Here is a 72,089-nt window from a genome sequence, read left to right as displayed (position 1 = left end):
ATGGGCCCAAGTGTGCCACAGTATAAAATTCATGAGTCAAGGAAGGTGCTCGAAGAGTGGAGAGATTCACTATTAGGCATTTCATCCTGAGTTAAAATGTGATTACCAAGACCAGGAGAGCAGAGCTGATCGGCAGGTGCCCCGAGTTAGGGGCTGAGAGAGCGGGGAGTATGGAGGGAAAGCACCACGGACACCTTTGGGGTGACGGAATTTAGTTGTTTGGTATCCTGATGATGGTGGTGGTTACAGAAATTTAAGCATGCTGAAATTCATCATTTATCACATAGTAAATTTAGGAAATATACAGAGAATACATATGTGTCTGAATACAGCACGTGTGTGTGTTTGTGTGCGTATGCCAGCCCTGAAATTTAACTTAAGAAAAGCAAGCAAGCAATTGATGGAGACCACCGTAACTAAAAAAGATATATTATTACTGTCATTATTGGATATTTCCACACCAATTCCCAACTTCAGAGTAGAGGAAAACCTAAGGACACTGGGCTCCAAGCATGATAATAATCCTCCTTCTGTTAATACAAGCCTGAGAAACAGATTTTATTTTCTTTCTCTCTCAAGAAGAAAACTAAGGCCAGAGAAGGTAACATGTGCCCAGAGGCGGTCAGTGCATGGTGAGCTGGCTGCAAACCAAGTGTCCCCGACCCCATGACCACCAGGAGCCCACAGGGCCCCCAACCAGGCTGGGCTTGGCGCTCCTCTTGGGCGGGGGGGGTCACAGGCCACGGGGCCACGGGCTGGCTCAGGAGGACCAGACTCCAGGCGCCAGCAGTGCCCATTCGTGGGAGAGGGCCCCACTGCAGGTCCGCACCCAGCTGCCCCCAGCCGTTCACGAATCAACTACTCACAGGAGAGGACAGGGCCTGAAACAGCATCCAGAGTCCTGCAGGCCGCAAACGCCTCCCACACTGATGTGTCCGCCCGCCCTCCCAAGCACGGCGGTGGAGGTTACCCCAAGTCCAGGTTAACCGACATCTCGCTGGGCACAGAGAGGGTCCGAAAACAGCAGACAGGTACCAGGTGTTCCCCTGATAAATACCCAAGTCCCAAGAAGCCGACCAAAGGTGAGACCCGCTAAATCTGCAATGACATCCGCAAAACCAGCAGGAAGGAGCCCTGCAGGCGCGCTGGCATCGGGGCTCTAAAATACTCGAGTTGAGACAGAGCTCAGGCGACTCGCAGCCGCCCCCCCGCCCCCAACACCTCCTGGCCTTGCGCCGCTCCCGCCATCCACTTCCCACCTCCTCCTTTCCCTTCTCATTTACTTCCTAATGTATCCCAAAACGGCCTACGGGAGCCGGAGCCGTGAGAACCACAGCGCCGGATACCTATCTTGACATCCAGCTGCCCGTGGACCTTGCTCAAGACAGGACTGCACGGCTGACAGCAGAACTCAGGGCTGGTGTCTCCACCCTGGCATCACGGCCATTAAGCACCGGGTCGCTCTCTGGGGTGGGTCTGTCCCGTGCACTGTGGGATGTTACACAGCATCCACGGACCCCCCCCCCGCCCCCCCGGACGCCAGGAGCATCACCGTCCCCCTCCCCCAACTTGTGACAACCACACGTCTCCAGATATTGCCAAAAGCTGCTTGACGGTAGGGGACAAAACTGCCCTGAGAACCATGGGCTGACCACAAGCTTCTAGAGCTCAACGCTGAAAACACGGTTCCAGTAAGCCACCATCTCCGCTACCTTCGTCCCTACGACGTCCCTTTCTCTCGAACCTGCGAGTCACACGCTCCATCTCCACCTCTTCCTTCCCAACTACCAAGAACAAACCAAAGCCATGGAAACGGTACCCAACTTCCTCCATCAGAAGAAAATACTCTCTCCTCTGTTTCCAAGTTTAAATTTGCTCCAATTTAACTTTTCAATGGCTTCCAGTTCACATCTGCAATCTTCAATCAGGCAGTGGATTCTCAATAAATATTTGACGACGGCGATAATGCACAGAAGTGCTTTGCAGGAGGCGGCCACCTCCATGGTCAAGCTCCCGGGGAGCACATTCCTTAATGACTGCGTTTTTCCCCTGAGGTTTTAAACTCATTTTCTCACAGCAGGCTCTCTTTCCCTCTACAAACATGTTGACTGTTTGTCCCTTCCCACATCCAGCGTTTATTTTGGTTGCTGGGTCTCGCTCTACTCACGTGGCCGGGGCCATCCAGTTGGTCGAGCCCCATGGAAAGGATGGACAGGAGGGAGGGCCAAGGAGGGCAAGACCCGAGGGAGAAACTCACATCCAGTCTCCACTCACGAGGCCAGTTACTTCCTTCACGCTAAAAATAGGTATGGAAAAAAAAAAAAAAGTTTATCTTTCCAACTTAAAAAACAAAAAAGTTTACAAAATGACTTTAGTCTTGCTTCCTGATTGAAACTATTTTTTAAACGTCTTGGGTGGTGAAAGATTAACAACTTATTGGAAGTCACGTACTCTTCTTTTTTAAGGGAGAAAAAGGAGGCAAATGCAAGGTATCCGGGGACACCACACCTGGGACAGTCTCGCCTCACAGGGCAGAGTGATCGTGCTTGTCCTCTGGCCCGGGTCAGGCCTGGCAATAACCACGTGTGCAGAGCCCAAGACCCAGACACCTGGCGGAAAGCTCAAGGAGGGGGCAGCCTCAGGGTTGGGGTGTGGGGTCCTCCCTCCCAATAGGTAACTGATGAAGGGTCTGAATTCCTGACACTCAGGACCTACATGAGATGGCTCTTGTGGGCCTGGCTTCCCTCTGCAGGAACCCATTGCCCGCCTCTGGAAGAGAATCATGGATATCCCAGGTGTCTCAAAAGCTTGACAGGTCACAGCAGTCCTGAGAGAAAGCAAGAGTGAGGACAAATGGCAGAGGGGGATCTGGGAAGTCACCTCTCTCACAGATGCAAAACTGGGTTTTTCCCCCCAACCACAAATAAAATTTCTAATACGTTGCTATAAAAAAATACAAAAGACTATGCAAAGAACACACCAACTAAGTAATAAAAATAACATCCTGACTCAGGGACCAGTATACAGGAAACGGCCAGCACTCAGCCGCTTTTAAAAAATACTTTGACTATTGTTAAGCCTCACTTTGTTGGAAGGATTCCTGATCAGTCTTTTAATAAGAGAAGATTTGACCCTCAAGAAATTAAACCTTAAAACTTAAGACATAAACTTGGGGGGAGGGGTAGGTAGCCCATGGCGAACACCGCTTTAAACATATCAGATAAGGCCTCTACATCACCTAAGGCCTCTAAATCACCTACGAGGGGCTTCACTGACGGTGACACCTTGGGCTCCCCACCATCCCAAGAGATGTTCGCCACGACACACTCAAAGGCAGGCAACATGGGGACTGGCTATGCCATTTTTCACATGGGGAAACTGAGGCACAAAGACACTAAATGCCGTGTCCAAGGTTAAATACTCAGTGAGAGACTCCAGCTTGGAGTTCTGGTTTTCTAATTCAAAAGTGATCCAAACCACCTCAATCTAAAAAACCACAGCTGTCAACCTCACTGAAATCACTTTCCTAGGTCACCTGCTAGCTGAAATGGGCCTACCTTTTTTTTTTTTAAAAGTCTACCAGTAAATTATTTCAAACTCTTACAGCCTCTCCCCTCCTCCCACAAAAAGTAAACTAACTCTCTTTACTGCCTTCTTTATCAATCCTTACTTGCAGTAACTATAGAGAATCGCCTTCCAATAGAACATTCTGCAAGTTCTGCGCTGTCCCAATATGGCGGCCACTAGTTACACACATCTATTGGGTATGTGAATTATGGGTAGAGCACTGAAAGAACAGAATTGTTTATTTTAGTAACAACAGAATTGTTACTGAATCTTAGTTTATTTGAATCTAAATATGCACATGTTGGCTAGTGGCTGCCACACCAGATAATTAAGCTACAGATGAAAACAATCTTTCCACTGTGGTGGACATTTCATGATTTCTGCTGAGATTCATCTAGGTGTACAAACAGATTTCAATGTAGGTTCTTCTGTGTGGGAGAGGGAGAGAAAGAGAGAGAGAGAGAGAGAAAGAGAAATGGTGTGTGTGTGTGTGTGTGTGTGTGTGTGTGTGTGTGTGTGTGTGTGTGTGTGTGTGTGTGTGTGTGTGTGTGTAATTTAACGAGCTTGTCTCCAAGTGGGAAGATTCACACTATGTATACACAGGAAGGCAAAATAACACCAAGCTTAAGAGCTGGGCTTTCGGAATCAAACAATCCTCCCTCCACCATATATTAACAAGTCAGTGTCCTCTGAAGTAGAATGAAAATAATTGCTGCACACAGGGCATTAAGTGCCTGTAAAATCCTCACTGCATGGCATTAGAGTAACATTAGGAAAACTACTCTACCTGCACAATACCATAACAACTAAAACTTACAGGCAGCGTTGTAGTTTTCAAAAAAATTACACGTACATTCCCTCTTTCTGTCCTTGCACTACCCAATGAGCACCACGATTTCAGTTCCCGTTTTTATTTTTACATACAGAAAACGACACTCAGAAAAGTTACAGGACTTGAAGGTCAACGGTAGAGCAGAACAACAGGGTGGGCCCTTTCACTAGTTCAGGCCAAACGGGGACAAAGGCTGCTTTTCTAGCAAAGCGTTAGGTGTCCTGATGGAGCTGGACTCGGGCTCTATTCCTCTTTCTGCTGGCTACCGCTGAAACCCTCCTAACAGCTCACCCAGGTAGACTCATGATGCCATCACACAGATGAGAAAACTGACACTCCCATGGTTAAAGGTGAGATTCGAGACCAACTAGGATACCACACACTTCATTTAAACACCCAAACTTTCAGGAGGGGTGAGCTTTGGGAGATTTAAGGGTCAAGGTGTGAAATTTAAATGAGGGGTGTTGACAATTCCCAGAGTGACTTAAGCCCTGGACAGAAGTACAAGAAGAGCCAACCTCAGAAGATCCAATGACACACACCCTGCTGTGCACAACACCAAATCAACACCTGAAGTCTCCATTTTCGTCCCACAGGTGTGTGTTCCCTTCAGGTCTAGAATATCCTTAAGGGGCTATCTTAATAAGTGGGTCAAGTGATGCACTTCAACTTTCATCCCTGGATTCATCATCCAGCTGGGGGGTTTTCCACGAAAATCTGCCGTACGTTTGAGATATTAACATCCCTAAACATAAAAGAGTCATCTTCACGTCTCAACTGTTCCATACTCAACATTCGCGCCCCCCTCCCACCCATCGCGTCTTTCCTAGGAATGACTAGTTGTAAACTTTTCATAAAATCGTCCTGGGCAATTTCCTACACCGAGGCCACCGTTCAGGACGGAGGAGTGGCGCTCCCCTCCCCCTCCCAGGCTGGAGTCCCGCCCCTCCCCTTTCAGGTTAACCCAGGGACCCAGGCGGCGCGCCTGGAGAGAAAAACATCCAGCAGTCAGGTCAAACCACATGTGACAAAGCAAAGCAGAAACCGTGGCACAAGGAATAGGGCATGGGTTTCTGTTTCTTTTGGGGTTCTGCTCTACAACATCAGCGACAGAAAAGAAAGAAGGAAAAAAAAAAAAAAACACCCCACCTCCGACTCTAACTTTGTGGAATTTCCAAAGCGAGGGGCTCGGAGAATGCGAGGCCGTGCTAAGAACGAGCCCCCGCGCGGGCCTCACCGCGCACGGACAGCGCACGTGAAGGGCAGGCCCTAACCCAGCGCCCGCGGGCCTCTGGCAGCCCCCAACTGTCAAGGACCCGGCGACCTCCGGCGACCCCCGAAGGCGCGCCCCACCCCGTTCCGAACACCGGCCCCCGTGGGCAAGGTCCCCCTGGGGAGCAGCGCCCAGGACGCGAATCTGGGGGCACCCCTCCCCCCAGCCCGGGAGCAACAGGTCTGCAGCCTCCCCAGGCCGCTCTCCGCAGACCCGGCCCGACCAGGGACGCCCCCCGTCCGCCGAAGTCGCCCCCAGCCCGCACTCCTCGCCCGGGCTGGGGAGCTCCCGACTTCCTTGACGGTTTCTGCGGCTCAAGAACTGAGCCGCCCAGGGCCCGCGCCGCCGCGCTTCCAGCCGGCCCGGGGCTGGCCGGCCCGCGCCCGGGGATGAATGGGGCTCCCCTCCCCCCACGGGGGATCCCGCGGCGGCGCACGTCCGTCCAGCCAACCCCGGGTTGGGCAGACAAAGGGGCACCGGGGGACAAATCGAGCGCTTCCCCAAACTTGCCGGCCGCCTCCCCCGCCCCGAAACAAAGGAGCCCCCCAGCCTCCGCCCGCCCCCAACGCGCCGGCACTTTGGGGAGCAGCCAAAACGGGGTATTGTGCAGCCTGCAGGGAGCGCGCCGCACCCCAGCCCAAGCCCGAGAGACACTTGGGGACCTGCCCCTCCAAAGCCCCGGAGGCGGACGGAGCGTGCGGGCGCCCCAGGCCGCCGGCCTGACCCCGGAGGGAGGGAACCGCCGGCCCCCATGCGGGACAAGTTGGCGTTCCCCCCCGCCCCACCCCGCGCCCGGCCAGCCGGCCGGCCGAGCCCCGCGCACTCACCTCGCCACGAGCAGCGCAACTTGCGGCGGCGCCGCCGCCCCGAACCTCCCTCCGGCCGGCCGTCGCCGAGCCCGGGCCGTGCCGCGGCCGAGGAGGGCCCGGCACCCGGAGCAGCCGCGCGCCGCCCCCGGGCCGCCCCCGCCCCGCCGCAGCCGAGTCCCCGAGAGCCGCGAGCGCTGGAAAGTTTCGGATGCCGAATGGCGGCCGAATGGCGGCCGAATGGCGGCCGAATGGCGGCCGAATGGCGGCCGAATGGCGGCCGAATGGCGGCCGAATGGCGGCCGAATGGCGGCCGAATGGCGGCCGAGGGGGCGGCGGCGGCGGCGGCGGCGGCGGCGGCGGCGGCGGCGGCGGCGGCGGCGCGGCGGCGGCGGCGGGGCGGCGGCGGCGGGGCGGCGGCGGCGCTGGCGCCACCTCGCTCCCGAGCGCAGAGAGTGCGGGGGGGTGGGGGGGGCTGGGGCGAGAGCGGTGGCGGCGGCAGAGGGCGGGACGGCAGGAGGGACCCGCACGGGCAGTGACCTCCGGGGGGAGCGGCCGCCAGCGCGCCGACCCCGGCCGGGAGGACTGCCAGGGAGGCCGCCTCCGCCGCCGGGCCGGCCCCTCCCCCCACGGCCCCCAGCCCGCACCCTCCCCCACCGCCGGGGAACGGGAGCCCGGGTCCTCCCCCCCCGACACACCCCCCACCCACACGCCCGGGGGGGAGGGGCGCGTCCCAAGCCGGTCCCTCCCCCACGGAGGGTGAGGCCACCAGGCCTGCCCTCCCCCACAACCAAGAGGGGGAGAGTCCGCCCCCAACACAGCCCCTCCCCCAGGGCTCCAGGGAAGACTCGCGTCCTGAGCCGCCCCGTCCCCACGGCGGGGGAACCTGCAACCCTCCCCCGTCCCTCACCCCTGACTCTGCTCTCCCCGCCGCGCCCGGGGTGGCTGAAGGGAACCCGGGTCTCCCTAGTGTATCCGAACCCCGTCCCTTCCTCGTGGCCTCCATGCGGGCGGAAGGAGACGCAGGCCTGTGCCCACCCCGTCCCAGGCCCGGACCCAGCCAGGAGGGGACAGGAGCCCGGTCACCAGCACCGCGGTTTCCAGGGGAGGGGGGAACCGGGCCACCGCTCTGTTACCCTCCCCCACCTCCAAGAAGCAGCCGCCCAGCTGCCCTAGCAGAACCCCTGCAACCTGCCTGAGGACGCCGCTCCCTCAAAATCGGCGGCCGGCAGGGCACCCCAATGGTCTCCTCCCCTCCCCGGAAAAGTGGGGGCCCAGGGGGGAGCCTCGACCTTTGCAAAATGCCTCCAGTGAAGAGCCGGCAGTGCGTGGGGAGAAAGAAACTCGGGCCCAGCGGGGTGGAGGCTCCCGGCGGGGGCAGGGGGAAGAAGCCGGGCGCTCGGGCCTTCTCACCCCCGCCCCCGCCCGGAGGCGTCGGGCCTCGGGCCCCAGCCAAGTGCTAAGGTTGCCGCAGCTCGCTCGGCCCAGCTCTGGTGAACCCGAGGCCCCAGCGCTCCTGCCTCCCCTCCTGCTTGGCGACAACTGCCCCCCACTCGAGGCCTGAGTTCACTTAAACAAACATCTGCACCCACCCGCCGGCACCTTGGGTGTCTGCTTTGCCGAATATTTTAGAATAAGTTTGCCCCTCCCTTTGGCGTATAAGGAGCTTCGCCCCAAGAGCCCAGTACACACTCAGCGTTTTACACTGGCACCTCACTTGCTCCTTGCTGGGACACCGGGCCATTTGCTGTACTGGTTGTGCAGAGAGGGGGCCCGAAGTGAGTGTTTAAGGGGCTGGTCCTCCATCAAAAAGGCAGACTAAAAATTATGCTGCCAAATATTGCTGTGAAACGTCAGTGATGTAAAACGACGGTTGCTGCACATTATTATTAGAGCACATCAATAAAAGATACACTTACACAGTCTCCATAATTGTGAATCAGCAGAATAGATTTTGCCTTATTTTGTATCAGTTGCCATTCAAGGCCCCCCAAAAGGACGTGGTGGGACCTTCCCTTGAGCTTGCCCGTCGTTGCTCCCGGGCTCCCTGGGCTTGTGAGGACTGATGCTGAGGTATTAACAGGCAATCGAAAAACCAGGGGGGCAACAGAAAACCCGAGCGAGCTCCTGATGCAACCCTGCCCGGGTTACACGTGCTTCCCTTCCCCCACCGCCTGCTGATGGGAGCGCTGCGTTTTTTCCGCCTGTAGGGTCACATTGTGGTTGATTGATTCTCCTTTCGCCTTGCTCAGTCATTCAGATTTGGAAAGTAAATAACAAGTTGACAGCATTACAGCTCTCGCCTTTACTGGGACACGGCCCCCGGCTACCGCACACTCTCGAGTAGCCGCGCAGCCAAACTGGCCCTCTGGCTTGCCAGCCGTGCTTGTCCTTAGCCGCTTGGAAATTCCGAACTGAACACCATGAAAAGGTTCCTTGGTATGTTTTGATTACTTGGCAGACGCCAATCATTTAAAGTATGAGAAAGTGGTGGAAATCCTCGCTTCCAAACTAGGACCCGGTGTGACCACTTTTTTTACAGCTGGTCTTCCGTAGCTAACAATGCGAGGGAGCTTGGAATCCATCTTGCCTGTTTGATCGTGTCCCAATAATCCCAACGATCTTCTTGCAAGTAAGGAGTCGAGCACTTTTACCACAGACTCCTAGGAGCCCCCAGGGACTCTGTAAGACCTCAGACAGGAAACGCGACCCCCTACATTTATCCTAATAACACCGAGAAATTCCACCTTCTGAATGCTAGACGGGTGGTAGGAACGTGTTAAATTAGACTATTTTATTTCATCTGTTTTGCAGATTTTTCGAATGGTGTAAGAAAAGAGGAGAAAAAGCACATTAAAGTAGAGCAGGAAAGGAGCTAGTGCGTTCTGACAAAAGTATAAAGGTTAATTTGGAGGCCGTGAGCAGCAACGATCTACACAGGTATCCACTGCACAATATCTATATTCCAAACAAGTATTTTTGGTTGCTGACTGCAGGGGGCTGGAATACAAGAATCCGCTCGCAACAAATGCTATCAGTATTCCCCCTAAACAGTAGCCAAATGTTTAATAAAAAGGCAGCAGGAACCCACACAAATATAGTCAACTAATTTTTGACAAAAGAGCAAAGGTATTTCAATGGAGAAAGAATATCCTTTTTAACAAATGGTGCTGGAACAACAGACATCCATAGACAAAACAAACAAAAAAATTAATCTAGCCCAGACCTCAAGGCTTTTCACGGAAACTAACTTAAAATTGATCATGGGCCTAAAAGTCAAAAGCAAAAACATAAAACTCCTAGAAGATAATGTAGGAGAAAATCTAGACGACCTTGGGTTTAGCAGTGAGTTTTTAGATACAACACCAAAAACATGATCCGTGAACAAAAAAAAACTGCTGAATTGGACTTACTGAAATTAAAAACTTCTGCTCTGCAAAAGACACTGTTAATGAAAAGACAAACCACAGACTGGGAGATATATTTGCAAAATCCATATCTGATAAAGGATTATATCCAAAATATGCAAAGAACTCTCAAAACTCAACAATAAGAAAACAATACAGAATAAAAATGGGCAAAAGATCTGGGAAAAAAAAACTCACCAAAGAGATATACAGATGGCAAACAAGCATATGAAAAGATGCAGAATATCACATATCACAATGAAAACGCACATTAAGACAAAATATGGGGAATTCCCTGGCAATTCAGGGGTTAGGACTTGGCGCTTTCATTGCCAGGGCTGTGTTCTGTCCCTGGTCTTGGGACTAAGATCCCACAAGCCACGCAGCTCGGCAAAAAATCAAATGCTAACAGGGTGCTGAGCAACAGGAACTCTTCCGCGTTGCTGGTGGGAATGCGAAACGTAAGACCACTTTGGAAGACAGTTTGGCAGTCTCTTACAAAGCAAAACATACGATCCAGCAACCATGCTCCTAGGTGTTTACCCAACTAAGTTGAAAACTTATGTCTGCACAAAAACCCGCACAGGAATGTTCAACAGTTTTACTCACCAAACACCGAAAGCAACCAAGATGGTCCTCAGTAGGTGAATGGATAAACAAACTGTGGCACATCCACACAATAGAATATCATTCTGCAATAAAAAGAAATGAGCTATCAAGGCATGGGAAGACAAGGAGGAACTTTAAATGCCTATCACTAAGTGAAAGAGGCCAATCTGAAAAGTCTACATACTGTATGAGTCCAACTCTACGGCATTCTAGAAAAGGCAAAACTGAAAAGATCAGTGGTTGCCAGGGGTTCTGGGGATGGGAAAGAAGGGACGCATATGGGGAACACAAGGGATTTTCAGGGCAGTCAATGGATTCTGCATGATACTGTAGTGGCAGATACATGACATTTTGCATTTGTCCAAACAGGTAGACCTGTACCGAAACGGAAGTGAACTCCAATGTCAGCTGTGGATTTTATCAATATTGATTCATTCATTGTAACAAATGTACTACTGTTACACAAAAGATGTTAACACTGGAAATGGTGTGTGGGAGGAGGAAAATTGGGAACTCTCTGTACTATATGCTAAACCGTTCTGTACATCTAAAACTGCTCTTTAAAAAAAAGTCTATTATTTAAAAAAAAAAAAAAAGACAGTAGGAAGAGGTGTTAAACTTCTCGTGAGAATTACTGCCCAGTTTTCATGGAATCCAATATGTAATTTCATCGAGGCCCATCTAACGGCTCCTAACACATAGGCCAATATTTGTTTGCATGACTGGCCTACTCAGAAAGGCCTGCGAGTCCAGGAGTCGTGTGCTCCATGCCGCAGTGGCCTCTCGGTGATGTTTGCAGAGCATGTCTCAGCTGTGAGGAAGCATCTGCCACAAGCTTCTCGTATGAAACAAAGAAGAGGGGTATGCTCGCCAACTTCACTTACAACCCTCTGGCCGAGGTTTGCTTTGGGGCTTGCTTCTACTTTTCCTCAGGGAGACTGGAACCGAAACTACAAAGGGAGATGGTTGTATCAGGTGGTAGCACGTGGTGAACGCACTTGGAGAAGTAAACAGGAGTGAGGACAGAGATTTCCATCACCTGCCTGCCGTGGATGTGAGATGAGGTGGGTGGTCGCCCCTTCTGCTCCCCTTGACCTGGGTAGGCATCCAGTCTTTTTTTCAAGATAGGATGAATTGTGTCTCCCGCCTCAAATTCATATGTTGAAGTCCTAACCCCCAGCACCTTAGCATGCGACTATTTTTGGAAAGACAGCCTTTAAAGGAGTAAATAAATCAAATGCAGTCATTAGGGTGACCCTTCCTTATCCAATCTGACTGGTGTCCTTATAAGAAGAGGAGACTGGGACACAGACATGCACAGAGGGAAGACCGTGTGAAGACACAGCAAGGAGGGAGGACTGGGGAGAAACCCACCCTGCCGACACCTTGACTTGAACTTCCAGCCTCCAAGACTGTGAGAAAATAAGTTCTGTTTGTTTCTCATTCTTTTTGGCTACGCCGAGTGCAGGATCTTAGCTCCCCGATCAGGGATCGACCCCGTGCCACCTGCATTGGGAGTGCAGAGTCTTAACCGCTGGACCGCCAGGGAAGTCCTAATAAATTTCTGTTATTTAAACCACCCAATCTTCGGTGCTTTGTTATGGCAGCACGAGCAGCAAATGCATGTGAGTTATTGCTGTTTCTTTTCTATTTGGAATGTCACATTCACTTCACATCCTTTGAATACTGAAAACACCTCACATTGGGCATGGGGATGTTCGTGCACAGTGTCGAATTTGATCCTCCCAGTAATACTGGAGGGCAGGGATTTTTATCTCCAATGCTCAGAGTAAAAGACTTGGCCCAAGAGGTTAAAGGATTGAGAGGAGGGGGTTTGTAAGCACTTCTACGCCCCAGACCTTCTTTGGCAAGTTACTGACTATATTGATTACCACTGCATAAATACATAAAATAATATACATAAGATTACAAGGAAACTCGATTCTGTAAAAATATAGTTAAATTAAAAAAAGAAATTCCAATGTCATAATACATGTGCTTCTTTCTCAGTACTTCCAATCATAAGCTCTAGAGGTGGTACTAATAACTTCTGTCATTTCAAAGTAGTGGTGGGTACAAATAAAATCTGCTTCAACTCTAACCTGCTCTGAAAATACATCAGACTTCTCTTGGTGACAAATTGGTAACAAATCAAAGATACAGTTAATGCTACTGTCATCTCCTCTATAGTCATAGTTGTCAGAAATGCTCAATTTGGGTTAACTGCAGAGGTTTTCCCCATCCATGTTCATGGACCCCCTGCAATCTCTCCCTGGGACCTTCCTGCCAAGGGAGGAAGTGCAAGCTGCATCCCATGACTCTCTATGGCCCTTCTGCCTACCTAGACTCATCCATGCCACCACCATGGACCCCCTCCCATGGCTCATGGGCCGGGACCCTAGAGTGAGATGACTTTAAGGGGATGCCAAAAACTTACTCATCCAGATGAGTAATACGTGCTTCCCTGGTGGCGCAGTGGTTGAGAATCTGCCTGCCAATGCAGGGGACACGGGTTCGAGCCCTGGTCTGGGAAGATCCCACATGCCGCGGAGCGACTAGGCCCGTGAGCCACAATTGCTGAGCCTGCGCGTCTGCAGCCTGTGCTCCACAACAAGAGAGGCCGCGATAGTGAGAGGCCCACGCACCGCGATGAAGAGTGTTTATTTTGACAAAATTCAACACCCATTTATGATAAAAACTCTCCAGAAAGTGGGCATAGAGGGAACCTACCTCAACATAATAAAGGCCATATATGACAAACCCACAGCAAACATCATTCTCAATGGTGAAAAACTGAAAGCATTTCCTCTAAGATCAGGAATGAGACAAGGATGTCCACTCTCACCACTATTATTCAACATAGTTCTGGAAGTCCTAGCCACGGCAATCAGAGAAGAAAAAGAAATAAAAGGAATACAAATTGGAAAAGAAGAAGTAAAACTGTCACTGTTTGCGGAAGACATGATGCTATACAGAGAGAATCCTAAAACTGCCACCAGAAAACTGCTAGAGCTAATTAATGAATATGGTAACGCTGCAGGATACAAAATGAATGCACAGAAATCTCTTGCATTCCTATACACTAATGATGAAAAATCTGAAAGAGAAATTATGGAAACACTGCCATTTACCATTGCAACAAAAAGAATAAAATACCTAGGAATAAACCAAAAAAGAAAAACAACAACAACAAAAAACTGGTAAATGAAAACAACATTTAAAATTGTGTTGTCATTAGAGTATACACAAAGTAATTGAAGCTGTAGGTATAGAAGTGATTGCCTTGAGAAGACATGTATAATAAGGAAAGGAAGAAAGGAAGGAAGTGAAGGAAGGGAAGGAAAGAAGAGGTCTTCAAAAATAGGGAGATTTAAGTGGCATTTAAGTAAACCTGCCAAAGGGAGCAGTGGCAATCAAGGGACCTGAGTATTAATTAGGAATGACTGATCACGTGAGTCCCATGAGGGTAGGGATCACATCTGCTTCTCATTTCTGGAGCAGAGCACCTAGCACAGTACCTGGCCAGTAGATGCTCCATTCACAATTGTCCAGTGTTGTCCGTGGGGCAGGAAAGCTACAAATACCATTGGCTGCGGCAACTGGGTGACTGGGGATGTGTGCAAGCTGGATGGCAGGCAGTGAGTAAAGAAATGAATAGGGAACAGAAGTGCCCTTGACCGGTGGGGAGGGCCGCGTTGTGCACCCCTCTGCTCTCGCTGCAGGGAGATGGCTTAGCGACTTCTCCTGGGGAGGTTCCTGGCCTCCATAATCTGCAGGAAGCCCTCTCAGAGTCAGTGGGCGCCCCTTGCCTCCAGGGCCCTGCAGACCCCACAGCGCAGTCCTAATAACCTAACAGTAACACCCAGCCAAGCCCAGTCAATATACACCACCAGAGTCTGTACAATGACCTTTAACATCCAGGATGGACCAGACTTTCAAGACTGAGTTGTCAACAGTGAGACACCAGTGGTTGTGGATTTCCATGCACAGTGATGTGGTCCCTGCAAGATCCTGGGGCCAAGGTTAGAGAAGGTGGTGGCCAAGCAGCATGGAAAGGTGGTGATGGCCAAGGCGGATATTGATGACCACACAGACCTCGCCATAGAGTATGAGGTATCAGCTGTGCCCACCGTGCTGGCCATCAAGAATGGGGATGTGGTGGACAAGTTTGTGGGCATCAAGGATGAGGACCAGCTGGAGGCCTTCCTGAAGAAGCTGATTGTCTGACAAGCAGGGAAGCGTCCTGACTGCCCCTGCCCACCTGGGCCCCGTGGTCCCGGGGGACCCAGATAGAACTCATAGCCCTTCTGTGCCGGCCCTTCCTACCTCCTTCCTCTGCCTGGCCCCTGTGGGTCCGTGCTTTGGAGACCAGGCCTCCAAACACAGGAGCCTCAAGTGCTCCCAACCTGGCTGACCGCCAGGGTGGCCGCCCAAGGAGCGGTGCCGCCACCGAGCTGGGACAGCCGTCTCCTCACCCACTCTCTGCTCCTTCTAGGGCTTGTTGCCGTGCTCCCAGGATGCTGGGACAGAGTTCCGGGGCCAGCCTGCAGTAACAGCTTGGTCTCCCTGCTCCCTTCTGATCTGAACCCCGGTGCCTGGCTCATCTGCCTCCTGCATTTTTCTTTCCTGCTGCTGTTTTGTAAAAAAAAAAAAACAAAAAAAAAAAACAGAAGAAGCAAAAAAGAAACCCAGGGCTTCCCTGGTGGCGCAGTGGTTGAGAATCTGCCTGCTAATGCAGGGGACACGGGTTTGAGCCCTGGTCTGGGAAGATCCCACATGCCGCGGAGCAACTGGGCCCGTGAGCCACAATTACTGAGCCTGCGCGTCTGGAGCCTGTGCTCCGCAACAAGAGAGGCCGCGATAGTGAGAGGCCCGCGCACCGCGATGAAGAGTGGCCCCCGCTTGCCGCAACTAGAGAAAGCCCTCGCACAGAAACGAAGACCCAACACAGCCATAAATAAATTAATTAATTAATTACAAAACAAAAACAACCCATAGAATACAGTACCAACAGCAGACCCTAATACAATCCACGGTCGTTGGTGATAACGATGTGTCAATGTAGGTCCATTTATTGTAACAAATGTACCACTCTGGTGTGGGATGTTGATGATGGGGAAGGCTGTGCATGTGTGAGGGCAGGGGGAGTATATGAGAAGTCGCTGTACTTTCTACTCATTTTGCTAATGTTTTGTTATTTGTAATTTCTTCTTCTAAAAAAAAGAGGATATTAAAAAAAAAAAAAAGAAATGAGTTATCAAGCCATGAAAAGACACGAAGGAACCTTAAGTGCATATTGCTAAATAAAAGAAGCCAATCTGAAAAGGCTGCATACTGAATGACTCCAACGATATGACATTCTGGGAAAGAAAGTAAAGAGATGTGATAGTCAGGGGTCAAGGGTCAAGGCGGGGTGAGGAAGTGATGATTAGGTGAAACACAGGAGATATTTAAGGCAGTGAAACTATTCTGTAGGATACCGTATTGATGGACACATGACATTATTTGTCAAAACCTACGGAACTGTATAACACAAAGAGCGAATCCTAATGCAAACTATGGACTTTAGTTAGTAATGGTATATGAATATTGGTTCATCAATTGTACTAAATTGTAACTGCACTAAGGCAAGAGAACTAAGAGAGAACTAAGAACCGCACTAAGGAGAAACTGTGAGTGGGAAAAGGAGAGGATATATGGAAACTCTCTGTACTATCTGCTCAATTTTCTTTTTTTAAATTTTATTTTACTTTATTTCTTTATTTCTTTATTTTTGGCTGTGTTGGGTCTTCGTTGCTGCACGCGGGCTTTCTCTAGTTGTGGTGAGCGGGGCCACTCTTTGTTATGGTGCACAGGCTTCTCATTGTGGTGGCTTCTCTTGTTGTGGAGCACAGGCTCTAGGCGCACAGGCTTCAGTAGTTGTGGCACGCGGGCTCAGTAGTTGTGGCTCACGGGCTCTAGAGCGCAAGCTCAGTAGTTGTGGCACATGGGCTTAGTTGCTCTGTGGCATGTGGGATCTTCCCAGACCAGGGATCAAACCCGTGTCCCCTGCATTGGCAGGAGGATTGTTAACCACTGCACCACCAGGGAAGCCCTATCTGCTCAATTTTCTGTAAACCTAAAACTGCTTTAAAAAATTGTTTATTAATTTTGTAAAAAGTGCAACCCATGGCTTGACCAGTTCTGTATATACCACTTTCTTAGGCAGTAAATTATCTTTGCAGAGCGCCTTTGGGCAACAAGCAATGATGCAGCATAGCCCACATAGACAGAAGGGTTTTGAAGACAACAAGCCTTCAAACTCATCCCCCCACTAGAGTGTGAGCAGGAATGACAGAAGGGGGAACAGAATGTGGTGTGTGGAACCCTGGGTCCCCCTTTTAGCTACAATCAAGGAGTCACTGAGCACATGAAGGCAGCCTCGCAGGGGTAGCACCGCTCTAAGAAACAAGCGACACTTCTGACTTGTTTTACCCAAATAACTTAAACAAGCAAATAATAACCAAGTGATTCATCCTACATGATCTTCAGTTTTCCCATTGATACAACTGACAGTATTATGCATTATAGATGCTGCTGTGTTGTTTTCAAGCCTTCCTTGAAAGCCTTCACAAAAACGTCAAAACATCCTCGCATATGATACTGATGATAAGGAAGTGGATATGTGTGATCACATATGAGATATCTTATTAAGGGAAGTGTGGGAGGGTTCTTCTTTAGAATATTTTCAAAAAGCTCTTCTAAACACTAGATATATTTTTTATTACTTTTACTGCTGTTATTCTCCTACTTGTTACCTGAAGTTTTGTCTAAGGACCGCAGGGGTTTTCTTAACCTTACAAGTAAGTTTCTGTTGAGTAGAACCTCGTCATGCTACTTGTTGCTATTGATAGAGTTTGTTAAGCCAACAGTGAAAGCAATCTGTCCTCTCAATGCATGGTAGCACTTCAATAGTGGAGATTCTGGAATGAATTTTAAAATCAGAGATGAGAAGCATTTCCCCCACCCACCTGGGATTGGAAAGAGAAAATTCAGTAAGACAAAACAGGATGCAGAGCTTAAGAAGTGGGTTAGAGCCCACGAAGTTCTAAGAATCACAACTGTTGAAGAAATATTAAGCAGACCAGAAAATTAGTGAAATGAGTCCAGGTTGAGTGAGACTGAATGCTTTCCCCAAGTCCCACATGGTAACTGCCTTTTTTCTTCTGTAGGGGGAGAAAGAATTGGGAAGAGATTTCAGATTTCTAGAGATTCCCTTGAATAGTTCCTACTGGACTGCTCACTGGGACAATATTCTTTTTCCTCCCCAAGGTGGCCATATGCAGCAGCAGTTCACCCCATCCATTCACTCTCATCACTTAGAATGGAGTTGTCCCCATGCAAACATCGAGCAATGGCACCGTGAGAATTGATAGGCTCATGAAAGCAAGGCTGATGGGAGCCCTGGGGTGCACCCCCAAACTAAAAGGACTCAGGTTGCAAGACCTGTCACTTAACAGTCACAGCAGGATATATTTTTTGGTAATTGAAGCCTAATTTGGATTGTGTTTTTGGAAAACGATAACATTAGTTTTCTAAAAACTAGAAAATTTGTTAGGGGGGAGTGGTGGCTCTCTCCAACTCCACTTTGAAGCTAAAATGGCAAACTGTTTGGAATACAAACTTTTCCTTCCCGTGGATTTATGTAGTAGATGTTTCAAAATGACTGGCAAATACATAGAATTCATACAAAGTTAGAGGCAAAAGGGTGCTCCAGAACCCTCTGGTTGAATCTCTTCACTCTATAGTTGAGGAGAATGAGGTCCAGAGAGGCTAAGTGTTATGCCCAAGGGCACACAGCTGGCTCACAAGACGAGACTTGAATCCGGATTGCCTATGTACTGGCCAATGCTCTTCCCTCTCTACTGTGCTCTACTTCCCAGCACCACAAGAGGACACCTACTGTGTCTTGCAGAATCTAGACTATTTTTTGAAAGCTTGGAACTAAACTTGTGACTAATTAGAATACAGTGTTCCACCACCTTTAAGTCACCAGCTAAAATCCACTGCTCCCCGTCGCAGCACGCCCGAGGCCTTCTGGGTAACCAAAGAAAGATTATTGTCTCAACTCAGTTCTCTGTGTCTAGGTACCCACAAAATGGAAATCACTTTACTTGGGGAAGAGCAAGAGGACAAGATGAGATGAAAAGGAAGCATGTTTAAAATGGATAAAAGGAGGCACTTTTTCCCCACTACACACAATTGAACTGGGGAACTCACTGCAGCAGGATATTAAGATCAATGGTGAAGATTTGTGTTTTAAAAGATTAGACATTTCACATGCATATCATCAACAGCGACACTCAATGGGATGAAAGTAAGATGGATGAAAGTTCTCAAGCTTCAGTGCATAAGTTGATCACCAACTGGGTCAGGTGAAAAGAAAAAAAGTTGTCTACTGGATTAAAATTTCACAGAAAGGCAGATCTGGGGGGTTCCAGTCATTGCTGCTGTGTAACAAACCACTCCAAAGTAGTGGTGTGAACCAACAGGCATTTTATTATGCACATGGATACGGTGGATCAGGAATTTGGAGAGGGCACAGCAGGGATGGCTTGTCTCTGATTCATGATATCTGGGGCCTCAGTTGGGAAGACTTGAACAACTAGGAATGACTTGAGGTTGGGGGCTGGAATCATCTGGAAGCTTCTTTACCTAACCTGGGATGACTTGAAGGCTCACTCAGCTGGGACTGTCAAGTGGAGCATCTATATGTAGGTGTCAAGAGGGAGTGTCCCAAGAAAAAGCACTTCCAAAAAACAAGTGTCCCAAGAGACCCAGGTAGAAACTACACGGCCTTTTATGACCTATCCATGGAAGTTTTAGAGCATCACTTCCAACACAGTCCATGGGTCAAAACCGTCACAAGCCCACTGAGATTCAAGAGGAGGAGACTTAGGACCGCCTACATCCCTCCCCTATGGGGAATGGCAAGATCACATTGCAGAAAAACCTGTGGGATGGGAGAGGTTTTCGCAGCCATCTTTGGAAAATGCAATCCCCCAGGGAAGTGGTGGGTGATGTGAGGTTACAAGAACACACAATCTAGTGGAAAAAACTGACATATGAACAGAGAATCACAGTACAATAAAATAAATTTCAAGGTAGTTATTTCCCCCTCTTTTACAAGAATTCTTTTTTTTTCCCTTTGATAAGAGTCATCACATTAAAATTTTTTCATTCATTGTCTGTCTTCTACTAGATTGGAATCTCCATGCATTTAGTTTCCTACTGTAACCCCTGTGCCTAAAACACTACCAAGCCCCAAATAGGCACTCAATAAATATTTGCTGAAAGAGTACATGAGTAAAGTGCTGTAATAGAGAAGTAGTGGGAGGGCTGTGGGAGTACAGGCAATAACAAAGCACTCAGCTTGACAGAAATGACATTTGAGTGGGTCTTGAATGCTCTTGAAGGATAAACAACAATTTTTCTGGTGGAAAAAAAAGGGCATAAATTTTTCTCCTTAAATCTCCTCCAGAGACTTCATTAGCCAAGTTTAAGTGGGCAGATCTCATCCTAAGTGTACAGACTGCAAGTAGTAGTTACAATGTTCTTGGTTGCAAGTGAAAGAAAACAGGGACTCAAATGTATTAAAAAATAAGCAGCGTATCGTATCACATAACAACAAGTCTGGAGGCCAACAGTTCAGGCAGCCTCAATGCCATCCTTCTTCACTGGGTCAACTTAGCTCCTTTGTGGTTGCAAGATGGTGCCCACAGTGGTAGGCATCACAGGCAGACAAAACAATACCCAGCAGGGGAGAGGACTGCTTCTCCTTTGGAGTAAGAGCTTTCCCATAAGCCCCTGACAGACTTACCTCACACTGGCCCCCACACCACGCCTTATTGGCTAGAACTGTGTCCCATGCATGTATGTAACCTAAACGCTGATAAGAAGAAGGGGAGAAACACGAGCAGTTAGACTAATCACGTGTTACTCCTTGGGGCTTGACCTGAAGCTCCTGCCTCTCCTGAAGCACAGGGCTATGCAGAAAAGGGTGGATTCCCCCACAAAACAGAACAAAACAAATAACGGGGGTTTTGTTAGGAAGGAAAAAGGGGAGATGACTCCTCGGCACATAATCAACAGTGTTTGCAACATTAGGCTTGGGGAAGGTTAATGTTCTGTTTTCTTTGTGGATGACTATTACCTAACAATTTTATTTATTCTTTTTCATGCTTTTTGCTCCTTTCCTTTCTCCTCTGCACTAGTAGTCAGTTGAATACATCAAGCGCTGTATCAATAGGAAAGAGTGTCATGTGTACAGTGTACATACGAATCTAATTAATCAAAAATATGTTGATTAGACGTGAGTGCACTTTCAGGTAAAAACCTTGATTCACATGCTTCTGATAGCATAGCCATGCCCAGCTGTTCACCACTTGAATCGTGCTCTTTCATGGCCTTGTGCCCGTTACTTGTGCTGATTCCTCTGTCTAGGAAGTCCTTCTCAGTTTCCTTACCTATAGTGGATACTAGTGATTGCCTCTCCAGCGTCCATTCTATCCTTCTAGTAATTTGCTTGAAGAGATGGCGAACTGCCAAACTACTTTTTTCAGACTCCCTTGCAGCTAGGGTCTTGATCTGAAATAAGTTCAGTCAATCAGGTGCACTTGTGTAAGATTTGGAGGCAGATGCAAGGAGAAGGCATCATTCTGTTGCTGTTGCTGTTGGCCAGCAAGGTTTGAGCAATAATGTTAAGAGGCATTTAATGCTGTTGGACTCCATGTCCTGTTTCAGTGTCTAGTCACCAGTTTCATGGGTGTGAAGCGCCCTTGCTGCAGCACCATCCCAACTTCTGGAACATAGCTACTGTGGTAGGCCCATGAACTCAATAGCCCAGCGGTACCCCCCTGACTTCTGCCCCTCCAGCTCATCAATTTTGTAAGCCTCTGTTTGATTCTCAGTATTAAATATTTCTCTGTTTGAAACACCTAGAGTGGTTTCTTCCTGTACTAAACCCTGACTCATAGATCACCTAATTCATATTCAGCCTTCCAGGCACAGCCTGGGTCTTCCCTGAGCCACCAGGTTGGGCCAGGTGCTTCCTCTGTGCTCCCACCACGTCCTGCCTGGTAAGCCCATGCCTCTTTATCTTTGCACCCCTGGCACCAGTGTTTGGCTCACAGCATGTGCAGCATCAATATTTACCGAACTGAAGCTCCCTCTGCCAAGATACCAGACAGGTCCTGAAATCTAGTCTAAAGGGTGCCCCACCTCATGCCTGGTCGGCAAAGCCCAAAGAACAAGTGGCTCTAGACTTATACTGGATTCTAGATGAATCCAGAGCCCTCAGCTTTTCCGTACTTTAGTCCCCCACACAAGAGGCCACACCAGAATTGAAAATTTGACCTGATCCCCAGGAAAAGGATGATAAGGAACAAGGGAAGTTGCTTATCTCAAGAGTTACCATCTGGTGGTTTTCAGGACCCTCTACTGCTGGGCCTACAACGAGGCCTGCAATCAATGGCAGCATAGCCTTTGGAGCGAGGAAAACCCAAGTTGGAAGGTGTGTGCCGTTGTGTAGCAAGTTACTTTCTGAACCTCAGATTCTTAATCTATAAAATGGGGTTGATAATATCAACCTCACAGGATTCTTGGGAGTAAAAGAGATTATATATGTAAAATGCTTAGCACAGTGCATGCACATTGGAAATGCCCAATACCCATCAGTTACTGTTACGGCCACCATTGTTGTTGACTGTGCCATCACTGTACCACAATTCTGTTACATATTTTTTACTTCATATACATGTACTTTCCTTCAGCCCAAACAGACTCACATGCAGTTAGACTAGAACGTACTTCTCTATACTTTCTTCCGAGGTGTTCCATTTTACATCATGATGTGATTAACCCTTTTCTGCAGAAGATCCAGCTAGGCCCAAGTTTGGGGCTGTGCTGAGGAAATAACAAAACCATCTATGTCAGTGGCTCTCGACCCTAGCTGAAAATCAGGATCACCTGGAGAGCTAAAAACAAAACGGCAACAAAAAGAAACAAATAAAACGAAACCAAGAAACAATGTCTGGGTCCGTCAGCCAGAGATTCTGATTCAGTAGGGCCCAAGCATCAGTAGATCTTAAGGCTCCCCAGGTGATTGTAATGTGCAGCTGAGAGCCATTGCTGAGGGTGGGAAAGATTAGCGCTTCCATCGCCTCTGGGAAAGAAGAAAGAAGCTCTTACTTTTCTATAATCGCCACCACAGTGGAGGAGGGGAGAGGACTAAAGATTACAGTTGAATGATTCCACTTATAATGTGAACAAGGCATTCTTATTATGAACCTGGATAAATGACTCATCATGTTAATCCTCTGATTAGTGTCTGGGTTTCTCATCTAGAGGTGTCTGATCTGACGAGAAGAGGAGTTATCAGAAATGCTCTAGGACATGGAAAAAGCTAGTCTGGAAATACCTGTGAGGGATTTCAAGTTGGCTTGTGGGTGTCTGTCCTGTGCCAGCCCTGTGCACACTCGCACACTTGCGGGCTGGTTGCTGATGTCAGGTGTACGCACTTTGATCCAGGGCAAGTGAAATGATCCCTGCTTTGGCATAAAATCTAGCTAATATCTAAATGCTAGAGATAGCTGGTGACAGCTGGGAGTGTGCTCAGACATAAAGTACAGGCATACCTCATTTGATTGCGCTTTGCAGACTTTGCTTTTTCACAAATTGAAGGTTTGTGACAACCCTGAGTTGTCAGATGATGGTTAGCATTTTTGAGAAATAAAGTATTTTTAAATTAAAATATGTACTTTTTTTAAAGACAGAATGCTCTTGCACACTTAATAGACTGAAGAATAGTGTAAACATAAGTTTTATAGACATTACTGGAAAACCAAAAAATCCATGTGACTCACTTTATTGTGATATTTCCTTTATTGCAGTGGTCTGGAAGCAAACCCACAATATCTCTGAGGTATGCCTGTACATCTAAAAAATGTAACTTTTTCCCCATTATTAAAGTGATACACAAAAGAAAATAGAGTGGGAAAACAGAAAAATAGCATGAACCCAGTAGAAACTAATAACAGACTTAAATAGAGTTATGAGGTGCTAGACATGGTTTTAAGCTCTTCACCATATAAATTCATTTACCCCTCATACAACTCTATGAGGGGTAACTCCACTTTACAGATGAGGAAAGAGGACCTGGAGCTGTCGTGTGACTTGTCCAAAGTGGCAGCTAGTAAAGGAAGAGCCAAGGTTTGGACTCATGCTGCATTTAACAGGGTAGGGTCAACCTCAGAGATATATATAGCTCATAAGGTAAGCTTTATCCAAGGATTCAGTGCCACTTGCTAAAGTTTAAAAAGTTAATCTCAGTTGCCATTTATTCATCCATTTATTTCACAAATATTTACCAAAGGCATCTATGGGCAGCACACTGTTCCAGGCTTGATTATCAAGATACTGAAGAGTATACAGAGGCTACCTGTCCAGTCATTCCTATAGCATTGAACTCTCAAGTGTCTCAATATGTATAATCAATACAAGTATAGTAAGATTAGAAATGCAATAACTATTCTCTGATTACAAAATCCAAAACCAATACTTCAAAACTTTCAAAATGTCACAGTCTTACTGGATGGAATGTTTGGCATGATCCTCCGTATTTTCATCAATTAATAAGTACACCTTGGACAATAATTTAAGTTGAACCTCATGAATTCCACTTTGTAGCAACACGTTTAATATAACAGTAGTGTCTTCAAGTCAGAAATTTGGTGTTTTTGGATGGATGGATGGATGGATGGCTAGATGGAAGGATAGATGAGTGAATTAATAGCTAAGAATGCCTGGCAATGTTCTAGTTGCTTAAAAATTGCATCTTTAAAAATAATTCAGTGTTTTCCAGTTTGTTAAACAATAACTATGACTCAGAAGAAAATTGTGATTTCTGTCCTTTCCATGGACTAAACATGCAACTTCAAGGAAGCCATTATGATGCCAGTTCCCTCTGATTGTTGTGAGGATCAAATGAGCTAACTGAAATGAATTATGTAGCACCCTGCCTAATACATGTTAAACAGCATATTTTAAACTGCCTTTAAAGTGAAATACTATGTGCAGAAAAGCAAAAATTCAAATGATACAAAAAGCTATACAATGCAAAATACGTTTCTTTTGGCCAAGTTTTCCCGCTATTATTACTACTATTATTAGAGATCTCCAAGCAAAAATAACATCTCCCTGTTGATTAAGAAGGGAGAGGTTTACAGACTAGGAGATAACATCCTTTGAGTCAGAACCAAGTGAAATAACACATGTATTCTGGTTCAATTCCAGCATGAGTGATTAACATTCTCCAACTTCAAATAATTTTTATTATTAGCCAACACTTGTCCATCCCCAATAATACACATGTTGCATACAGGCCACAGAATGAGGCAGCCTCTCTTGGCATGTTCACAATCTGTGCATACTTTCCACTGAGGGTTTCCCTTTCTTTTTGATTGCTATTCCATAGCTTTTCAACTCCCACTACTTTCAACCCTGGGATGTTTGCCGACACTGAGTGCCAAGTAGTTCCCAAAAAACCAAAAAAATATAAGCACCTGTAGAATCCCAGGGAAGGAAAGAGGTAAAGTACATTTTAAACATATTTATTAACGGTTTTAATGTTTGTGAAGAGATTTATATTTATTTCTTTTAACTTTGAGGCTGGGATTAATACACGTATTCCTCATTATTTCTCACAAAGTCTTGTTGATAAGCAGGAGGAAGAGGGCTATTCTGCAATTTTGTCTCCCAGTCTGTGTAAGTGGGATCCAGGACACAAGAACGACTCAGCCCTAAAGTGCAGTCCTGAGTCCCTCAAGAACTCAGGCCCTCCTGCCTTTTTGCCGCCTTCTTCCAGTAGAAGGAAGGGGTGGGGGGAGCGGGAAACAATTCAAACCCTCTTTGTAAGGGGCGGGGCCGGGGCGGAGCCTCCCGGCGGGCATTAGAAGCAGGTGACCCAGGCTGGGCGGGAGAGGCCAGTCAGCCCGAGGCCGTGACTCCACTGCGGCCAGCGCCGCCGCCGCCGCCGCCGCGCGCAGTTCAATACCCGCCGGAGGTGGGCCAAAGGGTGCTAGAGCGCGGGGGAGGAGCGGAGCCCGGCGCGTCCCGGGAGAACCGCCACCGCCCCCAGGAGTCCGCTGGAGCGCGGATCCCCCTGCAGGGGAGGAGAAGAGCGGCGGGCGGGACGCGGCGGCGGGCGCGCACCATGCAGTCCTGTGAACACACACTGGCAGCGATGGGGGAAAATAAGTGTCCCTGGACTTTGGACTAGATTACAGCCAGATATTCCAAAAGCATCGAGACACTGCCCTCTGCGGCCTCTGAAAACAATTGAGACCCATAACACCCTTGCATAAGCTTTTAAAACATGGATCAGAGTAGCAAAAGGAAAGCTGTTTCCCCCCCGCCTCACCTCAATATATTTTTCTCTTCCTCCTCTTCTGAGAAAGCCTATATAGTGATGAGCACACACTTTACTGTTAGAGAATTCTGTTTGCTTTTCTAATCTGTTGAACCATTCCCTCATTTATATATTAAAGTCTATTTATTGATGAATACACACGTACACACACCACGCATACATACTTTACTGTTAAAAATTCTGTTTGCTTTCCTAATCTATTTAACCATTCATTCAAGAAGAGTGTGAGGCCATTACTGGGGAAGGGGGTGACAGTGCATTGGCCAGCAGAATACCAGTGACCAGGACTGAGTGGGGACTAAATTTAAGAAGCTAAAATGGCAAAAACAATTAAAATTTGAGGATGTCTCCCTAGAAAAACAGCAAGTGTAGGGATTTGCGCTTCATTTATACCAAAGTTGGAAAAGTCAGATTTAAGCCCAGGTCAGTTTTTACATTATGGATATTAAGTAAACAAGTGTATAGTTTCCATAGTGTATTTAAGCACTTTGCTGGTGGAAAGAAGCCTGGTGTTATAGTTTTCATGGACTTTCAGAAGCTATTCACGTTTATAAAAATGCACTGCTCTTACACACTCATCCTCTGAATCAAAATTTCAGTATATTCGACAAAACCTTGTACACAGAGCTACAGAACTTTTTGCACATCTAATTCCTCTACTTGTTCAGAAGCTTCTTAGAACCTTGAAATAGATCCCCTGCCTGAGGGCCAGTTCCTCTCTTGTTTTTCAAATGAGGAACTTTTCTGATCACCTTGACCTCTTCCCTCAGTTAACATTTCTTCCCAGAAAGTACAAAGATTATTCTGCTGCCTTAGGTCATTGTGACTAATTTGGGTTTTTCCTCTTCCTTTTTTTTTTTTTTTTTGTGGAGGAGTGTAAAGATGATGCAGAATGTATCTAAAAGTTGTGGGATGATGTGGTTGAAGTGATTTAATTCTTCCTGTTAAAACAACTATTTTTCATTTTGGCAACATACCAAACCTAAAAAGAACAACCAATTTACTTTAAAAAAAAAAAAAAAAGACAGTTAAGACAAAGGATACTAAGCCAAGGAGAGGCAATGCAGGTAATGCATTTGGAGGTCTAGGTCCAGGCCAACTCTCAGAGCTGCCTCTGTTTTCAGCCTCTGTTCTCACCGCTGCTCTCCCCCTCCCTTCCCTCAAAGATGAAGCCCACCTGCTTCCCTCAAGTCTTACCTCAGCCACCCCTCCCGCTACCCAGGGCAGAGAAGCCCATCTATTTATGGTCGCCCCCTATTTCCATCTCATATGCTGTTTTCTTCTGATTTTTATTTTTATTAGGCAAACAATCTACACTCATGAAAACAATTATAAACTGGAAGGTTGTGGGGTGATTTAGCAGCTTCTTCACAGCCAGCTCTGTGATTTTAGTGAGGATTTAAGGCCCAGTTTAGTTTCACATGTACAGCTTTTGGGCTGTCCCTTTCATGGTTCAATTGTAAGCAACGTCTCCCATCACAGATTAGGGGGTAAAGATTTAGAAGGAACTAATATGTGACCTCTCAGTAAATCAGTTGATAAGACTTAGGAAGTCATTTTAATTTATATTATTAACCTCACACTTTGAAGTTGTCTAAATTGGCTGAAAATAAGTATTCTTGGTGCCTTATTGGTTTATCCTTGCAAACCTTTGTCATGTTTTCTCGTAGTCATTTCCAGTGATAAGCCTGTGTGTGTATTGTGTGTAATTGTGAGCAATGTACAAGCTTAAATAACGTGCTGACACCACTGTTTCCAAGTTGGTATTCATTAGGCCGTTTCCTCCTGGGCTAGGGCTGCACTAATCCCGACACCGGCTGCCAGGAGAAAACCTCATGGAGCCCACACCGCACCTTAATAACAGCATCCGCGACCTGCAGTCTCAAGTACAGAATGGGAACCCCAGAGCTAGGAAATGTAGTTGTATATTTTAATGAACTGCTACCCCTGCTAAAGAGGCTTCTTTCACTTTTGTGCTCTACAGAAAGACCAAGGGGGGTAGGAGGGACAAAGCCTTGAATAACTGCTTTCTAACACCGAATGTGGCCAACAGGACAGAGAACATCACAAATCTAGGCAGGTGTGAGGTACAGTGGCTGAGGATTTCCTGCTCCCCCTGCATGCCCTCTCTTGCCTCCAAAGTCCGATCAAGGGATCCTGGGAAAGAAATACGCCTGGGTCGAGGAGGGTGGTTTTGAAAGAAAAAGCTACCAAGACATTAAAGCAGGGTGAATGAAGGGTAGGCAGGATGAAAGTAACTAAGTAACCTGGCTCAGAACTCTCAAAAGCTTCTAGCAGCTTGATGACAATTACAGGATTTATTTCAGTCTGTGGTACATCATTTGAAGACAATATTACTTCATGTTGTTACAAACTGTATGTATAGTGTGTATGTGTTGTGGGTGTGTATATAAATAATATATATTATATATATGAGAGATTTAGTGACTTTTGATACGGGTTTGGTGCAGGTGAATTTATTACTGAGCCAAGTGAGGCACATACTGAGTCAGTAGTTCGAGTCCAGGGCATTCAGTACTTTTCCTGATTTCCATGTGTGTATAGTGCCTGTCCCATGCGGTATTGTTAGTGTCATGTCAAATCCAGAACTCACAAAGCAGAGCCAGCGATATTTTATTTGTAGACAATCAACTAGAATCTATAAAATTATTACTGGCAGATGATTATAATTCCGGATCCCTAACACTAGCAAAAGGAAACCCAGAGCATCTTGATAAGAAGTTTTCTGTTTTTGTTTTGTTCCTGGAAGTCAGTAGAATAGCAGTTGTATGTGGTTATATTAGTGCCAAGATACTTAATTTGCTGACCTTATTATTTCAGAAAAAAAAAATTGTATGTATTATACTTGTGGGAAGTTAAAATAATGCTTTGAGATTTTTATCAAATATGGAGAGTAGTTATTTATGAAAAACAAAGAAATGTCTATTTTTGTTTCTTTGTTCCCAATTAATGTAGCTAAATTTTAAAGTGCATTAAAGCAATGGTAAAGCAAATAAGATGCTGTACAAGTAGTTTTCTCATGCTTTCATGGAGAGACACTGTTTTCTAAGAGTATCTGAAGGAGGTATGTGCATTCTAACTTCATGATCAGATTTCTCGGATGTACTTTGAATATAAGTGGCAACGTTTTTATTGATAATAAAATCAAAGAAATTCCAATCACCAGAAGGAGAACTAATGAAAACATGTTTTACCTGAATGAATATACTTCATAGGTTTCTCCTGCTGATCCTGTGATTGTTTCATGATTCACTTGAAGAAATGAAGGAAAATACACATAAGAACAGAGACATTACCTGAGATTGTGTTCTATTTTATCAACCCTCCATCTATACTCTGTACTGAAGCAATTTGGATAGAAGTGCTGCTGTTGTTGTGTGTGTCTGGTTTGCAGTCAGAAACTCCCAAAACTTCATCATTCAGCAGTTAGATCCACAACTTTGTATTAAGGTCTAAATACAAGTCAGGGAACCCAGCTAAGATAAGAGGATATATGGTTCTCCCTCTGTATTTGTGGGTCATTGGTTCCAGTAGTCTCCCTCCCCCCCGTGCCACCCCATACCAAAATCCATGGATGCTCAAGTCCCTTATAGAAAACGGTGCAGTATTTACATATAACCTACGCACAATCCTCCCATCTTCCCCCGCACCCTCCTTTATACTTTAAGTCATGTCTAGATTACTTATAACACCAAATACAAATCCTAAGTAAGTAGTTGTAAATATAATGCAAATGGTTGGTGGTGTGCAGCAAATTCAAGTTTTGCTTTCTGTAACTTTCTGAAATTTTTTTCCCTAAGTATTTTCAGTCCATGGTTGGTTGAATCCACTGATGCAGAACCTGTGGATACGGAGGGCCAACTGTCAATTGATTTAGAGTTGGCACTTCCCTGACAATCTGGACAGATGCTTAGTAAACCTGAGATAATTAATTTAGCATCAAAGTGAGTACTATGAGCATTATTAGATTGGTACATGTTAGGGCATTTGGGAGAACAGAGAATACAGCAGTTGAGCTGGATCCTGGTGCAAGAGCCACTGTGCCTTACCCGTCCAGGTCTCTAGTTGGCACATCTTCCCAATGCTTTCTCATTGTTCATTCCCCCCAGTGGAAAAGGGGGGCACTGTTGGACTTAGGAAGTTGGAGAAATAGGTAATAATGCTTCTTTTAGTGATTTAGTTACAGAGCTCTTACGTGCAACAGAATGAGAGGAAGTAGAATGGTTCTGTGCATAGATTTGGGAGCTAGACTGATTAGGGATTCAACTCCCAGCTCCATCATTCATGGGCTGTTGATCCTGAACAAATTACTTAAGCTCTTAGTACTTCGTTTGTGTACTGCATCTTATACTTTCTCATCTGTGAAAGGGGGATAATGATAGTACTTATATTTTAGGGTTGAGAGGATCTAAAAGATGAAATCAGGTTAAGGTAAGTAAAACAAGGAGGAAGCAGCCATTCAGGCATGGAATGGAAAGGGAATTGAAAGACTAGTTTTCAAATTTGTGTCTGCATAAGAATCATTTGGGCTTCCTATTAGAAATGTAGATTCCCAGGCTTCAGCTCCAGGAATTGAGATGAATTTGGGATCCAAGAATTAGGTCTTTTTGTTCTGTTTTAGTAAACTTTTAGAATGATTTTAGGTTTACAGACAAGTTGCAAAGATATATCCGTTTTGCCCTAATATTAACATATTATCATAGCACATTTGTTAAACTAAGAAGTCAACATTAACGCACTACTGTTAACTCCAGACTTCATTTGGATTTCACCAGATTTTCCACTGATGTTCTTTATCTGTTCTAGGATTCCGCGTTGCATTTAGAGAAGCTTCATTTCTTACAGGGACTTTCAGCCCATGAGAGGCAGGTGGTCTGGAGACCACATCTTGAGAAACACTAGGACATGTCAAGGGCTGAGGAAGGTCAAATTGCCCCATCCTCACCACCATCCTGGTGGTGGGGGTGTTGGATATAGAAATTTGATTTGAAGAGTTGGGATGGAATCCTCTCCCTTAGATGAGAGGGGTTACCTTAAGAAGTGAGGCATCTATTCCTAATGCCAGATGAAATGAGTTTTGGAGTTTGGAAGGTGGGGTTGCTGCCTAGCCTGAGGAGATACATCTAGGGATGTGGGCAGATCAGGGGAGTGAGTGCAGCAAATTGGGAACAACTACTTTGTGGGAACACAGGAGGGCTCAAGTAGTTGATTAAAGGGGATTACAAGGGGCCAGTTAGCCCGTGAGCCATAGAAATCCTGTATTTCCTGGAACCTGGTGATAGTGTTTTAGAAATGGCTCATAGTAGTAACCAACATCAAGCACTGCCACATTGGACACGAGCAGAGAGTCAAAGGGTGAAGCTGAGATGACCTTGTTGAGAGAGGGCAGTGGGAGGTGGACAAAACACTGATGCCCTGCGTTTGGAAGAGTCGGTTCCCACAGTGAGGAGATAAAGGGCCACCATCTGGGGAGCTAGAAGTAAAGGTCAGTAGAATTGAGAACGGTAAGATGAAGGAATAGATGTTGTAAGAAAAAGCTAGCAGAGTAATTTGAGGTCTTGAAGTAGAGATCGACATATTCTTGAGGACCTTAGGTTCTGAGGCTGTCACTGACTTTCTCTAATCACATTCAAATTATTTAGCTGCCCTCACAGCAGTTAAGTAATCACCTAACCTGTTCCTTTTTTTTTTTTTTTTTTTTCTTTAAAGAACATTCACCTCTTTTCATTTGACTCTGGATTTCTCTTAATTTCTATACTACTTCACTTTCCTGGTTCTTTCTGCATGTTAGCGATCCTAAACCATAAACTGGTATTCATAACATTTCTTTCACATGAAGTACATGTTATCTCATCTGCCAAACCCATTTAAAACGGACTAGTGGAAATTGCCTCAGAAGCCAAACAGATTGCACCTGTGTACAAGGGACCAGGTGTCTCTGAAGGGCTCCTAGATCTTTTGTATTCTTGCTGGCACGGTGTCAGGCTGGCCAGGCTGGTGAGTGGCTAACAGTTAAGATTTTAGGTGATCTAATCCTTAACTTGATAGATGCTGGGTGTAATCTACAGATTCTGCATAGAAATTAGCACTTACCCCTGGGAGAGCCCCTACCAGCTGTCAAGTGCTTTACCAAATAGCTCTATACTCAAGAATGCGGCTTCTGGGTGAGGGAACAGTCGTAGTCATTTTACATGTGGTTAGAGAGAAGTCTTGGGTGATGAAAGATTTTAGCTAACCTACACGCTATAGGTAAACATTTCCAAAAACATTGCATAACCTGAATACAGAGTGAATTGTTTTCCAGTAAATACTGGCTTCAGCATTTTTCAAAAATCAAGGAATGGTATATTTTATAGAATGGGAAAACTAAGAAATGAAATTTGACCTGTTGTAAAACTAGGATTTAGTGCTGTTGAATTTCAAGAATGGGCATACAGGGTACATTAGGAGTAAATGTGAAAGCATAGGGTCATGATGGAATCTGATACAGGGTGGAAAAAATTTCTCTTAACCAGAAACACTGGGCCCTAAGAAGTTGTCTTAGGGTCAACCACATGAATTTAACATACAAAAATGGCAATTTAATTTGGTTCAAACATACATTTCAAACTTTTGTCTTTTCCTTGTAAAGAATAAAGTTCAGTTCACGGTATACCAGAGTTAAAATTGCACAGATGTCAGTATTCCAATAGAGAAAAATAATTTTTCTTAAAAAGCGAAAAAATAAAATTTGAGTTCAGGTAGTCAGATATTCTTTTATAGTCTTACTACTTTAGGGAACAAACCCTTCCTCGGTATAAAAATCTGGAAAAACATGCCATAGTTGCCACCCTATTAATAACTAGTTTCCATGCCCCATATTTGTTGGAGAACCTACTTTGTGATGTTTAAATTTTTACCTTAAGTTGCCTCAATTTCCCATTTATTAAAATGGCTGTATTGCCTCTAGAATTAAAGCTGAAGGGGAAAAGCAATTTTTAGCGATTCCCCTTATTCTACCAACTTGTTCTTGAAGCTACAGTCATGCCCAATGTTCCTACCCCCAATTTTTTTTTTTTCAAACCTTCGACCACTCGAGATATGTCAGCATTTCTGCTTAGTAACTGGCATATTACTACGCGGTGCAAACTATTGATATAAACAGTGACTTGTGATCGATTTTTTTTCCCTTCTGTACTAAATCAGATCATTTCTCCTCATCAGCAACTTAACAAGAACAAAGTTAAAGATGTGACCTTAGGAAGGTAACTAAGGTGGAGGAAATACTACGGCAATACTATCAGGACTGATGGAATATTGCTCAAGTGCAGTGGCTAGGGTCTAAAAGAAACTTTAGAGATCTGGTATATTTCCAACTGAATGTTAAGTGAAATAGCATGTTAAAGTCAAATTACGTGGCTTGTTTAAAAGTCACCCTCTTAACAGCAACCACAATTCTACTGCTTCCTGTTCTTCCATTTTCTTTCCTGTTCAATTGCTTGAAACCCTCAAACAACAAGTTCTGATTCTACAGTATTCCTGTAATTCCTTTCTCTGTGGATTTACCTACTTTTATCTTTCAATGTGCATTTCCATCTTGGCACCATAACAAACAATTCAAAAATGCCATCTAATGCATTATGCCACTGAGCACTGTAGCCAGTGATTTTAAGTGGACTAGATTATCTTCAGGTTGAAAAGAGCGTAAGCTGAAGAAATAAATGTCTACATCTTAACTAAAGGCAGGGGTCAAAACAACTTATGAATGGTTAGTTGGAAAATGCTTTAAGGCCCGACTATCAGAGCTGACTGAAAACATTTGAGTTAGGCAGAGTTGTAATGTTATGTGAACAGTGAGAAGTGTTACAAACACAGTAGCCATATATTTTAATTAAAACAGAGTTTATTAGCTTTTCTTTTAATATAAACATGAGGAAGAAAAACCACATAAGTTGTAGCATTCTTTTCAAAATAAAACTGCAATCAGTACTTGAATTTCCAAGCTCCAAACTCCATAAACAATATTTTTTGAGGTGGTAGATTGTAGTATTTTATATACCATAATTTATCATTTATGTCTCTGTCCCTTAAAAATGATGGAACCTGCAGCACTCAGTATAATGTGAAGCCTTGCTATAAAGAGAGAAAGTACTTCTGGCCCAGAAATGCTTTGTTTACAGGCAAAATTCCTAGGATTACATTTGAGAAGGTAGGAGGAGAAAGATTTCACATAGTTGAGAACACTTTTTTTTTTTTTTTTTTTTAATATTTCAAGTTTAGGTGACATCGTTACCAATCTCCAAAAAGACTGATTACTGGACCTCCCTGCCTTTTAAAGCCTGAGGTAAGGGTTCCTAAGGTTTATATGTTTCCTCTTACATAGAACTTGAAGTGAGACACCTACAGCCAGGTTAACACACAGGATAGAAAAGCTGTTTCGTATCACTTACTCTCCTGTCACTACTACTAGGGTCCAGTTCTTTTCAATTTATTACATGTGAATTAACACTGTTGTTCATAATTCCTTCACCAAATCTAGAAAAAAGAAACTTAGGTGATCAAGCAGGTAAGCAGCCCAGCCTTGCAAAGGACTATTTTAAAAAGAGGAGGGGAGGTATCCCCTCAAGTCTTAGTGCAATTTTAAGCTTTGATACTTGTAGAAGTATAAATGCCACAAACTTACGAAACATCATTTGAAAGTTTAATCGAATTTCTTCTAAACTCATTTAGTTTTGTAAATTTTAAACGTTAAGCGTTTATTGTTTTATTTTTTATTTTTTAAAATTTATGTATTTATTTATTTATGGCTGTGTTGGGTCTTCGTTTCTGTGCGAGGGCTTTCTCTAGTTGTGGCAAGCGGGGGCCACTCTTCATCGCGGTGCGCGGGCCTCTCATTATCGCGGCCTCTCTTGTTGCGGAGCACAGGCTCCAGACGCGCAGGCTCAGTAATTGTGGCTCACGGGCCTTCCCAAGCCAGGGCTCCAACCTGTGTCCCCAACAAGAGAGCCTGCGACAGTGAGAGGCCCGCGCACCGCGATGAAGAGTGGCCCCCGCTTGCCACAACTAGAGAAAGCCCTCACACAGAAACGACCCAACACGCCATTAAATAAATTAATTCATTTAAAAAAATAAAAAATAAAAAAATAAAAGCTTAATGTTTAAAATGTACAAAAGTAAATGAGTTTAGAAGAAATTCGATTAAAGTTTCAAGTGATGTTTTGCCAGTCTAGCATTTATACTTCTGCGACACTGTTCTGGAGTATCCAAGCACACTATATTAAAGCTTAAAATTGTTCTAAGACTTTTGGGACACCTTCTATTTCATCACCGGCTTGTTAATTACTGGACCACCATGTTGGCTGGAATTATGAAAATATCCTTTAACACAAGTACATAACAAAGAGGAAAATCATCACAAAATCAGAAGCACCATTATAGTTAACAAGAAATGCAGCACGGACCCAATAGAAGGAAATAACCTACTTTCTCTGTTTATGATCGCAAACATGCTAATATGCTAATAAGTACTGCCTGCAAAGAATTTGGATGACATGTGTTATTCAGCAGCTTTTTGGTTTAAATTGATTGCCAATAATGACTAGCAGCTTCAATGATATAGTAGGGAGGAAGAACCCTGCAAAACCTAACGATGCTACAACAGTCTGTTCCGAAGTTTGGCTTTATGAGTTGTTAGGAGTCCCATGTTTTTTTTTTGTTTTTTTTTTTGTGTTTTTTTTCTTTTTTGTTTTTTTTTCTTTTTTGTTTTTTTTTTGTTTTTTTGTTTTTTTTTCTTTTTTTGTTTTTTTACTTTTTTTTTTTTTTGGAGTCCCATTTTTTGATGGTAATACTGCACTGATTCTAAAGGAATATGCAGCAGTATGGGACAGTGAGGTAAGAAAAACATAGAAGTTATATAGCTAGTGTCTTTAAAGTCTAAAAATTTAAACTATTAATTAAAAAACCTCACATAGCTCACAGCTATCAGATATCTGTGCGTGGATTGGGAGCAGATATCTGTGCGTGGATTGGGAGCTTTTAGCTTTGGAGTGGTTTTTGTAACTCTGTTTACAATAAAAAGGACAGAAGAGCGTGTTACATTGACGAGGTCCCGTTCTTTCCTATGAGCATAATCTTCGCTTGTCCATGAGTCTCTTGAATTCAATGTCTTTCTTTAAGGTGAAAATACTAACTTTGCTGGTTTCTGAGCAGGAGAGGTGATATTTCTCCAGTCTTTGTTTCGAGGGGTTTATGATGTTACAACCCCTCACTTCTCCCTTAAGAGAGGATGGCATTGGAGCGCCGAATACCAATGAAATGATCAGCGCTGAAAGACCTTCTCATAGCAGCTCTACACACGTCTTTGTATTTGTCGTCACACAATCTGGAAATGGCCTAGGAAAGTCAATCAGGTAGAACATAGGTATAATTAGGGGGGAAAAAAATGTTCGGACCTTAAAAAAACAAAAAAAGCATCATTGATAAGCCACACATCTCCATTCGTTTAGATAAGTTCATAGTTACTGCTACTTTGGATAGCTGATATCTACACTAACTGACAGTTCCCTAAGGTAATAACCTTTAAGGGCTATGATTAGATTGCTGGGGCAAGGGGTAACTTGCCCTAATAACTTAGAGTTACTTAAAAATTGGGTTCCTAATGATAGGCTCCTAATAGCAATATCATCTGTTACCTACACACGTGATCCTTAAACGTAATGGACATACACTTGGGCAAAATCAGTGTTTACTCAGCTATTCAACTTCTCTTCAGTTTTCATTAGTTATTACATACTCTAAGAAAATTTTAATCAGGTAGGTATGTGCTGAAGGTAGGAGAGGTCTAATGACAAGCGCTGAAAGGTGCTATTTCACTTGCACATAAATTATGGTAGAAAAACATCTTATTCTAAAGTACCACCAAGGTACCACAGAAAGTATCAATTTTAAATGTGTTCATTTCAGTTGTGAATTTTGCTGTATACCCACCAAAAATCATAAGCCATAAGTATTACGTTGTTCCATGTACGTTACCATTTATATTAAAAACTCATGTACTTTCTACATCCAGTATCTGAATCCACATTATACCTTCCAAGTATAGGTCTCTCAGGTTAGCCACGGATGCTTTGTCTAATAAACTCATGGGACTGAACTGTGATACACACACACACACACACACACACACACACATACACACACACACACACACACGAACTGCAAGCTGAGTAAAAAACAGTTAAGAGGGAATTCCCTGCTGGCGCAGTGGTTAAGAATCCGCCTGCCAATGCAGGGGACACGGATTTGGGCCCTGGTCCGGGAAGATCCCACATGCCGAGGAGCAACTAAGCCCGTGCGCCACAACTACTGACCCTGCGCTCTAGAGCCCGTGCTCTGCAACAAGGGCAGCCACTGCAATGAGAAGCCTGCGCACCGCAATGAAGAGCAGCCCCCGCCCGCCGCAGCTAGAGAAAGCCCGCGTGCAGCAGCGAAGACCCAATGCAGCCATAAATAAATAAATACATTTATTTATTTATTAAAAATATCAAGACAGTAGAAATAGTCCAAAACATCAATTATTAAAAAAAAAACAGACAGTTAAGAGTGGTAAGTAGATTCTGTAGGTACATCTGATTAGGGATACAATTTTAAGAAATTATTCATGTATGGTTATATGTAAGTGTAGAGGTTCAAATGGAAAACCATTAAGAACAGATTAAATATGATTGAAAGTATTCTGAATTATGGTTACAGAAGAGACAATTTTTTTTTTTATAATGTGGGATCCCTGTATAAACCATAAAAGACACAGGAAATATGATGCCAACGGGTCAATAAGCTCTTCAAACTGTTAACAGCTTTCCATTTTCCTAATCACTGCTTAATATAATTTAGCTACAGGTGTGGCTTCGGTGGCTGACAGAAAACCCCAGTTAGTGATTTCACAGCCTTACCTCTAAGTTCTGTGCTCTTTCTTTGCTAAGAGGAGTGAATAGAACATTCAGGTTGTTGTCATCTGCTAAGGAGCGAAGGTCAAAGTAGTATTTGGCATACACACTGAAAGGAACATTAATATTAAACTGAAGTAGCTCCACGAAGTGCCTTTCCATCTCATTCCTGGGGGAGGAGGAGAAGACAAAACCAACACAGGACAATTTTAGTCAACTGGGCTATCTTCAAAAATACCATTCTGAGCTACTAGGATGGCTCTAAATACTGTTTTGAAACCAATAATGGCTACCCAGCTGGATTAATACCCTAATGTGCAAACAAGGTACAGCTATTTGTGGTCCTTTCTGCGTCCCAGCACTTTGAGTCTGGGACAAGGGGGAAGAGGTCATGGCCCTCTTATGCACTCATGCTGCTGACTCAGGGGCTCATTCTTCAGAGTTCCATTAGTGCAGCTGTACGATTCATGCTCCACACTCACTCACGAGGCCCCGCTCTAGTGATCAGTTGAAAGGAATGATGTATGCTGTTTATTAGCTCTGAAGAACTTGCAGACATTTTCACCGGGCTGATGACAGGAAGGGGCTTACTGAAGTAGAGACGAGCCAACAAAAGGAGTGGGCACATCACCACGGCAACAAATGGATCCATCGAGAGCCACTGCTATTATCTCTGAGGGGGGAAAACTCTTGAGGCAACAAGGATTCATCTCAAGTAAATAAATAAATAAGCTACATTCGATGGGAAAGGGAATCCCCCCACCCCCACCCCCACCCCGTGCATGGGGCTGTGTCAAAGGGCATAATGCAAGTTTCTGTTCACCTTAAAACCTTACTAGGGTGAGTTGTCGTCACCATGACAGGACAGGATGCACTTTTTAAGCTTAGGAAGGCAGTAAGATTATGTCTCAGCTAGACTAAACCCACTTTACGATACGACCTCTGATAGAGCAGTTGTTGCCCCCGGTGTTAGGAGAGCAGCCCAGAATGTTCAGACCTACCGCCCCTTGCCAGGACAGACTGCACACGCCCACAGAGGGCGAATTCAATGAAGTGGGAAAGTAGAGTGCTGGGAGCAGGCTTCTGCTATATGACCATATCCAGCCATTTGCTTGCCAAATGTTTAAGTAAATAAATATAAAGTTAGAGTAAATCTTACCACTTTTCACAGCAATCACTTTAGAGAGTTGATTAGATAAAAATGATAAATACCCAAACAAACATGCAAGTGGCTTATTTTACAATACATTTGGTTTCTTGGTTTTCAAGTGTTAATATTTTATCCATTGGATAAATCAACAAATGCTCCATGTTCTCCTGTATGGAGAGCAGAGTATGAGCAGAAATGAGGTTTCTCATTTGTTGAACTTTAAACCTAACTGAACCTACTTCCAAAATTAATTTCCTGTTCATACGGCCAGAAGTCTATAGAAATGTAAATCAGATAATGTTTTGATAATCAGCTAATCAGGACTTAATTTACTACAGGAATAAATGCACTTCACTATCCCTTTTATATTTTCTCCACTAATACATTTTAATTGTGTGGAAATACAGTACTTCATAGGATTAACATGTCTATTAATAGAGCTTTAATCACTGAAGAAAAGCATTATGCCTACAGAATATGCATCTTCTGTGTTTTTTGCTGTTTGTAAATGGCTAGGTGGCTGAAGAGCCTACCACTTACAGGCGCAGCAAACTGTCTGAACAGCAGCTGCTCAGTTTAACTTACTCTTTTGAAGGGAAATATATATTTAACAAGACACAGAGATGTTAGAAAGTTTTAAGGAAAAGCTGATAGACAGCAATTTTTCAATTCAGACTCAAAATGAGACCATTACAAATAGTAGTCAACAGCAGAGGGATGAAACAAATGTGTATTAAACACTTTGTTGTAATGCTTTCCAACTCCCAAAGATCATAAACAAAAGCAGCCTATTATAAACATAACTCCTGGTGATTCTCCGTTCTACACAGAAAAGCGTTGTTTAGAATTAGTTTCTTCATAGCTGGACAGTGCCGCCAATGCTCCTGGGCTCAATGTCTATGAACACCCACACGTTTCCCTGCATGTTCTCGGATGTTGTACCTGGAACCAGAGCCCCAGTCAGCTCAGCTGCAGATTCTGAGAAAATTTCAGCTGCCATCATGGCAGGGATGGTGTTCACGATTACAAATTTTCCTTCCTTCAAGGGACCAGTTCAAAGACTGATGATAGTGTTGGTCAACGTCACTTTAGTTTCTGCAACTTCCAAAAGTACTTCTATTCATTTCAAATTCATTATCTGCTGTTCCACTGTTTGCTAAGATTGCTACCAGCAATATCACCACGACCACCTGGTTTACATGATCACCAAAGTGGGCATTTTCACCAAAAGCCACTTTGACAGCTACTGACAGTCACTGGTCCCTTCTCTTAGTCACAGCTTTCCTCGCTTCAGCTGTAAATATGCACTTTGGTAATTGTGAATTATCTAGGGTAAGGGGCAAAGGTAACAAAAACAAACTCTTGCCCCTGCCTGCCATCTTGATCGGCCGCTGCTGTCCAATATAATCAAGAGGTGTCCTTTCACATTTTCCTGAATGCCACCCACAAAGACAGGTTCACTGTCAAGCGGGCACTTCGAGAGTCTGCTGGAATTACCTCTCTGGCTCATCCTGCTTCCCACCCTTGGGGCCCTTCACCAGAGCCAGATTGGAAGCCTGGCGTTTCATGCCAATGTGAGCGTGCCATCTGTGAGGAGAACCTGCCTAGTTAACTCAAGGCCCCACAAAGTGCCGCTGTGTTTGCTGAGTGCCCTGGGTGAGGCCCCAGGGATGCTTCCCGGACGACCTGAGAGGTAGGTGTTTCCTAGCTCAGCAGACTTTAGGGGAGGAGACAGGAACACAGGGATCTGAAACCTTTATATGTGGCTACCTGTACATCATAGTTTCTGTAACAACAGAACCTCAGATAAAAAGGAGAAAAAGACCAGCAAAAGCAAATACACAATGTGTGACTCAGGTTGAAATTATAACCTGTCAGTAGTCTAGAGGCCCTAAGACCTTAACAGTGGCCACTTGCTTCAAAGACCAGGCATGTGCCCCTTAAAAATGGACTGGACCTGGTAGACAGCTTTAAGAAAGCTGTCAAGTTACTTACTGTACCATGTTGCTCTGGTAGTGAGCTTGTAAAATGTTTGGCAAAAACCACCAGAAAAATAATTTCAATTTCTCAAGCAGAATATTACAACAATAACACATCAAGACCTACCAATGAATGAGGGGAAATACAAATTGTTATACTACAGCTAGATAGAAAGAAGGCTGTAATTTTATGTCTATTTCAGCTCTCTGCGCAAGGTAACCTTTCTTAAAATGTAACATTTCGTAAAAATGTAAACTTTATGAGAGCAAATGAGGTATTGGAAAATGGTTAGAAAGTTCACGGTAACCTTACAAACTCACATGTCCTCAACTGTAACGTCCTTGAGGATCTGGCAGTCGTCCACATTCCATACAGCCCGATCGTCCCAAAACTCGGAGGCAAGAAGAATGGCTCCCAAAACAATTCTTTTCCAGTTAGTGGGGCAAATGTCGATCTCAGCATAAGTTAAAAGCCTTTCTAAGTAAACCTGCAAAAGTAGAGCACTGATCTTTGATTTTCGTTCAGTTTAAGTGCTGTGATAAGAATTGTTAGGAATGACAGATTTCATCTCTTTTTGACACCCCTTTTATTCCTAGGTTCTACAAAGACTTTGCTCAGCCAAGCCAAGGCCAGAGGCCAGGTCACAGTTGTAAGTCAGATATTTCTGTGAGTCTGATATTTCTACTCTGCCCGTGTGAATTTCCAACCCAATTTTGGTCACAGGAATGAAAGGACATCTCAGCAAAGGGCATTCTAAAGACACGCATTGTATTATTACCTTCCCACTTGTCAAGGGCAGCACATACAGCCCAGTGTCGACTTCAACTGTTCAGTAAATGCTTGAGTGCCTATCACGTGCAATGTTAACTACAAGACTGGTGGTGGTTGCATGGCGATTTTACATAACGCTTGAGTGTGTAAAATTCTGGTAAGACTGAGCACATCTTTACCTTCTCTTCAGAGTCAGTCACCAGTCCTTTTGTGGCATGAACTTGAAGATAAAAACTGGTGGTCAAGAGAGCCTCCCAGTGGCTGCTGCGTGGCACAGCAGGACAGGCAGTACAAAGGGGCTTTACAACTGTCAAGTATTCCCATATTTTAGTGCCTTTTGAAGGAACACACATGCATACAAAGGGTAGTCCTTTTCATAGCCCCAATTTTTCACATCTCCATTATCATTTCATTATTCATTTCTGTCTTACATAATCTGCAGCTTAGTCAATTCTTTTGGTTTTAAGGTGGGAAGACCTGCCTGTGTCTGTATCCCTGGGGCTCCTCTAAACCTGCCGGTTTGTGAGATGATTTCACGGTTTCTTTTACATGTATCAAATGTCTACCCTACAAAGAACTGGATGGAGTTAACAGCTGAGCAAAGATTAGAGAGGTAAGCTGTGATTTGTTGTTACCTCTGTAGAAGAGTGTATATGCCATTTGACAAAAAGAAAAATGTCCAGTTTGAAAGAGTCTGTTTACTCTCTGAAGGGTTATCAAATTGACAGCTCAGATTCGCCCATGCCCGCCAAACTCTACTGTGTTTTCAAACACGGGTATTGAGATTATATGTTCTTAGTGAAATTCGGCTCCCATTGCCCAAAGAACTCAGCACTCTCTAGTACCCTAAGAACGACTCTCCCCGCAAGGTTCAACTCTCTACTTTATGGGACTCATCAGAGGCACTGAAACGACACTGGCAATCTCTCAACTTCCTCTCACCTTTGTACTGGCAAACTTGGTACACGTGCTGATATTCATTTATCCCACTTGCCCTCCTGTCTCGGAGGAAGCGAGATTTCTTTCTTTTCACTGAAGCTAACTCTCCTATGAATGAAGTTGATCCCACCTCACTTCTGCAGAGCACTGTGCCCACAGTTAGTCTCCTTTTGAACAACTTCTCCCTGTCAGAGGCTTCCTCCAGTGTGAATGCTTCCATGTCCCCAGCCTGTCCCCCACTGCCCCTAGACGGCGTCCTCAGGCCTGAGGCCAGCTCCTCATCTCCCATCCTCTCCTTAACCCACTTCAGTCAGCCTCCTGCTGCTACCACTCTACAGAGACTACTCTTGCCGTGGTCACCGGTGCCTTCACACAAACAACCCAGAGCTCTTCGTCCCAGAGCTCCACTCCCCAGGCCTTCCCTCATAAATGAAAGAGCACTGCCACACGCCCAGTCGCTGAGACCAAAAACCTGCACTTGAGTGTATCCTGCTCCAATCTGTTAGGACTTCTTGTTATCTCTACCTTCACTGGTACCCTGACCGCTTTTCTGTCTGTCACTTCTGACTTGTATCGCTGCCACTGCCTAACTTCTCTGCCTCCCAACAGACTACAGTCTGTTCTCCCCAAAGCAGCCAGGAGAGCCTCTTCAATTAAGAGTACTTTATGCGCCTGCTCCAGATCTGCCAGAGGCTTCCCATCAAACAAATACCTTCTTCCCGTGGCCTGCAAGTTACGAGGCCCTGTGCGGTACGGCCTTGTCCTTCCGTGACCTCATCACCTATGCTCTTTCCCTCATTCCCCGCTCGGATCACAATGGCCACCTTGCTTTTCCTTGAACACACAGAACAAGTTCCTGTCTCAGAGCCTTGCACTTGTCCCCTCTGCCCGTAATGCCAGCGTACCTGATCTTCCTCAGTTCAGCCAGGTCCTGGGTTCAAACATTACCTCTTTAAAGAGGCTCTTCCTGAGCTTTCTAGTAAGCCCCTCTAATCACTTTATCCCTTTACCTTGCTTTCTCTTCATGGTTTTTACCACCACTTGAAATAGTCATCTTTTAAAAAACACTCATTAAAAAAAAACACTTATACTTTGCTATACACCTGAAACTAACACAACACTGTAAATCAACTGTACTCCGATAAAAAAAAAAAAAAAAAAAAAAAATTTACGTCTTCCACACTTGCTCCATAAAGGCGAGAACTTTATTTATCCAACTTGTTCTCTCCTCCACCCCCCACATGTAGAAAAGTGACACAGAGTAGGTATTCAGTGACATGGTATTTATGACATGAGCAACTTCTTGGTAGCATTTAGCGTTTGGACCATACTCTCCTTCTTGAACCTCTCCTGGTGTCTCTTAGGGTTCTCTGCTGGGTTTCCTACCACTGTAGCCACTCCTCTGGGGATCTGTCCCTTAAGTGCTGACAGTCTCTAGTAGGATCTATCTTCTACCCACTTTTTATTTTACATACTTTCTCTGCATTTTAACAGCTACACTTAATTCCCTCCCTCTAGCTCAGATTCATGCTCCAATCCCATATATTCAAATGATTACTAGACACTGCCATTCTGCTGTCTCGCAGGTACATCAAGCTTAACTTGGCTACAAAGAAATGCCCCTCTTCCAACCCAAATACTCTCCTTCCTGCATTTCCTAGCTCTCCATATGCAAGCACCATTCCTGCCTCTCTCAAGCATGTGCTAAGCACTCCAAGTGGCCTGTAGCGCCAAGAAAAGGCCTGTGTCTGATCCAGTACCCACTGAGGGGTCTCTTTTCAAAAGGACAAGCCTCCTGTCCTAAATTCTGCCTTGATAGGAGCAGGCAGTGAGTGGCCTAAGTATTCCTTCCCTGCAGACCACGCAGCTGACTTTCCCCCCTACAGGTTTGCTATAGGGAGGAGTAAAACAATCCCAACTACCTCTCACTTGAATATGATTTATTATTCAAATGATAAAATCTTACCATAGGAATTAGGAATGGATGACAAAAAGGTCCTTACACAGCTGTAGCTTAGCAGGCTAACTAGAGTAAAGCCTTCTGAAGTCCTACTGGCACCCTAGTCCTGGGCAACTTCACATGCAGGCAGTAAGAGGACAGCAGGGATGGTTAACACCATTATCCATTATCCAAGGAACAGAGAACTGAGGGCAGTAGTTCTCAGTCAGGACACACATCAGAACTGCCTAGGCAGTGCAGTCTGGGACTCAGCTTCAAACTCCCCGGAACCTGTTTCTGCCTGTGGACCAGAGCGCTCAGTGATTGCCCCGCCCGACCACCACCACACGCGTCGTCTGTGTGTGCGTGTGTGCACTGTGCGTGCGTGTGTCCCCTCAGGTGTGGAAGGAGAAACCAGAAATCTCTCCTGCTGCCTTTAATATCAATTGTTTTGTCATGAGAAAAACAATGGCAACGTTTTAAATCATAATGATGATTAAAGCTCAAATGTGTATACTTTACTTTCTTTTGATAGGTTTCTCTTAATAAAGTTCTAATGATCGTTTCAGGAACCTACTTTCATTTGGGAAAAACAGGACCATACCATGTGTACAAGGCAGAAATTTCTACAGATGCTTTATGAAAGAAAAAATATCTTACCAAAGTTACTACTGCACCTTCAGCAGTTAGCTGTGCGGCACTAGAAAGAGTATGAACAAATCCGTAAATGAATTTGTGTTCAGGATCATGCTCGAAGTATTCCTCTGGAATCTTTTCTCGCTGAAGGGAGAAAAAATGCAATTTAAGTATCCACGGAAGAAAAATACTTAAAAGTACCCTTAAGATAGCAGTCTTCACACTTGGGCCCACGTGCCCCTTAAAATAATTCTGATTGGGTGACATGTCTTGTAGTCTTTTAAATCTAAACAATGGGATCCTAAAATACCACAGTGATCCAGTACTCACCACCATTCATTAAAGAAAAATACAGGCACAACCGCAGAAAATTTATGTATTTCCACGTTCCTCCCCACAGAATTCTAACCAAATGTAAACTATTGGGTTGGCCAAAAAGTTCATTTGGTTTTAAGTAAAAATAAAAGACACAGTTTTCATTTTCACCAAGCATTTTATTGAACAATATATTCACTAACCAAACAAACTTTTTGGCCAACCCAATACTTTTAGGCTCAAAAGTCTTGCTGATCACCATATGTCATACTTTTCTGTAGTCAACTTTGAAAACACATTTCCAGTGTCCTGTAACCATAAGGCTCTAAGAATGTGCTGTCCTGTACAGCAGTCGCCAGCCACGTGTGGCCACAGAGCACCCGGAGAAGTGAATTTTAAAACTTTGTCATTTTAATTCGTTTAAAATGTAAACAGTTTTCTAATTTTCTTCTTAGAGGCCTTATCATATTAGGTTTATTTACAAATATTTATATTGTTTGATGCTATGGAACATCATCCTTTAAAAAGATACATTTTCTGTTACTTGGGTATGTTTACTTACCTGCTCACTATTCACACAAAGTGCAACTCGGTTCATATCCATCAACCCCTTATACAACACGCCTTCGGGAAAATGACTAGACACAACATGGCGTGGGGAAGAAGACTTAAAGGAAGATGAATTTGACTTCGAGCTGGAGGAAGTAATTTTCTTCTAGTAATTAATTTCAAAGCAAATCAGCATGAAATAAACACAACTGTATAAGAGAAAAATACCACTTCAATAAAACTGACACTTACTGTGAGTGGATGTAATCTCTCATCAAAAATATCCAAGGATCTATCTGCAACTCTATAAAATAAGAATGTGCATTTAAAAAATTAATTCAGGACTTACTATCTTAGTAAAATATCGGCTAGGAGTAGAGAGAGGGGTAGAGGAAGCTTAACCGTCAACGAAGCAAACAGTTTTATAAATTCTTCTCCTGGATTCCACCCTTAGAAAGGTTTCCTGACCTATTTTTACTCAGCACATCAAGTTCTGTGAAACCTTTTCTACAACAACCAGCCAGAGTTGCCTCTATAAGCACTGACCCTCCCTAACAGGCAATGCTAGTAAACCAATATATTTTCACCCCTCTAACCTCACACTGGAATATGCAAGAACATTTTATGAAGCAGTGGTGGTGGGCAATAAATTCTTCTCACTTCAATCAATGTGAATATGAGATTCATGGTTTTTTCCCGTTTTTTTCTCTTTAGTTCTTTATATCCTTATTGTGTATTTCTTCTTGTCTCTTTTAAATAGTTTGAGTTAAAAATGTAATTGTCTTTTTATTTTAAAAGAAACCAGGCTTTTTAATTTAAAATTTCACCACACTAATACACTGCGCTCATTTGAACAGCGGTTCTCTAAATGTGGTCTGCAGGCCTCTGGGATTCTCCCCTATCCCCTCCTTCAGGAGGCCCAAGAGGTCAAAACTGCTTTTATAAGAATACTAAGACACTACCTGCCCTTCACATTGTGTGACATTTGCTATGGATGTATAAAAGCAAAAGTGGGTAAAACTGCTGGTTTCTGAGCATGAATCAAGGCAGTGGTACCAAACTGAATTAGAAGTCATTCAATTATTCACTGCCACTTGCAGTTAAAAAATCTGCTTGAAGAACATCCTTGATAAAAGAGTAAAAATTAATAGTGTTCTTAAACCTTGGTCCTTCTTTTTAATATTCTGAATAAGTGGAAAGTATGCATTAAGCACTTTTACATACTGAAATATGGCTGTGTTAAGGAAAAGCACTTGTGACTTGGCGGTAAGTCATTTTTTTCATAGAACACCATCTTTATTTGAAACACTTTTTTCATCGAACACCATCGTTATTTGAATGTACAACTGACACAGTCATTCTTTCAAAAATGAACAAAGTGAGCCTGTCACTTCAAGGAAAATAACTCTAAAGTTATTTGTTGCCAATGATAAAATTCAAGCCATCAAGCTAAAAATATCAGGAGTTTTGGAAAACTTCTACCTTCGATTGTGAACTTGACAACTTCTCAACACTTAAAAGACTTTTCTGGTAAGACTGGTGGTGATACTAACAAAAGTGAGTTTTTGACACTGTCTAAAGAAATGTGAACCAATACTTTCCAAATGACCAATGTATAATATTATAAAGTCAGGTACAGGTAAAAAGATCTACTCAGTATGCATGACAGATCAATGGGTATTAATTTAACATAGTATTTATTACAAGTTCATTGATATGATTTAGAATTCCATTTTAACTAATTTAAGAAACTAGCACATGCAGACTTTTGGTACAGTATCAAAGAATATACCAAATTATCTGAAGGCTTTAAAAATACACCTTTTTCCAACTATATATCTGCAAGCGGCTGGATCTTCTTCATATTGTTTCTTCAAAACAAATGACTGAAGACAGAATAGATATGAGAATCAGCTGTCTTCTATTGAGGAGATACTTTTCTCTCAATATTTTTTGTTGTGGAAAATAGTTATTTTTCATTAAAAAAAATGATTTATGTTGAACACTGGGGTTCCCAATCAGGGGTGATTTCGTCCCCCAGGGGACTTCTGGCCATGGCTGGAGACAGTTTTGGTTGTCGTAATGTGGAGGGAAGAAGGTGCTACTGGCATCTAGTGAGTAGAGGCCAAGGGTGCTGCTATATATCCTATAACACACAGGACGACACCCCACAACAAAGCATTATCTAGCTCAAAATTTCAGTAGTGCTAAGGCACACCCTGTTTTAATATACAATGAATTTAATTTTTTAAATTCTCAATTTCAATTTCTAATACAGTAAATTATCAATATAACCCATATAAACAAATACTCTTTGGGATGCTCAGTAACCTAAGAATTAAGGGTCCTAAGAGAAAAATAAATGATTCACTTCTATATTGTAATAAAAGCACTCTAATAATAAAAGCTTATGCCAGTAACATCTATAGTTATTACCTAACACTAAACTTGATACCTTGTAAATTAATTAGCTGGAATAACAAGATAGGTTTCAAAAGAGCTCACCTGTTCTTGATGTGGTAATATATTGCTAAGGTCATACTGTGGAGGAAAAAAAATACATTGTCATCACTGATTTTTATCATATCAGGCCTGAAGACATTTTTAAAAAGGGGTTAGCAAGGAGGGAAGACCTTCCAGAGGCCCAGTGGCCCCGAAATCCTCGAATTCAGAACAGTACCACATGGGTGCTTTCCCCCTTGTTTTAGGTTCTTCAGCTTTTAGCAAAATTAGGAGACCCAAAATGCTAGATATGCTGTTAGAAGGCATGTTTTGGTTGATTATTATAATATATAAATTATTACATATGTCCCCTGTCATTTGTCCTTCTACCCACAAAACCTTCTGTCCTGTACAAGTTATATCTATCTATACACATGCTTAAATTTAAGCCATATAGTAGTTTGTGTGTGGGGGTGTGTGTGTGTGTGTGTGGTTGTTTTGTTAGCCCCTGCATTTCAGTTGATTTAGTTCGCTATCCACCTACCCATCCGTTTTCCATTATTTCCCTAAAAGTAAATAATAAAAGTGCTCTATACCAAAATGATTTCAAATCACTTTTACATAATTATTAGAAAATTTAATAGCAAAATTTTATAGCCACAAAACTGATGATAGGTCTAGCTATCCTGAAATAAGCAGTGCTAATAAGACAGCATAATACTACACAGTATCCTATTAATGACAGGTATTTCCAAATTATTTTAAATAAAGTATTAACGAACAGATAGATACAAGTCCTTAGGTAGTCTTTTTTAAGTTACTATATTCCTAAGTTATTCACAGATGTTGTATATTAGGCAACAAAGGGGTTCTCTGATTAAGTTATATGCTCCCCTTTGTTCTCAGTGTCTAAAATGAAACTCAAAATAATTGAGGGAAGGCAAATCTGAATTTTAGAATAGGTCTATAGAATCTTAGCACTTGTATAAAGGCCTGTAACACCGTTAGCATCAAAGATGGATACTTCTATAGTGCTTCAAAGTTTCATCTTCAAATTGATTTTAAAATCACAGCATTAGAAGTTTTATGATGGAAAGGACCACTGAACCGTAGATGACATTTAATTAAACCACCCATTTTACAGATAAGGGAACCAAGGCTTAAAACTGACTTACCTAAGGTCCCACTAATTATCAGAAGCAGTTCTCTTTCTCCTGCCCTCTAACCAAATAGTGGCTCCCAAGCTCAGCTGCACACTGGGATCATCTGAGAAGCTTTAAAAACTGCCTGGCTTCTGCTTCAAGATGTTCTGATTTAACCGGCACTGGGTATGACTTGGGCATCAGGACTGTTTTTAAAGATCCCCAGATGACTGCAGCGTGCAGCAAAGTTTAGGGATGAATGAGTTAGGGTTAAGATCGGAGAATCACTCGGGATGCTTTTGTCCATATAATCATGCTTCACATCATTCCCCATCTTGTCAACAGGTGTGTGTGCGTGGGTGAGAGAGAGACAGACAGACAGACAGACACACAGACACTGTGTCTTGGAGGCGGGGGCAGGCGGGTGGACTTTGTGCATCCAGAAACATATATCTTGAAAAGTTGCATAAGTGATTCTAATAAGGCTCACCTACCCCACTGAGAACAGCTACCCCACTGAAAACTAACCCCATGATAAACATTTTCAAAATCATTCCTAAAAGCCAATTGGCCCTATTAATTTTCTCAGTAAACCTTTATTTCACCAATAATGAATGTGATGAATGATCATTTCTAAAACTTCATGAGAGCAAATTAAAATTTACTGTACTTCCAAAAATTAGACTAGGTCGGGAAAAAAAAGGATGAAACCTTCTTGTCTGAGCAAGGTAAATCTTTTTTTTTTTTTTTAATTTTATTTAATTTTACTTAATTTGGGATGCATGGGGTCTTTGTTACTGCGCGCGGGCTTTCTCTAGTTGCCAAGAGCGGGGGCTGCTCTTTGTCGTGGTGCGCGGCCTTCTCACTGTGGTGGCTTCTCTTGTTGCACGGCACGGGCTCTAGGTGCGTGGGCTTCAGTAGTTGCACACGGGCTCAGTAGTTGTGGCTCGCGGGCTCTACGGCACAGGCTCAGTAGTTGTGGCGCACGGGTTTAATTGCTCTGCGGCATGTGGGATCTTCCCAGACCAGGGCTCGAACCTGTGTCCCCTGCGTTGGCAGGCAGATTCTTAAACCACTACACCACCAGGGAAGTCCCTGAGCAAGGTTTACTTTCAAAGTACTTTTGAATTATATACTGGACATCAGACTCTTTTGAATTCAAAAGAAGCTGCGACTCTAGCCAAAGTAGAGTGGTTTTTGTACCCACAGATTCAGTGTCTTGGCTGAAGAAAAACATTGAGTGATTATGTGATAAGTGCCCAAACTCAGGACTTTAGAGATGGGGCTCAGTTTTTGCTGAAACATGACTTGACTGCAACTATTATTGTAAGCAAGAGAGGAAAGTTACATTATTATGACTGTGAACTTGCTGTCTTTAATTAAAGTAGAAGTTACTGATAATTTAAATAGCTAAAAAAAAAGCTGGCACATTAAAAACCAATTAAAAATACAATTAGCTTATAAAATTAAGACAACAAATAAAATTAAGGATAAGGACATTAATATTTTCAAATAGCATTTCCCAAACTGTGTTCTGGAAAATCAACATTCATATCCTAAGGAGATGTTAATGTTTCGTGGACAACCGCGAGGGAGGAGGCAAGAAGCTCTGCATCCCGTTTGGTTTTTTTCTCTTAAATAAGCTTGAAAGGTTCATCATTAGGGTGTTTTGAAAGTGCATCTCCAATTGTGGACTATGAGGTGCTCCCAGAAATTAAAGAATAGTTTCCATCATCATGACACTGTTCGTGTCTCCTTAAGTATAAGCCTGACCACAGCCATGTTTCCGAAACCTCACCTCTTTTATTGTTCTCTGCTGTGAGTGATACAGTGTGTTGGAGATATATATATATAAACAAAACTTAAATGTGTCTATTAAGTTAAAACCTCAGTTGAACAAATTTCATCTACAAAGAAATTAAGCTTGAGTGTGTATTTCTTAAGACTGGTTTGATATATTCTCCCCCTCTTTGGGGGACAGGAAGGAGAAGTAAAATTTCATACAGAAAGAGTGCAGGAAAAAAAAAAAAGCACAGTGGGATAAATCTGACAAACTCCAATTAAATTTAAATGCAGATTCGCTTTGGTGCCAGCAGGGGACAAGCTGTTCCTTCTTCTAAGAGCAGCTTCCAAAGTAGTGCACGTTGTTTGAGGACTACAACTCATACAGTAATAATTGTCTCTAGAAACAGCCAATCAAAAGCACCTCTCGGGCTTCCCTGGTGGCGCAGTGGTTGAGAATCTGCCTGCCAATGCGGGGGACACGGGTTCGAGCCCTGGTCTGGGAAGATCCCACATGCCGCGGAGCAACTACGCCCGTGAGCCACAATTACTGAGCCTGCGCGTCTGGAGCCTGTGCTCCGCAACAAGAGAGGCCGCTACAGTGAGAGGCCCGCGCACCGTGATGAAGAGTGGCCCCCACTTGCCACAACTAGAGAAAGCCCTCGCACAGAAACGAAGACCCAACACAGCCATAAATGAATGAATAAATAAATAAATGAATAAATAAAAATTTAAAAAAAAAAAAAAAAAAAAAAAAAAAAAAAAAGCACCTCTCTTTCTCACTGTGTTCAACAATGGCTTAGCAACAGAAACGCGTCAAATAAAGATTTATACTTTTTCTGGGATTTCTTATTTGCTAACTGACTTTCCCTTCTATCATGCGCTCTAAGATTAAAATGGAAACTGAAAATTCATATTTAGGTCCTTGAAATCAATCTATAGTTGACACCAGTTTTTTAACCTGATCACTGAAAAGGACAATTCAAATGAATGAACTTATGTATGGCTAGGATGCTTTTAGCGATAAGGGGGTCTGTCACTCAGCCCTTGGCAACCTACTTGTACTCACCATTTTACTGTGGTTCTAAGATTAGGCTGGCTGACCGTGCTGTCATCTAGAAATATTGTTGAGCATGAGCTATACTTTTTAGTAAGCTGCCCTGGAGATACCTGAAGGGGAAGGGAAATAGAAGAAAATGTCACAGTAAGTTAAACCTATCAAGTGTGTGTTTTTCCTCGGTTAAAATGTCAAACGATAAAGCATTAAGATTTTTCTTACACTCCATGAACTGCCTGAGTGTGATATCATGTGCAGCTCTATGGGAAACCTCTATACTCTGACTTCCACAGACGAGCTTTGAGAAATGGGTTCTAAAATGCTGCCTTGATATAGTACCTATAATCAAACCTGGCAAGCACCTATTATAAATTACCTTTATAATAATGTAAAAAGTTTAGAATAAGATTTCAGGGTTTTTTCCTTAAGCAATGAAATGCAGCTGAGATTTCCTATTTCTATTCATTTACTACAATAAAACGTAATGCTTTATATAATACCGATGTAGGAGCATTTCACTGCAGTAAATGAACACCAATAATAAATGTTCAGGAGACAGTGTGACGAAACAAACGTTTTCCAATCAGAGGCTGGGCATGCCAGGGCTGCTCTATCACTAAAAAGCTGGGGGCCATAAGTCTCTCTGGGCCTCAATTTCCTTATCTGGAGGACAAAAAGGTACTGCTTAAAGATTCTCTCGCATCCAAAAAAAACGGATAAAACAACTCTGAGAATTTAACTTCTCACTTCATGTTTAAGTAAGACTGCCATGACATTACTCAAGTGAGAACCTCAGAGAATACTTGCCATTCATTTCAAAATTGTACTAATTCTGTTCTACGTGTTATTTGACACTCCTGCCTCACCCATGCTGCTCTCTGCCTGCAATGCCTTTTTCTTCCTCCTGTCCCAGCAAGCTTGACCCCATCTGCCTCTAGGATCCCTTTGCCAGCAGGCACACCACAAAACTTCTCACTTTCTGCACACTCACACATCTAATTTACCAACTGTTCCATGGTCTCAGCTGCTTGCATAGTACCACCCTCTTAAGTAAACAAGCTTCTCCAGGTTAGGAAGATTCTTCTCCTACCTCCAGCTACTGAGCACAGAATCTGGGACAAATTAGGATTCGACAAGTGTTTGAGAAATTATTTAAGATCAGTTACAACTGGAGGTAAATCTTACTAAAGGTACAAATTCGTGAGAATTTATCTACAGTGGTGTTGGATAGGTGACAAAGAACTTTTTGAGACCCTCTAGAGAATGAACTATCTTTAAAACACTTTAGAAGTATCCATTTATTTGTGAAGAGCCCATGAACACGGCAATAGTCAAATACTAAAATGGCCTAAACTATGTTAGGACAACTCTCTTCCTTAAAGTAAGGCCAATAACCAAATCCCAATCACTGAAAGCCACTGGAAGGAAGAGTAGCATTCTTTAATACCACAGAATACGAACAATTTTAAAGCTGGGTTTTGGTTTTGGTTTTTGTTTGTTTACTAATTCAGATGAGCCTTCCTTCCTCCTATTAATATAAAATAGTTTTCACCATGCTGTCACACTCTCCCATCAATGTCCTCCACAAATACATGAAAGGTGAGGCAGGGAGAAAATCTAGTTGATGCTTTTTAAAATACAGAGCATTTAAATAAAAATTGCCAGTATCCAATAATCAGAAATATCCAAATGGCATATATAAAACACCATTTTGCTTGTTTCAGATGCTTTATGCAAAGCCACTTATTCCTTATTAACAAAAAGTTCTAGATGTAACATATTTGAAACAGTATCACTATTTGGAAGACTAATTTCTCCTTCAAGCTAGAAATGTTTTAAACTAAAACTCTGATATGGTCCTTAAGCTATTTGGTTAATGTGTAATTTTAGAATCTCAAAAAACAGATACAGCATGAAAAATGAAAATTCACTCATTCAAATACTTTGATTCTAAACGAAGCAGGTTATCTTTTAAGGTCACTACTATTAGGGTATAATATGACATACACTACACGTAATAAAAGTCAATTCTGACCAAAAATCTATATATATGAGGGGAATAAAAATAGTAAGGAAATGTACCAAAATATAGACTAGTTGGTAGAGCTTTGGGTGCTATTTATCCTGTTTTCCTCTATTAAAAACTTTTTTTTCTATTATGAATGTATATTGATTTGTCTTTGGAAATATTACTGCTAAAACATTTAAAATTTTTAATTAGATGTGCTCTATAATCCTATGGGGGCTCATTTAAGTTGTATCAGCAACTTACAGTCTACTGGCTCGATCCTACAAAAGAAACACTTCCACAGGCCTACTCCTGAAACTATTCAAACTTTCCAGCATCTAGTGTTCACTAAAGGATGGCAGAATTGAAGCCTCTGAGCAAAGCCTAGATATGTTAGCTGCCAGCAGATTACTTTCCTCTCATCTTGCTTGAAAATTTAAGATAACTGTCCCTTATGATTAAAGCTTTACCATTGCTGGCTCACAACCTCAATAAACTGCACTGACACACATAAGGGTATAAAATGCAAATACAAAAAAAAAAAAAAACAAGTAGCAAAAAACACTACTGACAGTTTAATGTTCATAGGTATTATTTCAATTGGTCACTGAAGAAGAGTATTTATCTTCATTCAGCACTAAGGACAAAATACATGGACTTTTACAATCTTTATAAGGGGAAAGGTTGCTTAGTAGACTGCAGGTTTAATGGTGAAGACTAGAAAATAATCATACCTAGGAGGCTAGTAAGTAACAACCCTCAAAGCTTATCATTAAAGGTCAAGTACCTGTTGAAATCCTGCCCCCACCCAATGACTCTTCCCATTGTGCCTACTGCCTCTGATTTTAACCCATTAAAAGAATAAAGCTGGAGAGAGCGAGAGTACGAAGTGCGGCAACACGAGTCATGGCAGGACAGGCATTTAGAAAGTTTCTTCCCCTCTTTGACCGAGTATTAGTTGAAAGAAGTGCACCCGAAGTTGTAACCAAAGGAGGCATTATGCTTCCAGAAAAATCGCAAGGAAAAGTATTGCAAGCAATGGTAGTAGCTGTTGGATCAGGCTCTAAAGGAAAGGGTGGAGAGATTCAACCAGTTAGTGTGAAAGTTGGAGATAAAGTTCTTCTCCCAGAATATGGAGGCACCAAAGTAGTTCTAGATGACAAGGATTATTTCTTATTTAGAGATGGTGACATTCTTGGAAAATATGTCGACTAAAATAAGTCACTATTGAAATGGCATCACGTGAAGCTGCCCGTTCCCCCAATGGCATCACGTGAAGCTGCCACTGAAGTTCTGAAATCTTTCATCCTGTAAATAATTTCCGTGTTTCTTTTATAATAAAGTAATGATATCCAAACTAATGATATTCATTGTCTCTGAAATTTCGTTTTCTCTGTATTGATTTAAACATTCCCAAATAAAAGTATATAAATGAAAAAAAAAAAAAAAAGAGAGAGAATAAAGCTGAAGTTCACTTTTTTCTTCCCCCTTTTCACAAGTTTTGGATACGTTTATTAAGAATCAATGACTTTCACTGAAAAGTCTGTAATACTCCATCTATGTTGCACATTAATGGACAATATGGTAGGGTGAGTGGTTTGAATAGAATTCATACTCAAGGCCTTAGTAGAAAAGTATAATATTCTAATTATAGGTATAATCAAAAATATTGTCTGAATTAATATCGTTAATTATATTGCATTAAACTTCAAACTCAGAACCTATATTCAAAGAATAAATCTAAGTTTGAGTAGACTGACCACAAATCTATTTCCTCTCCCCCTTCTTTCAGATATCATCTCATTAGAATTAAAGGCATTTTTTAAAAAAGCTATACATAAGACAGGATAAACAGCAGATGATTTTTAATGTTTGAAAGGTGAAAAGACTAGATAAAGGAGTGGTAACTGACATGGCAGAACAGAGGAAGCACAACCTTGGTACCTACAGAGGCTGACTAGGACAGGAACAAGAAAACCAGTTTGTCTTACAGAACCCAAGGCAGGCTCAGAGTTCAGAGGCGTGGTCCCCAAATCCTTGCAGTGAGGCCCATCAGTTAACGAGTTGTCCAAGTGATGCTTCCAATTAGATCTTAACAGACAGCCAAGGACCATCACACGTTTGAGGGAAGCCCCCAACAAGTAAGAGATCAAAACAGGAAGAAGGAATGGGACTTCCCTGGTGGCGCAGTGGTTAAGAATCCGCCTGCCAATGCAGGGGACACGGGTTCGAGCCCTGGCCCAGAAAGATCCCACATACCACAGAGCAACTGAGCCCATGCGCCACAACTACTGAGCCTGCGCTCTAGAGCCCATGAGCCGCAACTACTGAAGCCCGCACGCCCTAGAGCCTGTGCTCCGCAACAAGAGAAGCCACTGCAATGAGAAGCCCACGCACCCAACAAAGAGTAGGCCCAGCTCACCGCAACCAGAGAAAGCCCACGTGCAGAAACCAAGACCCAATGCAGCCAAAAAATAAATAAATAAAATAAAATATAAGGACGCTTTAAAAAAAAACAAAACAAAACGGGAAGAAGGAATTGATGGGAGTGATAAAAACTCAGGAGCAAATGAAAACTTGAAATTGCATCAGTGAAAAAAAGAATGACAGGATATAAGAGAACTCTATAAATTGAAAATAAGGTAGACAAAACAATATATTCAATAGAAGGATTAGAGCACAGTCAAGGAAATCTCCAGGAAGCAGGACAAAAAGACAAAATGCAAAGCAGGAGGGGAAAAAAGTTAGCGATCTGGTAAGTCTAAGACTTCCAACATCTGAATAATAGGAACCTGGAAGAAAAAAACAGAATATCAAAGAAACACACCAAAAAGGTCTATACCAAACCAAATTATGAAATTTCAAAATCCCAGGGAGAGGGAAGGTACTAAAAGGTTCCCGAGAAGGAAGGGATGGGGGAAAATGACTAAAATCGGTCATGTACAATGTACCATACAATGTCAACAGGTTTAAGAGCAACAGTGTAAATGAGAAGATGAGAGGGAAATGTCTTTAGAACGGCAAAAATTAGTTTCAACTGAGAATTCTATACTTTATCAAATAGAAGGAGTTTCAGAGAGGCTAGATCTCTCTAAACTTTCTGCCCATGTGCCCTTTTCCCAGGAAAATGTGCTCCAGTAAAACAAGGAAGTATAACAAGACAAGAGGGAAACAGAATCTAGGACATAGGGGATCCAACATAAGAGAGCAGAGTTATGTGAGATCCCAGATGACTTCACACAGATATCCCAGGAAAAGAGGCATAGAGCAGGCCTAGGGGAACACTAGTCTATATGGGAGTAGGAAGACAAAAGATTGGGGCAAAGTGTCTCCAAGAAAAAAATGGAACAGATGTGGCTTAGTAGACGGAAAATAGTTTTCATAGGCATGTGACAAATGTTAAAACATTTGGGGAAAAAAATAGCTGTTAGAAAACAGGCAAGTGAATATAGTCAGGAAATTAATTCCACAGAAAAAATGAAGAATGTGAAAGCAGGGAGACCGGGCAGGGAGCTACTTACTGCATTTGGCTGTGTGAGATCACGTTGGCTAGGAAAAGGGGGATTGGGTTATCCTAGAGAAGTGCAGAAGTGCTCCAATTTCATTAATATTTAAGAAAAAGAATGAAGGGTGTACAAGGAGGAGGCACAGTCAGAGAACTCTATGGCTCAGCAATGCACAATATTTGCAGAGTCGTAGTAATGTAAACATTGATTCTGATTTAATAAAAACTGATACATGTTGAGGGAACACAGGGAGGGAAATAACGTCATGGTGGAGCGAAGAAGCTCAGCTTTCACCTGCTATGACAAGAAGTCAATGGACAGTGCTAAAAATTAACTTACCTGTTATACTTTTATTACTTTGGTTAAAAAATAAGATCAAAAAAATAAGGCAAAAGAATTTAAGGCAGATCTTTATACTACAACCGTATTAGTGAAATTTAACGTAAATGTCAGAACCCTTAAAAAATGGGCACTACTAAGTCAAAGACTTTCCTGAATCCATTTGATAATTAGGAAAATAGAGATTTAGAAAATCTACAAAAAAGAGGTCCATGCTAACAGTATTGGATCCATCATATTTTTAGGAATCATGGCAGACATATTTTTAATTCAAACTATTAATTTCTTAACTTTTCAACTGTTTACTTACATGGTTGAAATGGTTGCTCCTCCTCTTTTCCCGCACTAAGAATAAAAAAAATTAACTGATGAATTCTGATAGAAATGCCATAGAAAAATAAAAGTAGTCACTAATTATCTGATGGATTACCAATAACACAATGAGATAGAATTCCATTCTATTTTTTAAAATAATTTCCAACAAAATATATAATTTAAATCACCCAGCAAGATGAGTCCTATAAATAAAATCTAAAAACTTAGTTTCACTTTTTTGACCTAATAGATATTCTGTATTAGGCACAAATGAAAGACTCCCCATTTACAAAAGAAAAGGACAAAGCAAATCAGGCCAGGTGAGAAACTTAGCTAATAAAAAAATGTACCTGCTGCATAGCTGAACTACTAGCCAGGAGTATTTTCTCAGTCTTCATTTACACACAGCTTACTTTAATTACCACAATCTACAGATGACGACTCTAAGAACCAGTTTCTGGCCAGGCACTCGTCTCCGAACGCACCAGGATCTCTGGAAGCATCCTGAACCACTTAATGGTAACCTACTCAAATACCTTACTGAAAAAATACACAACTGGAAAGTAACCTATGTTAAACGTAAATTTTAAAATGAGTGTGCTGACCTAAATGAACATATCTACAGCACACAAAACGGTTTTGCTCCAACAAAGGCCAGAAGAATAAAAGCCTGAAGAGGGTCTTAGGCCACACTCTTGCTCACATTGCCTCCTTTAACTCCAGACAGGCATCACAGGCACGGATTCCTTAAGGCTGAAGAGAGAGACAGGCATGGGACAGCTTTTCTTTTACTGTCTCCAGAGCCCCTCTACATGTGAGCAGCTCATGGCTCTGGAAGAAACTGAGAAATAGAGCAATCCTAACCAGAAATGAGTGGCTCAAGTACACACACTAGAAAAATGCAAGTTAGAAACCCCAGGAGCTTCCAGGTTGGTGAGCATGTAGTACCCTTGCAGAGGGCATCAAAGCTCTGTGCCCTGTCCCCATGCCTGGCCCTATGCATCTCTTCCATCTGGCTGTTCCTGAGTTATATCCTTTTATAAAAACCAGTGATCTAACGGAAAAAAACCAAAAGCAAAACAACAACAACAAAAAACCAAACCTCCGTTTTTTATTGTGCTGCATCACTTTAAATATTATGGAATGTTCACTTCTTGTATTCCTGCTCTCGTAATCAACTGAAAAACTTGGTCACGTATGGCTTTTTAGCAAATAAACTAGGATTTAACATAACATTCAGGAAGACAAGCAGGCAAGCAGGAGTGCAAAAAATTCTACGGTTCTGATTCTCATCTTAAAACAAGGAGGACACAGGAAATGTATATGAGTTTCACATGCTGAGGATAATCTTCTGGAAAACCCCATATGGCATGTTGCTCTTATTACCCTGGCACAGCACTACATTAGGATGAGAAAGTTTTGAATAGCTTAAAAGTTCTGAGTAGCATAAATCTGGATGTGAGATAGGCTCGTCTGGTTGAACACTGTGTAAAACAGGGCCAAAATCACAAGGCTCAATTCCCACATATAACAACTGATTTTTCTGATTTGACCAAATGAAAACCTAACTGTGACCTAAACCCTATCATTTGTCTTTAACATATGTGCTCTTCGGAGCAAGGGGAAAAGGACAAAGTAGCATGGAGAAATAGACCACATCTAAATCATGTGGCCAGTTGACTATGTTGATAAAGAGGTGGCAAAATGTATAAACAGATAGTCTAAGTGTTCTCCTCCCTAAAACACTGACAACTAAAGGAAACTGTATCATCAACATATTAAAATAAGACAAGTGAATACATAAAAAAGTGAAACATTTAAACCACTGTAAGAGTTTTTCTAAATACCTCCTATAATACACAAAACAAAAACAGTTTTCACTCTTTTTCTCAGGGAAAAAAAAGCATTGCCTTACCATCTGTTTGAGATTTGCTCGGAAAAATGGTGCTTGCCCTTGGGTGGTCAGAAGGGTTTGGTTCCAAAGCTAAGTCTGTATAGGAAGAAGAGAAAAAGGTGTGGTGATTTAGTTGAGTAGAAAAATACATGATTTTAAAGATAGCTACACATTGATTGAAACCACTTATTAATAGTCTTGAGAAGAGCTTTTAGTAATGACAAAAAGGCAATTTTAGTAAAGGCACAATATAAAAATTCTATTGGGAAACAGCAAAATTGTAGAAACTCTCCATACATGTGGAGTAAAACCATGGCTATGTCTTAGACTTCTTTAACTTGCACCTAAATAATCTATGCCATTTTTAGATGAATCATATATGTGACTCCCCTCCTATTTATCAATTAAAAATTCAGTCACCCTCTTTTAAAGCTGATATTACTAGCACATTCCAGGAACAGTCTCAAGAAGCAAGTTATGCTGTGGCCAACTACTGTCAGATACCAGCTCAATATATCAAATATGCCAAAACGAAGTGAGTTGCTTTTGGCAAATGTTCTTCAGACAATCAAATGGCTAATTCTAACTCCATTCAACAAATGAACTCATTTCATTGGCTGTGGTTTATCTGGGGGCTATTCATCATGGCAGATTTAAGAGGACTACATAAAAGTTCAATGTTCTAATCTAGAGGAACACTTCCATGAGAGTGATTTTTAACTTTGCCCTCTATTTCCAAAGCTAAACTCACTTCTTCATTCCACGCTGCATGATTAATTTGGGGCTTCAATAAGAGTACTTTCTGGAGCAGATCATAGGGCTACTAGAAAAAAATTTTGGCCATACCTACACGAAAAGGTGGGTCTGCCTGTAGCCCACCTTGCACCAAGGTGGGATAGCGTCTTCTATTTAGGCAGAAATACAAAACAAGCACAAGCTACCACACAGGATAGTAAGGTTGTTGTTTCAAACAAACAAACAAACATAAAAGCCCTATGACACTTCCTCAGCAAAGTCCATCTCAAACCATTTAACCAATCTTTTAAGAAACTGGACCAAGATTCAGATAAAGAGTAATGGTTAAGGCAATTATTTCCCAAACCACATAATAACTGATCTGTTTTTGAAAGATGGCTTTGATGGTCAAAGTGAAATACAAATATATCCCTGCCTCTTAGAGAATCCAAAGAATACACACATTGATGTATTAAAAACTAATTAGTCTAGTAGTGAATTCTGTCTAACCCAGCATTTCACAAATGTATCTACCTAGAATCCCCTTTTCCCACCCAGAAAGAATGTGGCACGAACAGTAATTTTGGACTTCCCGTTTTAACAGGAATCTGAGCCATCCATTTTAATGTCATTGCCAGCACTAGTAATTTACAGAGCTAAACCAACTGCTTTGTTCTTCATGAAAATTCCTTCACTGAATTTGAAGTTTATCAAGCTGCTTTTGGAGAAAATATTCTATTCAACATTTTTATGTAAAAGACCCATACAATTATTTTAAAGTTTTTTTCTCCTACATATTTGAAAAATTAAGACAATGGGAAAATAAATTATTTCAGCTGTACACAAAATGGCAGGCAGAGACTTTCACAGCTGCCTCTAACCTATAGCTTCCGAAAGAATTCATGACTACTTACCTATACCAAAAAGAAAGTAAATAGACTACATTTGAATCTAAAAAATAAGCAGAAATGTTTGCAAAGTAGCTGTCTTATTTATCAGTGTCTATGGCATGGTAAAACTTAACAATTTTCAATGGAAGTCCAGGAAAATTAAGTGCCAGAATCAAAGAGAAGCAAGCTTTAACACACACACACACACACACACACACACACACACACACAGCCGCCAAACCAAGATGTGCTACTACAGATCTAAATACAAAAGTCAAGAAGGCTGGGATAAAAGAAATGACAACATGCAAAAAAAAAAAAAGTAAACTTAGCCCAAGTGACCAGAAAAAAGCTGGCACTCTCCCTACTCTATCCTAGGGGGTTCAAAGGTAGGCACAGGATCCAGGAACGGCCAATCAATCACAGCTGTCCTGGGGCTTGCCAAGAAAAGAGAAAGGCAGAACTGTACTCTAGGATCCTTAGCTAGTCTTGAGCTGCTGGACACTCCCCTTGCTATCATGAGGGGAAAGGCTTTTCAGGAGACATCAACAGAGGAGAGCAGAACTGAGGAGATCATTTAACTCCTGGGTCAAGTAGTGCTTAACTCTGTGATGTTCTTTTAACTTGCAACTGAAGGAGACCTGGTTAATCAGCAGTACTGATGATCACACTAAAGGTGGGGAAAGGTAAAAGTCACTTGCTCATTCCTTTATCAAATATCATGAACAAAAATCTGCATGAGACAAAACGATGCTCTGTTTAAAAGTTACACACAACCATTCACAATCATTAACACACAATGATTCACAACTGTTACTTTTAGTTGCTTTTCTTATACGTTAAAAAAAGCTCTAATTAGTGTACAATTTATGTCTTCTTGTTACTAACAAGCGCTCTCCACCCCACTGTTGCATATTTATTGTTTAATGAATACACACTGGCCCATCAAGTGTTATTCCTATACTGGACTTAGCCAATCCCCTATTGCTGGGGATTGGTGCTTACAAAGTTCTATTCTTAAAATATTATGAGGAAAATCTTTATGTACATAGTTTTTTAAAATAATGGTTTTATCTCCTTAGCAAAGATCTTCGGAAGTGGAATGACTAAGCCAAAAGGTTAGATCACTTTCACGGCTCCATGTACAATGCTAAATTGCTTCCTAAAGAAGGTGGGGGGCACATTAGGGTATAATGCTACCAATCATGACATTTTGAGTTCCTACCCTTGCTTTGGATACTTGAAAAAAAAAAAAAAAATTCCTACTGATATGAATGAGGAACCTCACTGTAGATCTAATTTGTATTTCTTCTGATTACACAGTTTGACCATTTTCCCACAGTTATCAGTGTTATTTCCACTTTGGTGAGTTGGCCTATCATTTGAATGTACTGTAAACACCAGGGCCCTACTGCTGTCAGTTTGCATGAGGTTTTCAGAAAATATTAATCTTTTGTTTATAGCCTATATAACTAACAATTTTCTATATAACTTGCACTTTTTGCTAATGAAAAATACCACATCACTATCTTATAGAATGGACATGTGAGCCATTAGACAGTAAACTCATACATACACACAATATTTCTGCACTTCCCATGAACTATCTTCCCAAGAGCCTAAGGAGACTATGATAAAACCTACCACACTCTTCACTATCACAAAGGTAAGACTGCCAACTATTAAGCAAAGCTTTACCACCCACCATCCCTCTCATCCCTCTCCCCACCACATGCACACACAGTAATTTAGAGACTTCAGGGAATTACTGTGCATTCAGGAAATTACATGGATTCTTCCGAAAGTTATTTCTTTAGAAACCTCTAAGAATGTTTTACCCAGGAGAAATATTCTTGAGCTCATGATTAGGGGTTATGATTAAAACTGTATTTTAAGACCCATCATTTTTGTATTATCAATTTAAATTGCAACTTATTTGACAGCATGATAGGTCGATGTAGAAAAAGTATGATTAAAAAAAAATTAAACTCGGTCTTCATGTAAACATTCCTCAGAGGAAACCTGTAAAACACCACCGACACTGAGTACTGTTTTTCCTCCAATCTAAGATTCTACCAGTTGTTAAGATCCATCTCAATTGCAGTTGTTAAAAGTGTGAAAACATAGGCAACTTAGAACAAATGAAATGCATTACTGAAGGCTAAAAGTGTTAAAACTATGCTATCAAACTGTCGATAAATGATTTGTCCTTGTTAAAATATTAGAGGGAGAGGGAAGTGACCAAGAAAGCATCTGACAGAAGCAGCATATTTCAGAAAGCGATTAATATCGACATATTGATTTCAATATATTCCAAATAAACAGGAGATGTCAGCAGTTTCTGGGCCAACTGCTGAGCACCAGTTTACTTAACGGTAACCACTGCATTTACTGAACTGCCCTAGCATCCCTATACTGTGCAGTGTATTAGTTTTATGGCTCATAATACAAACATTACAATCTTTACAATTACCATGTAAACTGATGATTTCATCTCTTTGCGTCCACACTTTCCACCGCAGTCAGGGAGTTCCTGCCAGCCAGCCCTGAGCTGGGCTGCCTCACCAGCGGGTACACAGCAGGCTCCTGCACCTGCCAGGCTACTGCTCACCCAAGCCTTGATCCTGCTTTCCTAGCTTCTGACAATCCTGGCTTCCAAACTTCCCAGCTCTGGTTTCCAACTGCTTCTGTACCTGCCTCTACCCTGGTTCTCAGTTTTGCCTTATTTTAATCCTCAATCAGTGTTACAGTGATCATGACTGAGAGGTGACACATAGGTAAGTACACCTGGCTTTATATATTTCTAAAGAGCACTTTACTCAGTTTCTTGGACTTTTAAGAACCTTTCTGGGTTGCAAGTTACCTTCATTTCATTTCACATTACGCAGTGTTACTGTTTTAACTCTTAAGTTTTATTACTTTAATACACTAAAACAACAACAACAAAAAAGGCTGAGAAAAAAGGTAGTATTCCAAAGAAGCTCACATAATGTCAACAATAAATTCTGTTCCTATATGCCATGCATTTGGAATTTACAGTCCTACTCTCTATCAATACTCATTTTTAAAACCTTGGACAACTCAATTTATACCTAAGAGAAGAATTCCTACACTACCTAACTCAGAACATGGTGAGAATCAAATGAAATGCAAGAGCAATCTATATACTACAGCCTATTTTAGACCCTTATTAATATCGCTTTTTTGTTCAAGCCACTGTTGGCTCTCACCTGAGCTACCGCACCAGCCTCCTAACTGGTCTCCCTCTCTGCTTCCTTCCACCCTTACAGTCTATTCTCACACAGTAGCTGGTCTGATCTCCCTCCGCCCTCTCTACCCCCCTTCCCTTTTTCTAAGAATTAACATCATTCCCCTGCATATAATCCTTCAATGGTTTCCCATTACAATTAGACTAAAATTCATATTTTTTGGTCAAGGCCCACTAGGCATACAAGGTCTTAATCCCCCATATTCCTCCTGGCATTCATTCACTCAGCTGCAGCCACCCATCTTTCTGTCCTTGGCACGCATCAAGCATATTCCCTTCTTAGGAACTGCACAGAAGCCTCTTCTCCCACAGCCTCACACGGCTCTCTTAGGACTGCTCATGGGTCGCTTAAGGAGAGAAGCTGTCTTTAACCACCCCTTGTAAAACTGTCCTCCTCCCCAGCCCATTACCTTCATTTTCTTTCTTAGTGTTCTCACTACCTGATGTTATTCTTGTGTCGTCAGCCCCCAGGCACCTCTAGAAAGTAAGGACCTGAGTTAGGATACGGGTTTTGTCTTGTCTAACCACTGTTTGTCCTGCCTCTGGAATGGTGCCTAATAATCATGTTTCAGTGTACCCAAAACCAGTTAAGGTTTTCCCAATTTTCCCACATCATCTAAGATTTCTTCTAATGCTGTCTTTTGATGTGTCTGTCACCTAGGACCAGAGTTAATTTCAGATCTCTTAGAGTAGTAGTTTAGTTACTCAGAATCAAAGACACAAGACAGGTTACCAAGAACCACGAAAACCTAAAAGAGGAAATCTAATGTTCAGTGAAAAATCAATGGTAACTTTAATTTGGAAAAAGAACATTTAATGTTAAAATACCTTTACTACAAAATGACTCACCCTATGAATTTAATTAAGTCGTAAGACAAAGTGTACAATCAGAATGCTATAGAGAAGTATCAATACAATGCATCAGTTTTTATCTGTGTCCCCTGACTAAAGCATTATAATGGGATTATAAAAGATGCTCAACCATAAAGGCTGGGTAAATGAATTATGCTCCAAGGTTATTCGATGGCCCAGTAAACAGTTGGTAAAAGGCAGGCTGTAGAGCTATGCGCAGTTGCATGGAAATACATCACCCTGGAGCACTCTCTAGGTGTCAGCACGGTTACAGGAGCTTCATGTCGTTACTTTTCTTTATAACAAAAAGTTACAAAGTGGCACATAAAGAACAATCCCATCTTTGTAAAATAAACACAATGTTATGTTTATATGCATACAAAAGGTTCAGGAAGAATCAACACCAAAATATTAATAAAAATTCTGGATATTCTGAGTGTGAGTGAAGGACTTTTCTGTGTTTTCTCAATCTTTCACATCAAATGTTCATTAATACTGTCACCAAAAAAAGGAAAGATCTGTTGCTCAGAGGTTTTTCCACATCATATTGCCAATTCCTTCCCTACCCACTCTTCAGGGGGATGGGAGGTAGGGGTCACTTGAGAGAGCACCTTTCACCAGAAAATTAGCAAAGCTCCTAAGGTCAGAACATAAAGGCTGTATGAAAAGTTGATGAATAAAAATAAAATCAGATAATAGGACCGTAGCATCTTCTTTTCTATTATGACACTACCATCAGTTATATTAGATATACTGTTAAAGACAAAGTAGTAAAAAATTCTTTTGAGTCTATCTGAAATCTATACTACGTTCTTAGGAGTTACTTTTTTGAGATGGCTTGAAGAAATCATGTTCTTCTCCAATGTTTCTGAAGAACAAGACAGAGCATCATTTATGTACGATTTTCTCTAAGTAACCAAATAATTCTTCACTGTAGAAAAGCCAAAATGTTTTATATCTGAGTAGGTATTTCTCAGTTTCCAGGGAAACTGATACAAAATTGTCTGAAATAAAGACATGAAGAGCAAACTTCCAATGTGCCTGTACTTTATATTTGGTGTTCTGACCTTGTTTCTATGGAAACTTAATTAATAGGCAAATGCTGAAATTGAGGTTTCTCTTATCACTTTATCGAATGCCCCCCCCAAAAAAGACAAATTGAAATGAAATTTTAACAATCATGTTAAACATAAAAAGGTAAATTCTGTACTCATGAACTCTATTTTTCCAGTTCCTGATTTAGCACTCCTTCCTTATCATACATAGTCGTATGCTAAATGCTTAGTACCTTACCTGCCCGCTTACCAGCTTCCCCTAATGTCCCTCTGTCCAGGGCATTCTCGGCTTCAATTGGATTTCACCAGAACAAACTCTTTAAATTATATCAACGTGTTTACCTGACTGATAAATTTAGGCTATTTCATGACTTCTACTTTTATTCATATCCATTGCAATGTATGTACAGACAGAGAATGGAGAGGTAAATGTTGCTTCTGAGTTGTGTACAATAAACTGGAATGGCAATAATCAAAACTGGAGTATGCTGAGATAGGCCTAACTTATGGATAAATTATAATAAAATATAAGGTGCACTCTAAACAGTTTCTTAAGCATCCCAAGAACTGAATTTGGCATATCTACCACCTCCCAAGTCTGTCTCTTTTGTTCAGTAGCTGTGTTACACAGTCATTTCAGATCTCTAAGTCTTGGCTTCTTCATCGGCAACAGAGGGAGAATATATACGGGCCTTATTTGTAGATGGAAGGGCCGAGTGAAATACACAAGAAAATGCATTGTAAATCTTAAAAGAATTCTATAAAGGTCCAATTTTCGTCTCTCATCCTACACTAGCCAACTACTAACTGTTTTTAAAAATCATTTAGAGGCTTACCTTATAGCAACAAGCAGAGCAGTTTTCACAAGTACTTACATGCTTTGTGTTTAAAGCTACAATTAATTCACATAATTTGTTCATTCTTTCACAATATCTAACGATTCTGAAAAGGGAGTACTTTCCACTTACAAAGCCACGTCCATCATAAGGGTGAATCCACAGGCTTCATTATTCTAACTTTTAAAGAAATTAAATAAACCCAACTAAAATTTAAATAGAAGAGCTGTAAGACATTTCGTCTATGAAATAATGAAATAATCTCTGGCATTTAAATGAAACAAATGGGCCAGTGGGGCTTTAACATCTTTATGATACAATGTTTTATACTTCAAAGAACAGTCTTTATTAAAGTGCCACTATGCTACCCAGAATTTTTTTTTTTTTTAACCTAGAGCCATCCCTTTCCAAAATTCTAGAGGCAAAAATCAAACATTTCCTCTCTTCTCTCTCTCCTCTCCTCCCCGACAACACCCACCCCCAGCCACTTAGTCTACAGAACTTTTACCTGAACATTCCTAAAGTTAAATAGTATTCTACTGGGGGGGGGGGCGGAGGAGGAGGGAGCCATGGAGACATTTTTCTGCAGGATGGATGTGGTATGTTAACTCCCAAACCTTTATATTACAAATTACAATCTGAATTTGTTTTTTCTCCTTTGAAACTTCTGTCCAGCAGTCTCAGGAACCACCTCACCCCTCCCTTAGAACAGGCAACGTGCAAAAGAAGTCGGTTAAGGCTGTGCAACTGAAGACATACTTGTGTCAAAGTGGGAATTTAAAAGTAATCAGAACTCCATGGGGTCTCCTTTGGTAAAGAAAAAAAACCCAACAACTATTCTCTGCAGCCGTGGCAGTAACGTTTCACACCGTTCACAGTTATTTTAAGCCCCTCTCCCACCATTTTCTTTCCTATCGTGTTCAAATTATAGTTAGAAGGGATAAAGTAGCTTCTATCAGGGCGACTGAAAACATTAAAATCCAAAGAATTTTAGTTAAGAACACCACACTGACTCTGTCCATCTCTATTTTGAATTTAAATGACAAATCCTCTAATGTTTGTCTTAATTGTCTCGAGTATCAACTACCTTAAGGAATAGAAATCTGTCATCAGGCCCTTACCTAGTTCCTTCGCTTAGGTACCATCTGGATAGGGAGACGGGATGGATACGCCGAAGTTAGAGTATTTAAGTTTGCATTAAGAAAAGAGAGACTACACCAGAAAGTCTCTGCTAAGTCCCACGAGATGTTAAATAGAACCACGAACAGGAAGGGCCGCGGATTGGAGGGTCTCAGGCCGGGCTGGGAAATGGGAACGGGGGAAAGAATTGGGCATTCGGGTAGGGAAGAGGGAAGGAGACTGGCCGGACGCGACTGGTAAAGAATAAGGGGTGGGGACGCCAAGCAGAGCCAGCCTTCGTCCCCGGTGCCCAGCCCTGGGAGAGCCAACTCCGGGCAAGAAGGAGCCCTAGGCGGCGTCTCCCTCCCGGGGGACCCTGGGGGCGGCGGAGGCCAGAGGTAAGCCCGAGAGCAGACGGCGCCGACCCCGCGAGGGGCGAGGCGCGCCCGCCGCTTCTTACCTTCGGGCATCTCCCGGTCGCTGATGTGCTGCAGGTGGTGGCCTTCGCCACCTGCGAAATCCAACTCGGCGGGTTCCACGGTAGCCGCCGCCGGAGCTACTGCCACCGCATTCCCGGCCGCCGCCTTGTAGACCTCAGACTCGCAGTCCGGCTCCGCTGACCCCCTGCGCCGGCCCGACTTGGGGCTGGCATTGGGGGACAGGCAACAACACAGCGAGTTCCCCATGGGGCGCCTTCACTCCTCGCCGCCGCCGCCTCCGCTCGTCCCCCGACTCTGCCGAGCACAGAAGCCGCCCCCTCCCCCAACAATGGCGCGGCGGGCACTGGCAGCCCCGGGCTATGCCGGGGCTGTGCCGCACATGCAGACGCGACTTCGCCCGCCGCTCTCCTGTCCGCCCAGCCGCCGGGGCCCCGGGCAGGGGTACGGCCCCGGCCGCACCCCTGCCCAGCCGCTGGGCCCCGGGCAGGGGTCCGGCCCCGGCCGCACCCCCGCCGCTGCCTCCCCGGAACCAACTAGTCTGTGAGGGCGGTGACCAGACCCGCTTATTTAAAAGGGCTGGGAACCAGACAAGCGCTGAGACGCGCAGCCACTGAGGGAGAGAGCGCAGCCGGAGCTCCTCCTCCTTCCGCTGCCACCTCCCGACTGAAAGTAGCTAGCCCGGCCGGCCCTTGCCTACCGGAATGTGTCCTTCGGTTACCTGGTTACGACGGACCAATCACGACCAGAGTTCCCTCCACGCGCCCTCCTCAGAGCGCAGGCATGTGACTCACAATGCCCCGCCCCCGCCCGCGGCTGCCCCGCCCCCCGAGCGGCGCACCCCAGACTCTGGTTTCCATTCATCTCTCGCGCTCCGAGCTTTCCGGTCCTGCGGGAAGCGCCGCGGGAGTTTGTTAATCGAAGCCGTCCTGAGTCAGTGGGCTCTGTAGAAAGCCCCTGTTCGTAAAATGCCAGTTCAGTTAGCAACTCGCTTTCACTGGGTCCACAGTTGACTCATTTGATGTATTGCTCAACGAACTTAGTTTCACCCCAATTTTTGACCGTTTTTTATAACTGAATGCTCCTCCTGTCTTGCCTTCCAAAGAGTGTTAGTTTCCGCCTACAGTTTAACCATAGCAACCCCCGGGGCCCTGGTCCTACTCTCAATAAAGAGCTGTGGCTGTGTCTTGAATGAGACTCGAGGACACGTCACCCCTCCACTTCCTCATCAGCAAATTAGGGACCAAACTCCCCCCTCCCACCTCTGAGGCGCTGGGATTCAGCAACTCGCTTTTCTCGCCTGTTGCTCTCTTCCACGGCAGGAGTTTCCAGGTTTCCCTACTTTAGCCAACAACAACGCATAAAGCACGATTTTCTCATACAAACTTGAGAGTCACAAAGTGAAGTACCACGGTCTTGATTTGATGAAGATGATAACGATAGTTAACATTTGGCAAACACTATGCGCCCGCCCCCGTTCCAAGTGAGGTACTCATTTAACCCTCGGGAACAAAATCCTCAGAAACCTTCATTTTACAGATTTTACAGACGCTAAGTCACGTTCCCAAGGTCACATGATTGCTCAGGGGTGTGGCCAGGATTTGATCCCTGATTGTGTGGATCCCCAAAGGCACCTTATTGTGATCATCAGAAAATAAAGGTCGAAGTCAAATTTGGTTGGAAGTGGCATAGTGTATCAGGATTTTCTTTTTTTAAGGAGGAACAATTTTTTGATGTGGATTTTAAAATACTTTCCCTTCATTCAACATTGATTAGTCCCTCCTACATGCCAGGCACCCGTGTGTGAAAAATAGTCCTGCCCTCAGTGACCTCAGGCACGGTGAGAAAACAAAGGCTTAGAAAGCCCAACAGTCTGAGGTCACACTGCTGCAAAGTACTTAAACCTGAAATTCAAACCTAGATCTATTAACCCCAAGTAGATGCTGGGGTAAAGAGCTTGGTTTTCTTCCCAGAAACATGAGAGCCATTGAATGTTGTGAAGTTAAGGAGTCACTATCAGGTGGTTTGTAGTGAGGTCACGCTTGAGAATAAGTAGGACTGATGGAAGCAACAAAACCCATTAAGAGACTTTATATTCATCTAAGAGAGGAGTGAGGGCTCAAACTAAAGGCAGTGGCAGAGATTGGAGTGGAGGGAAAGGATCTGAGGTCATCTGGGAGGTAGAAAAGAAGTGCTCAGTGACTAGATATGGAGCGGGAAGGGGAAAA

At 43.0% G+C, this 72,089-nt stretch overlaps 2 protein-coding genes across 3 annotated transcripts; one reads left to right on the top strand and one right to left on the bottom strand.

Annotated features, from left to right (window-relative positions):
• Positions 1 to 35,442: 35,442 nt before the first annotated feature.
• On the bottom strand, positions 35,443 to 70,110 carry LOC309662496 (cyclin-Y-like protein 1; the record flags this gene model as incomplete). Of its 2 annotated transcripts, XM_082465255.1 has the most annotated exons (10): positions 35,443 to 36,352; positions 37,912 to 38,074; positions 41,356 to 41,522; positions 45,345 to 45,464; positions 46,437 to 46,488; positions 48,690 to 48,725; positions 52,620 to 52,720; positions 58,771 to 58,805; positions 60,691 to 60,765; positions 69,885 to 70,110. In XM_082465255.1, the coding sequence occupies 10 exons, from the start codon at positions 70,108 to 70,110 to the stop codon at positions 36,236 to 36,238; spliced, it is 1,092 nt and encodes a 363-aa protein (XP_082321381.1). In that variant the 3' UTR covers positions 35,443 to 36,235. The 2 variants fall into 2 exon arrangements, with proteins under 2 accessions (XP_082321381.1, XP_082321382.1); XM_082465256.1 differs by lacking the exons at positions 46,437 to 46,488; positions 52,620 to 52,720.
• Positions 55,090 to 56,055, top strand: LOC309662498 (10 kDa heat shock protein, mitochondrial). Its single transcript, XM_082465259.1, has one exon. It carries the CDS (start codon positions 55,522 to 55,524, stop codon positions 55,828 to 55,830), a length of 309 nt encoding a protein of 102 aa, XP_082321385.1. The 5' UTR covers positions 55,090 to 55,521; the 3' UTR covers positions 55,831 to 56,055.
• Positions 70,111 to 72,089: the final 1,979 nt, after the last annotated feature.

Source organism: Balaenoptera physalus (assembly GCF_965194825.1).
Source record: "Balaenoptera physalus genome assembly, chromosome: 6".
Taxonomy (NCBI): domain Eukaryota; kingdom Metazoa; phylum Chordata; class Mammalia; order Artiodactyla; family Balaenopteridae; genus Balaenoptera; species Balaenoptera physalus.
The sequence above is the reverse complement of the archived record's forward strand: the minus strand, read 5'-3'. Positions and strand labels throughout refer to the sequence as shown.

Excerpts from the sequence above, each read along its gene's own strand:
- LOC309662498 (XM_082465259.1), top strand. The coding sequence starts at position 55,522 with ATGGCAGGACAGGCATTTAGAAAGTTTCTTCCCCTCTTTGACCGAGTA.